At 37.2% G+C, this 72,089-nt stretch overlaps 2 protein-coding genes, 2 long non-coding RNA genes and 2 other non-coding genes across 9 annotated transcripts in view; 4 read left to right on the forward strand and 2 right to left on the reverse strand.

The window, feature by feature from the left end:
• Positions 1-3,738, forward strand: part of LOC131256169 (uncharacterized) — an 11,449-nt gene extending 7,711 nt beyond the window's left edge. The window contains exons 2-4 of the long non-coding RNA XR_009176618.1: positions 2,792-2,925; positions 3,157-3,321; positions 3,438-3,738. This is a non-coding gene — a long non-coding RNA (uncharacterized LOC131256169). The remainder of the gene's footprint in view (positions 1-2,791; positions 2,926-3,156; positions 3,322-3,437) is intronic.
• Positions 3,739-7,737: 3,999 nt separating this feature from the next.
• Positions 7,738-7,844, forward strand: LOC131257162 (small nucleolar RNA R71). Its single transcript, XR_009177177.1, has one exon. It is a non-coding gene; the product is annotated as a small nucleolar RNA R71 (small nucleolar RNA).
• A 7,963-nt stretch (positions 7,845-15,807) lies between these two features.
• LOC131254724 (transcriptional corepressor LEUNIG_HOMOLOG-like) lies at positions 15,808-19,187 on the forward strand. The gene is made up of 3 exons (XM_058255434.1): positions 15,808-16,610; positions 16,714-16,852; positions 17,415-19,187. Exons 1-3 carry the CDS (start codon positions 16,542-16,544, stop codon positions 17,738-17,740), a joined length of 534 nt encoding a protein of 177 aa, XP_058111417.1. The 5' UTR covers positions 15,808-16,541; the 3' UTR covers positions 17,741-19,187.
• A 72-nt stretch (positions 19,188-19,259) lies between these two features.
• On the forward strand, positions 19,260-22,632 carry LOC131254725 (uncharacterized). 4 transcript variants are annotated; one of them, XR_009175830.1, is made up of 5 exons: positions 19,260-19,456; positions 19,765-19,894; positions 20,036-20,233; positions 22,287-22,349; positions 22,555-22,632. It is a non-coding gene; the product is annotated as an uncharacterized LOC131254725 (long non-coding RNA). The 4 variants fall into 4 exon arrangements; XR_009175832.1 differs by lacking the exon at positions 19,260-19,456 and adding an exon at positions 19,572-19,678; XR_009175833.1 differs by lacking the exon at positions 19,765-19,894 and having other exon boundaries at positions 19,264-19,456.
• An 8,045-nt stretch (positions 22,633-30,677) lies between these two features.
• On the reverse strand, positions 30,678-32,348 carry LOC131254907 (putative UPF0481 protein At3g02645). Its single transcript, XM_058255610.1, has one exon. It carries the CDS (start codon positions 32,346-32,348, stop codon positions 30,678-30,680), a length of 1,671 nt encoding a protein of 556 aa, XP_058111593.1.
• Positions 32,349-39,204: 6,856 nt separating this feature from the next.
• LOC131257203 (small nucleolar RNA R71) lies at positions 39,205-39,310 on the reverse strand. The gene has a single exon (XR_009177216.1). It is a non-coding gene; the product is annotated as a small nucleolar RNA R71 (small nucleolar RNA).
• Between the last annotated feature and the right edge of the window lie 32,779 nt (positions 39,311-72,089).

Genomic DNA, 72,089 nt, shown 5'->3' on the forward strand with positions numbered 1-72,089 from the left:
TTTAGAATTGAACCGTTCAGGAAGTGAGCGTAATATTTTTGCACATACTTTACTTTCTGGGATTTTATCGCCAAGACCCCACATTGAGTTTACAATGTCATTCAATCTAGTGTAAAAGTCCATAAACATCTCATTTTCCTCCATATGAATTTCTTCAAATCTGGTTGTGAGGAGTTGGACTTTAGATTTTTTGACAATTGTAGTACCCTCGTGTGTCATTTCTAATATATCCCAAGCTTGCTTTGCAGTATCACAAGAGATGATTCTTTTGAACTCATCCGGTGATAGTGCGCAAGTAATTGCATTTAGTGCTTTAGCATTTGCACTACTCTCACTTTTCTGAAGGGTGGTCCATTGGTAATATGGTGTGGTTTTCATAGACTTTGAACCATCAACCCCAGTAACTTCCATGATAGGAGGATTCCATTCAGTCACTGTGGCTTGCCACACATTTTCATCCATTGATTTGAGGAAGATCCTCATTCTGGCTTTCCAATAAGCATAGTTGGAGCCATCAAAGGGTGGAGGCCTAGTGACTGAAAGGCTATCAAAATTTGACATCTGAATAGCTTAAATCGTTAGCTCAGGAATTAAATCCAAGAATTAAAAGGAGCTATTAGGCTCTGATACCACTTGAAAAGGCCAAGCTATATGTCCTAGAGGGGGGGTGAATAGGACAATGCCAAATAAAAACTTATAACAGCGGAATTTAAAAGTAAATGATAGCCAAAGTAAATTACAATGCAGTAAATTAAAACAACCTCAAAATTTAGATCTTGAGAGGTTGATACAAACGTTATTCTAAGGACAACCTTACACCAAAAACAGAGTTTATGGTAGGACAACCTTATTTCTAGAAAGGTCTTTGTATCAAGTCTCAAATTGAAGAGGAATACAAAAACAAATATGAACTGAATTGAAATAACTTGTAATTAAAGATGTATTGTTCTAGGGACAGCCATACACCATAAAAATGGCAGGGCAACCTTGCTGGAACAACTTTCAAAATGAAATTGAAAAACAAGCTTATAAAGGAATAGCAGAAAGTAAATTCTAAGCTATTACAACATTCTCACAAAGCTTGAAATAATTACAACATTCACCACCATACATACATCCCACAAAAAGAATAAAAACAATTAAAAGAATAAATCAATCAACCACAACTCAAAGGATTTATAGTGGTTCGCCTGTGTGTTCACCAACTGTTATCCAACAGCCACACAAAAAGCTACTCCACTCCTAATATCCTCACACAGGGGATATTAGCGTTCACTAAAGATAGGTTTTCCCAGGTTCACCCAAAACCCTTACAATTGTGTCTTTGTATGTGGGCTTACACAATTAAAAAACCCCACTTCTGAGTTTTCCTGGCTTTCCTCAGATAACCAAAATAACAAGATTTTTTCGGCAAATCTTGAAAGAAACCAAAATAATAGAAAGGAATTTACAATATGTAAAATACCGAATATCTTCTTCGTTGTAGACCGGTAGAACCAAATCAAAGTAGATGATTGAATGTCCAAGTTCAATGTCCAGTACTCGATTACAATGGTTCTAGATCTAATTGATTTTAAATTAAACCAAACAGGGCTTGCCTTAATTGATTTTGATTCCAAAGAAAGGGAATAACAATTCCTCTTTTCAAATCAGATTGGAATAGCAGAAACAAAATCAATTAAAATAAAGCTAAGGAAAGAAGATATTAAATAAGCACACTTAGCTTAAATGGAGCACAAAATTATCTCTCAGAAGTTCGACGAAGATTGGCTTGAATACTATAATTAAATCGATGATTTCTTCTGAGATTCGTGCTCTATTTATAAGTGAGAAGATCAGGTCTTCGACTGGTCTAGAGTGCTCTACGACTAGTCGAAGCTCTAACAGATATTTGAAAAATTAGGCGGGATAAGCGCAGACCGTTCTACGACTGGTCGTAGGTCACCTACGACTGGTCGTAGGTTTCCTTCGACTGGTCGTAGGACCTGAAAACCTTCGCTGGACTTCGAGTCGTAGATTCTACGACTGGTCGAAGAGTCGACACTGTTCCTACGATCGGTCGAGCAGTCTCCGGCTAGTCGAAGGCTAACACATTTTATCCGGAATTTGTAACAAACTTACGATCGATCCAGGAAATTTCTTAGACTGGTCGAAGCAAGTCTAGGACTAGTCGAAGCAGACCTAAGACTGGTCGAAGAACAGACCAATCACATGTAAAATAACATTCGGCTTATGTATCTGAAATGAGCTACTTCTAAGGTCATCCTATGGTCAAACAAACCTCAATCATGAAGTATGGACATTGAAACAAGAGACCATGAAGAATGAGCCTTGAAGTCTTGATGTAGACTAAACCTTGAAGTAGCTCAATCATGAAAGTGGCTTGAGTTTCAGCTTGAGTCTTGAGTTCAGCTTGAGTCTTGCCTTGTACTTTCTTTTTCTTTTCAGCTTGAGTCTTGTGAGCAGTTCTTGCATTCAAGAGTCTTGTCTTGTGATCAGTTCTTTCATTCAAGATCCTGAGTCTTGTACTTGAGAGCTTTGCTTAGCTTGTTCATGTATGTTGATCCTTGAGAGAGCTTCACTCAAGCAGGTTATATATAACATAATAGTGATTTTGGCACCACAAATTTGACAACAAACAGGGATATAAACTATAGCACTTACAGTATTTTCATTATTCTTCTCATTAAATACTTTTTGGCATTTCTAATCATTTATTACATACTGCATTTAAAAGCACCATGAGAAATATCAATATTCACATATTGTAATTCTCCTTTAAACAATACAGAAGCAAGTAATGGGCACATGTCAGTTACGAATACTTCACAAAATGAGACATTGGAGGTTGGACCTTGGAATTTGAAGATGTCCTTTTCATCAACATCTGGACAATTGAAACGTATGACGAATTATAGAACAGGGGTGAGTTGCATTTTCTTACGTGATTACAAGCTCCTGGGTTAATTAGCTTCAAAGTTTCTTGTAAATCGGGCTTCTTTGACATATATAACTCCAGAATCTAGGCCTTGTAATTAATTAAACTTTACATATGATATCCTTTGGATTTCAGGACTCCTTTCCATGTCATTCAAACCCTTTTACATGGTTATTGCTGTGTTGATAACTCTTATAAATGGTAACATGCCTACCAAGGTGAAAGATTTGGATGTGGAACTTGAAAGTACTAAGCAGAAAAGTAAATAAAACTTGCAACAAGTCATCTTAATTGAAAGGGAAAGAGTTACTCAAATGCAGTGGGATATGGAAGAACTTCGTAGGAAGCATTTGGAGATGGAGTCGAAGCTCAAGTTCGAACACGTTCCTTTTTTGTAATTCTTATGACAGGTTCCTTTTTACCTTCTATTCCTTTATGAAATGATCTCTTAAATCCTTTTTATTCGTTATGATCCCATGAATATGATGATATATTTTAGGATGAAAAGATTCATTTGGAGTTGGCAAAAGTGTCTGCCATTCATGAGGAGTTATTGCTGCAAGAATTGGATGTTGCAAAAGAACAACTTAAGAACCTGCAAAAACATCAAGAAGAGCTGGAAATGAAATCAAAAGTGGATATTAAACTTCTTATCAAAGAAGTTAAACATGCTAGATTGGAAAGTTTTAGGAGAGGCTTGAGCAAAGTGAAGTATTGTTTATTTAGAAATGTGAATGTAGGATGCATTGTATGATTTGATTGCTATTTGTAATAAATGCATCATTTTTTTCCTGATTGCATTTTATGTACCATTCCTCAGTATTAATTGTATTAGCTTAGATGAGTTGATCAATCACAGCAGGTTCTTGTAATGGTAACAAGCACCATTGTAATAATTTTATTTTTAAAAAAATAGCTACGGATTTTAGCCGTAGCTCTTGTTTAGAAAATCGTAGCTATTGCTAACTTTAGCATATTGCTACGAATTTCATTCCACTTTTAGCTACAGATATTATTCATAGCTGTAAGTACATTTCGCTACAAAAAGTATAGCTACGGCTTCTATCTATAGCTATTGATATCTATTGCTACGGATTTAATCCGTAGCCATAAGTTTTTTACCTTTACCTACCCCACCAATTGCTACAGACGTGCTATGAACTATAAGTGTAGCAATAGGCCTTTAGCTATGGTTTTTATCCATAGCCTTTGCCCCTTTTTCTGGTAGTGGTTGAAAAGGCCAAGCTATATGTCCTAGAGGGGGGGTGAATAGGACAATGCCAAATAAAACTTATAACAGCGGAAATAAAAAGAAAATGATAGCCAAAGTAAATCACAAAGCAGTAAATTAAAATAACCTCAAAATTCAGATCTTGAGAGGTTGATACAAACGTTGTTCTAAGGACAACCTTACACCAAAAACCAGAGTTTATGGTAGGACAACCTTATTTCTAGAAAGATCTTTGTATCAAATCTCAAATCGAAGAGGAATACAGAATTAAATACAAACTGAATAAATTGTAATTAAAAATGTATTGTTCTAGGGACAGCCATACACCATAAAAATGGCAGGGCAACCTTGCTGGAACAACTTTCAAAAGAAATTGAAAATCAAGCTGATAAAGGAATAGCAGAAAATAAATTCTAAGCTATTACAACATTCTCACAAAGCTTGAATTAAATAATTACAACATTCACCACCATACATACATCTCACAAAAATTAATTAAAGATTAGAAGAATAAATCAATCAACCACAACACAAGGGTTTATAGTGGTTCGCCTGTGTGTTCACCAACTGTTATACAACAGCCACACAAAATGCTACTCCACTCCTAATATCCTCACACAGGGGATATTAGCGTTCACTAAAAATAGGTTTTCCCAGGTTCACCCAAAACCTTTACAATTGTGTCTTTGTGTGTGTGATTACACAATTAAAAACCCCACTCCGAGTTTTCCTGGCTCTCCTCAGAAAACCAATACAACAAGATTTTTCTGGCAAATCTTGAAAGAAACCAAAATAGAAAGGGATTTACAATTAAATGTAAAATACCTGATTATCTCCTTCGTTATAGCAGCCCGGTAGAACCAAATCAAAGTAGATGATTGAATGTCCAAGTTCAATGTCCAGTACTCGATTACAAGGGTTCTAATTCTAATAGATTTTAAATTAAACCAAATAGGGCTTGCCTTAATTGATTTTGATTCCAAAGAAAGGGAATAATAATTCCTCTTATCAAATCAGATTGGAATAGCAGAAACAAAATCAATTAAATAAAGCTAAGGAAAGAGAATATTAAATAAGCACACTTAGCTTAGATAGAGCACAGAATTATCTCTCAGAAGTTTGACGAAGATTGGCTTGAATGAATTAATTAAATTGATGATTTCTTCTGAGATTCGTGCACTATTTATAGGTGAGAAGATCGGGTCTTCGACTGGTCTAGAGTGCTCTTCGACTAGTCGAAGCAATAACAGATATTTGAAAAATCCGGCGGGATATGCTCTGACAGTTCTACGACTGGTCGAAGCTCTCCTACGACTGGTCGTAGGTCACCTACGACTGGTCGTAGGTCTCCTTCAACTGGTCGTAGGTCCTGTAAAACTTCGCTGGAATTCGAGTCGAAGATTTTTGACTGGTCGTAGATGCAGTCGACACTGTTCCTACGACTGGTCGAATAGATTCCTGGACTAGTCGAAGCCTAACAGATTTCATCCGAAATTTGTAACAAACTCACGACTGATCGAGGAATTTCTTAAACTGGTCGAAGCAAGTCTAGGACTAGTCGAAGAAGGCCTAGGATTAGTCGAAGAACAGACCAATCACATGAAAAATAAACATTCGGTTTATGTATCCGAAATGACCTACTTCTAAGGTCAACCTATGGTCAATCAAACCTCAATCATGAAGTAAAGGACATTGAAACATTTGGAACAAGTGACCTTAAAGAATGAGTCTTGAAGTCTTGATGTATATCAATCTTGAAATCTTCATGTAGCTCAATCTTGAAAGGGTCTTGAGTTCTTTACCAACTGCCTTGTACTCTTCAGCTTGAGTCTTGTCTTGTGAGCTTTACTTGTTATGAGCTTATCTTGTTCATGAATGTTGATCCTTGAGAGAGCTTCACTTATGCAAGTTATATATAACATAACAGTGATTTTGGTACCACAAATTTGACAACAGACAGGGATATAAACTATAGCACTTATAGTGGTTGAAAAAGATATTCAACTCCAATGTCATATTCTCAAAAGTCATACTCATGACTACATTCCTGCAGTTAATGATTGCATTTGATGTGGCAAGGAATGGGTGACCAAGAATGACGGGAATTTGAGTGCTCATGTCCACGATGGGTTGAGTATCCAAGATAATAAAATCTACTCGGTAGTAAAATTTGTCAACCTGGACTAACACATCCTCAATTATCTCTCTCGGTACACGAACTGTGCAATCAGCAAGTTGTAATGTGGTACGGGTGGGTTTTAATTCACCTAGACCCAGTTGCTCGTAAACTGAGTACGGGATCGGATTTACACTTGCTCTGAAGTCAAGAAGTGCATGCTCAATCCGGTAGTTCCCAATTACAGAAGGGATGGTTGGGCTATTTGGGATCTTTGTATTTCTGTGGCACATCTTACTTTAGGATAACACTTACTTTTGCAGTTAAGAACTTCTTTTAAATATTTTGTTGTCTTTTGGTCATGGCTAAGTCTTTCAGAAATTTGGCATATGAAAGAATTTGTTTTACCGCATCTAGTAAAGGAATATTGACCTTTACTTGTTTCAACACTTATAGAATATCCTGAGAGTTAGAGAGAGGTTTTGGTGCAATCAAGCGTTGGGAAAATGGGACAATCTGCTTCCTTGAGGTTCTGGTTCTAATTCATGTGGGGCATGGATAGATCTATCATTGTTGTTCTCTTCCGGGTCCTTAAGCTTTTCAGCCCTAACCGGAATAGTTTTGTTAATGGACTTCCCACTCCTAAGAGTGGTGATAGATTTAGCTTGCTCCATTTGATTTGAAGAGCTTGGATCACTTATCTCATATTGCAGTTTAGGATTGGGGAGAGGTTGAGTAAGAAGCATCCCCTTTCTCTCAATTGTTAAGTGCGACTCTATCCTTTGAATAGATGATGCAAGTGTTCCCAATGCTGATCTAATATCCTAGAATGCTTGTGCCGATTTCTGATTTATTAGCTCTTGATCTTGAATATGTTTTAGAATCGGAGCCTCTTGAGGTTTCCCTTGATTTGAAATTTGATTAAAGAAACCTTGAGGGGTAGCAGTTTGTCCATTCCTCTAACTGAAGTTTGGATGATTTCTCCATTTAGGATTGTACTTGTTGGAGGTATGTCCATTGAAAAGTCTTTGGTAATTATTCACGGTATTGGATTGCTCATTCAATACCTCTTGAAAGACAGGTATTGTTGGACAATTTTCAGTTGTGTGAATATTGCAAGCACAAATATCGCAAACAGTTTTCTTAGCCTTATCCTTCTTTAGTTCCATGACCTCGAATTTCCTTATGAGATTAGACACTTTAGCATTCATATCATCATCCTCTATCAGAAGATATAATCTACCCCTTTCCTTTAATCGAGTGGGCCTAGAAGTAGTGCTTGATTTTGGGGAGGTGTCCCATAATTGTGTGTTGTCAGCAAGTCTATCCAAGTAGTCCCACATACCATTGACATTTTTATTCATGAATTCCCCATTGCATATTGTCTCAACCAAATAGCATATGGAAGATGTCAGTCCATCATAAAAAAAGTGTGTAATGCGCCACGTCTCAAAACTGTGTTGTAGGCATGAACTGACAATATCTTTGAACCTCTCCCAACATTGGAAGAATGTTTCATCCTCTTTTTGAGCGAAGTTTATGATTGAATTTCTAAGGGTGTTCATTTTATGATGTGGAAAAAATCTCTTTATGAACTCCCTTATCATATCATTCCATGTGCCAATAGATCTAGGACGTAGTGAATGCAACCACGTCTTAGCTTTCTCTTTTAAAGAAAAGGAAAAGAGTTTCAGTTTGACCGTGTCCTCAAACATGTTAGGAAAATATAAAGTGGCTATAATCTTGTCAAACTCTTGCAAGTGCAGATATGGATTTTCAGATTCAAGTCCATGGAACTTTGGAAGGAGTTGGATAACCCTTGACTTAATATCCATATGTCCTATATTTTCTGAAAAAACCATGCATGAGGGGATGCTCACCCACGCCGGTTGTAAATAGTCTCGCAAAGTACGAGGCAGGGGTGCTTGATGCACCTCATTCTCATCTTGGACTTCCTCAACTCGAGGTTAAGATTGTCTTCCCAGTTGATTGACCGGTTGATTGGCAACCATGACCTCAATTAACTCTAAGGATCTCAAGTGGTGGCTAATCTTATGATGGATAGATAACCCCTCAGCCAATCCTGATTCACTCAAAAGACGTTGAGTGTTGTCATAGACCCACTTGGGCATGAAACACTCTCAGCTCTCAATTTTAGATTCTAACCTAGACCTAAAAGAAAAAAAAAGAAATAGAAATCTAAAAATAGAGAGAGAGAGAGAGAGAGAGAGAGAATTAGAAAGAAGTTACTAAATTAGAAGTTCTTAAATTAAGATCCTATAAAACAAAACAAAATAAGTTAGTTTCTAAAAACAGAAGTTCTAAAATTAGAATGTTTCTAAAAACAAATTAGGAAAGTAAACTAATTTCTAAAAAGGAAAGTTTTTAAAAATAAAAAAAAATAGAAAGTTTCTAACCTAAAATTAGAAAGTAGATCTAAGAAAAAACAGAAAAGGAAAGTTTCTAAAACAAATTAGGAAAGTTTCTAATCCTAAAAATAGAAAGCTAAGTTAGTTTCTAAAATAATTCAGAAAACCCAAATCCTAAAAATAGAAAATAGAAAAACCCTAATAATAAACTAATTTCAAAATTAGTTAATCTCAGAAAAAAACAACCGTTAATCCCCGGCAACGGTGCCAAAAACTTGTTCATAACCCCAAGTATAGGGTCGCAATGTAACAATAATCTCGGTGAGACCGAGGTCGAATCCACATGGACTAATCTCGTGTGTATTCTAAAAGTGACTAGAACTAGAACTAGAAGAAGATGAAAACCTAAATATGGAAGTATAGAGAGTAATTGTGAGAGATTTAATGAAAAACTTAATAAATTCAAAAGTGGGAAACTAGGGTTTCCAAGGATCCACTTGTATAGATTAGGGAGATCTATGCTTGATTCAAAGACACAACTGGAATCAGAGTCCCATCTTATCCAATTGGAAGATATCTCAGTAAAATCAAATCTGAACTTCCTCTAACCTAATTCTCAATGGATGAGAGGTGTGAGAACTGGAAGTGATTTCATCACAAAACCATGCCTAGGAGACAAGGCAAACAACAGGATTTACCAATACCGCAACCAATCTGAGAGAATTGTGAAAATTAAGGAGGATTCAATCATCCAACCATGCCCAAGGGATGATGGTGAACAATAGGATTTCTTAATTTCACAATCTCTATACATGAAAAGAACATACTCAAAACTATCGCAAATCTATTGTAATTTGAGTCACAACAAACCATTAAAAACTAAAAGTATTCCTTATAATCAAACTAGAATCAAAGAGAGTTTAACATAAACATGAATCAAAGCATTAGAAACATCACATCATGCTACAAGCTTTACCACTTAGCCCCAGCTAAGAGGTTTAGCTAACCATAAATGTGATTGAACTAAAATCTCCTAAGAAAAGCATAAAAACAACTAAGGAAAAGGAAGAAAAACTGTTGGTGACGGCTTCTCCATGCTTTTGCTTCACTCTCCAAACCCTGAAAGATGCCTAAGAACATCCTAGGGACCCCCCATTTATAGTTTTTCAACTTAAACTTTCATATGAAGTTTGAAAAATCTATAAACTACCTCAAATTTACGTAGTCCGCGCAACATCTATGTAACCCTCGACTGGTTAAGGACAATCTTCGACTAGTTGACAGTTACCTTCGACTGGTCAAGGATGACAGGATTTTTGAGGATTTTGTTACTAGAGTTCGAGTCAAGTAACCTTCGACTGGTCGAGCAGGGGCTTAGACTAGTCGAAGAATGCAGATTTTTAAGGTTATTTTTCTTCACTTCAAGTCTTCAATGTTATTCATTCCTCACTTGATTTTCTTGTATCTTTGGTCTGTGCATTCTTCATTCTTGGTCTCATAAGATCCATTCTTGGCTTTGGTGATTCTTGAGCGTTAAATCCATGCTTTTATCATTCTTTTCAATCCAAGCCCTTAAATTCACCTTGCAACACAAACATGATTAAAATAGATCATTAAGAATTATCATGTTCATAAAACTAAGTAATAAATGGGGTCCAATATGCAATATTTAACCCTCAACATTAGATACTCTCTTTGTGGTCATCTTTTCTATGTAGCATCTGATTTGCCTGCTTATGATGATATATTTCTTTGCCTAGATGATAATCCTTATGCTTATATTATTATATGATGTATCCGTTTTTATTCTCTTACCCTCTGAATTATTATCTTTATGTTATTGAAATATCTCTTTGTAAACTTTTTGCCAATAACTGACAAAAAGGGGAAGAAAAAACCTACCCTCCAAAACAATGTTTGTTTTTTGCAGAAATTGTTTGTTTCTCATGTTATAAGTTATTCTTAACAAACGCTGAGGGAGAGCAACATGATTTTGTATTACATGTCAAGTCTTGAGTTATAAATCTATATGTTCATATGTAATTCTTATTGTTTTAGTATGTCATTGATACGGACTATGACGCGTTCATAGGTTAGGTTGTTTTTGTCACGTGATTGATAAAGAGGGAGACTGTTAGTGCACTTATTTGCACTCATGTTTGTCAATTACGTGACTAGTTGTGTCTTGTAGTCGGATGAGTTTTTGACAAGTGAAGATCGGCGACGCAACTGGATCAGGAGCATCAAAGCCACGTTGAAGACAAAGAACTGCTTATGGGATCTTCACCTTGCAAAATAGATAATCCCAACCCAAATAGGAATACTTACGTAGGTCATCTATTCTAAGCCAATCACAAGTCCATATTTTATATCCTACAGTCTTGGCTTTTGTATATCCTAAGTTGTTGAATGATTAAAAGGACAAAAAGAAAAATCTGTCCACTTTCGGTAGAAAGAAGGTGTCACAGAATAGCACATTTGGTATCATCAAAGATACCTTCGGTGTTACTGAAGGGGCTTAAAATAGTTCAATAAGCTTACAACATTAATTCGGTGTCACCGACTAGATATTTCAGTGACACCGACTGCTACCAACGAACAAAGTTCAGTACCACTGAAATTGACTTATTTTGATCAACAACTTGAGGAATTTTATTCGGTATTGTTAATAAACAATTTAGTACCACCAAAGCAAGTTCAGTGATACTGAAGATCACTTCGGTAGCACCATAAACTAGCCATTTTATAGTCATTTTCTATTAGCTGGAAGCTTTTATCTATAAAAGCGGCTTGTGGAAACCTGTAAAATTAGTGGAAATAGGCATTATAAAGTCTCTAGTGTATCACAAGCTTATCCTAGCTCATTTAGACTCTATCCATATGAGTTTTATATTCTCTTCATTGTGATCTTTTACTCCTATGAGCATTCAAAGCTCTAATTAATGAAGAACATGAACTCGTGCCTTCTTTAGAGTACAAAGACCAAACTAATAGAATATCCTTGGTTCTTTGATACTCTAGATCGGCCATAGGTTGAATCCCTTAAGAAATTCACTCATTATCGTAGATAAGAGATTCAACCAACTCTCATAACCTTGGTCACCTTTATAGGTACATCTTATGTAAGGTTATTGATCATGAAGCCGAGCAACAAGTAAATCCAAGCGACGCGATCGAGGGAGCACCGATGAGTTGATTCAAGCTCGAGAGCGTGAAGATTTAGCAACCCGAGACAAGCTACAAGAGAGAACTCTATCCAACAAGTGTCATTTTAAGAGTTCAAAAGTTTAGTCTCTTTCCTTGTATAGGATTAAGGTTAAAAGTTTACTATCAACAAACTCGATTAGGTTCCTAATGTAGGACCTTGGTGTTCACAACCCCAAGTGTAAGGTCACGATGTAGTAATAATCTCAGTGAGACCGAGGTCGATTCCACGGGGACTAATCTCGTGAGTATTCTAAAAGCAACTAGAAGTAGAATTAGAAAAAAATGAAAACTTAAATCTGGAAGCAGAGTGAGTAATTAAGAGATTCAATGGTGGGAAACAAGTATTTTCAAGGATCCACTTGTAGAGATCAGGGAGCCCTCTTACTTGATTCAAGTCATATGATTGGAATTGGAGTCATATCCTATCCAATTGGAAGATATACAAATAAGATCAATCTGAACTTTCCTTGACCTAATTCTTAACGGAGGAGAATTATGATAATTGGAAGAGATTCCATCACCAAACCATGCCCATGAGACGATGGCTAACAATAGGATTTACCAATCCCACAATCTCAAAATTAGGAAAAGAAGATACTTAAAGCTGTTGTAGATCTATTGTAATTTGAGTCACAATAAACTATTAAGAACTGAAAGTATTCTTTTTAAAATCAAACTAGAATCAAAGAAGGTTCAACATAAACATAAATTAAAGTAAAAGAAATATCTCATCATGCTACAAGCTTCACCTCTTAACCCTAGATAAGAGGTTTAGCTAACCATAAACATGATTGAACTAAAATCTCTTAAGAAAAGCATGAAAATAACTAAGAAAAAGGAAGAAAAACTCTTAACGACGGCTTCTTTATGCTTTTTCTCCACTCCCCAAACCCTAGATGATGCTCAGGGATGCCCTAGGGACCCCTATTTATAGTTTTGCAACTTAAACTTTTGCACCAAGTTGGAAATTTCCGGAAACCGCTTCAAATTTCCGAAATCCATGTGTTGTCTACATAACCTTAGACTAGTCAAGGAATCCTTGGATTGGTCGAGGTTGGACGGGTCGAGGGATTCCTTCAATGGGTTGAGGACACCTGAAATTTAAAGGATTTTATCGCTGGAGTTTGAGTCGAGGAACTAGTCAAGGAAAGCAGATTTTTAACGCTCCGTTTCTTCTTTTCAAGTCTTCAATGCTCTTCATTCCTCACTTAGTCTTCTTGGATCTTTTACATATGAATTCTTCATTCTTTGTCGTATAAGATCCATCTTTGGCTTTGGTGATTCTTGAGAGTTAAATCCATGCTTTTAGTATCCTTTTCAATCCAAGCTCTTAAATTCACCTTGCAACACAAACATGATTAAACTAGAACATTAATCATTATCATGTTCATAAAACCAAGTAATATTCGAGTCTCAATACTTGGCCAGTGGACCTAAAAGTAGGTGCCTTATGTGGGACCTTGGCCGGTGGGCCTAACGTAAGTGCCTTATATGGGACCTTGGCTAGTGGGCCTAAATGGTAGGTGTCTAGTATGAGACCTTGGCCGGTGGGCTTAAACGTGAGTTTTATGTGCAGGACATTTGCTCTTGCGGATAACATAAATTGTGTCCTTAGTATCGGACTATAAAAGTTATTGGTGAACCTGTTTAAAAATATTAATAGTGAAATCCGGTGCACTCTGTGATTAAGTGTGAGTGTCGAGAGTGGAATAGGCACGTAGCTGAATCACTATAAATGCTTGTATTTGGAATTGTTATTTGTGCATTTAGTTGATCATTCTTATATATGTTTGAATGTTTAATTTATTATACATGATTAAATGAATGTGATTCATTGATAGGAAGAACATTCCACACATAAGCACATAATACTAGGTTAATCGTTATATTCTAGATATCCTTTATAGCCTTTGTGATTAGAACATCTAACTGGCTTGGAAGCCATTAAATTTATTTTTTCTAACTTGTTTAAAATTGAATGATTATTTAAGTTAGGTAATTAGAATTTTACACTACCCAAAATACGAATAAAAGCTATCGACTATGAGGGTATTTTACTACGGATATAAATAGTAGCTAAAAGCTGCCTCAATCTGTAACTAAAAGCTACAATCTCACCAGCGTGAGGGGACTTGTGGGGCCCATCACAATGCACGTGTTTTATCTAAGCCATCTATCCATTCTGAAAGCTCATTTTAGGGCACGAGCACAAAAAGTTAGGCGATAGAAGTCTTAAGTGGACCACGTGGTAGGAAACAGTGGAGATTAAGTTCCCACCGTTATATATGGTGTGGTCAACTTGGGCGTTCGAGTTGAATTATTTTCTGGATCATTCCCTAAAAGTATATTTTAAAATGAATGGATGGTGTGGATAAACCACGTACATCACGGTAGGCTCCACGGAGCTTCCAACAGGACCGTTCGTCTCTAGCCAACTCCTTGGTTGTTACGAATTCGGCACCCAAAAAAATAGATCCCGCGCCCGAAAAAGAGCTCCCGCGCCAAGTAAGAAAACCCTTGCTCTTCTTTTCTTTCCTGCACAAGGAAGCAAGAACGGAAGCCCTAGCCCACCTGCCTCGTGAGATCATCGACCTCACAAACCAGCACCTCAAGCGTGCAATGGATCTCTCCATAAAGCACAAATTTCTCCCTGAAGATCCACAGGTCCTCTGTCTCTATACATATTTTTCGTTCATCAATTTAATCGATTTTTTTTCTTCAGATGTTGTGTATTACTATAGGTTATAAAACGAGTTGCAAATGATTAAATATGTATAGTTTACATCAGTCATTTAAAAAAATAATAATAATAATTTGGTTATGTTATTCTTTGGCACCTTTCATGCTTGATAAAATGCCAAACGGCCCAAACATGCTGTATTGTGGAGAACCCTGCTGTATTCCCCTGAGCTGGGTTTTTTATAGTACATGGCGTAAAAGAAAAGCTCTATTGCTATAACTTTTCTAATAGAAAGTTCACAATGTGCTATATATGTATATCAGATTTCATGTGTACATCTTTATTTATGTATAAATTGGGATCTTAGCCATTTCGCAGTCTTTAGATCTAATTGCTTTTCTTTGATTTTCTTCACTCGATATCGCATTTGTGTAGAGACGTTCTCATTTCCGGCCATGATTTCCTTCAAGATTCTTTTCCATATCATCTCTTTAGTTACTCAGTATCAGTGCCATTTGAAATTGGATCAGTCCTACTACAATGCTGATGATTGTATATTTGATGTTTCGTATCTTTCATGCTTGATACATACATTCTCATTTATAGCCATGATTTCTTCAAGATTCTTTTCTTTCTCATCTCTTTAGTTACTCAGCATCAGATGCATTTGAAATCAGATAAGTCCTGAATTTTCTTTGAGTTCATTTGTTACTACAATGCTGATGATGGTATATTTAATGTTTCATATCTTTCATGCGTGATCCGTTGATTCAGTCTGCATTTTTCTTGATCCTGTTTTCATTAGTAGCTTTGGCTGAGATGAAGTTTTTGGATATTGGTCCTCCCTAATAAATGACAGATTCGGTTCTCGGAGTGCAAGCATAACTGCTGAAAAAACAAAGGCAACAGAAGCTTTTTTTATGCATTCCTTTTACTCCGGGGATGCTGAACAGAGAAAGTTAAGGACTGAACCGATACTTTTGAAGGGTGATTCACTCCTCCATGGTAAATCTGAAATCTAAGAAAATTGCTGGCTATAAAACTTGAAGAGTCTTCATGAAAAGCTTAAATTTCTCTCATAAGTTAAATCAAAATATTGAACATAAAGAGGGTACTTTCCGGAGATTCCGTAAATAGATTATGGCATTATCAACAGAACATGAAAGCACCCTTTGTCTTTCTGCCTGTACATCTGTATCCTCATCAACTTCAAGAGCAACATTTTTGGAGAATGAATTAAGAAGTGGTTCCAAGTAACTCTCAGAAGTTCCATGATGAACTGTTCTAAACCTCCTCCACCATCCCTTAATTGTGATTAAGTTTAATTTTTGAGGAGGTAAGAGTTCAAGAACGATTGTAAGAACAAAGTAAATGATGCTCTGTTGCACATAAACAACAAATCAAATGAACACAATGAGCACATTACTTACATGACATCACATACTCTCTTTCTCTCTCATCTATATATATATATATATATATATATAAGCTGATACAATAGACAAGACAGATTGTTATATGGGTGTCCTTTAACATATGGTGGAAGTGTCTTCGTGCAGAGAAATTAGTGTTGAGGACCACCATCTATGTGATCTAAGATTCCCAACCAAAGGGAATTACATGGACATCTCTCTGATTGATTGTTGGAGGCACAACATGACAACCTCTCATGCATTTGGAGGCAAGATCATGTCCATAACATCTGGCTTTGATTTCAGCTGTGGCCTATTTGCTGAGAACAGGAATGCTTTTTGTTGGGGGTGATGAAACTATGAGTGGGTTTTTGAGCTTAATTCCTAGACATGCAAGGTTTCAGATGATTTCAGCTAGTGGGTTTTTGTTCCTGGCCCTTATTGTTTTTAATTTACAGGATGTTTCATCATTTCTTGAATTGCATTTTTTTTTTCTTGGAATGTTTTGAATTTCTTGAAATTTGAAAATATTTGTTTCATCATTTCTTGTTTTTATTGTCTAAAACTAGGAGTGTCTTCCATAACAGCATGTCTAAAAGTTCAATGATGTATATTCCAGATGGAACCGCCAGACTTGCTCCATCTTCGAATAAGCTAGTATCCAGTTTCAAATTTTCTCTTATTTACATAACTTGGAAACATGCCACACGCATTAATTTCTATCTGATCATCTCTTACCTCTTGTCATTTCTCATGGCAGGACATGGAACATTTTGGAGATGTTGGTTCCTTGGATGATAATGTGGAATCGTTCCTGTCACATGATGATGGAGATGCAAGGGACATATTTGGTACATTAAAAAGAAGTCCAACAGAGCACAATACAGAGTCTTCAAAGGGTAATTGATTTTCTTTTATGTCATTTTTGGACAGACACTACAATTATCTGAAGCCATTGTAAATTGGGGTGCAGCTTGGCCAGGTGGGGTCGTGTTTAGGGTCAATCTGAGCGAACCTGACCTCAAGAGGACCCAACCTGCAACCTGACCCAGCCCTAATTCCAACCCTATGTGCCCAACCCAAACCGAATCCGACCCAACCCAATGTTAAGCCTACCAAATACATGTGATAATTCCCAACCCGATCTAACCCCATCTGAATTTGCTTGACTTGAACCCAACCTGAATTTAGATCGTGTTGGTGTTTTCCAACCTGAATCCAATCTACCTTTGACAACCCAACCCAAGTCGACCAGAACTCGGGTTGGGTCAGTTTGGTTCGGTTGACCCGAACCCAAGTTGCAGACCTAACTGTAACATGGATTCATACAATGTTTCTTAGGGTTTCAATTCTCCCCATTTTGTTGTGGGATGACCCCTCATCATCGCTGCCTTTTTGGCTTTAATAAATAAATTTTTGCCAAAAGGAAAACTAAATCCATGTTCTTATTCTTTATTTCAGGTTTTTCCTTCAGCGAACTTGGATGTATTCGTACAAGCAATAACAAAGTTGTCTGCTTCCATTTCTCTTCAGATGGAAAATTGCTGGCTAGTGCTGGGCATGAGAAGAAGGTAATGCAGGGTAGCTATTTAATATCAACATTCTGTTGTTGGAATTGTGGACAAGAAAAACTCCATTGTTTGACTTACTGGCTTGTTAGAGATGCACTTGGAGCACTCAGGCGCACCGTGATATGGCTACTAGGAAAAACCTTATCATTTTTCCTGTTATCTTGTGTCACTATTATGCTCTTTATATCTTTAAAAAAAAAAAAAAAAGCTCTTTAACTGATTTAATGCATGCCTTTATTTTAGTACATTTTCCCAATTTATGCTACTATGAACTGATACAATTTACAGGTTTATGAGGATCACCATTTGATACTACTTGTACACCTTTTCTGCATGTATGATGCTGATATATGTATCCACGTCTGATCTATGAACATGTTATAAGGTCTTCTAAATGGTCTACCTTTCCAGGACCATTGATCTGGTGAGCTGCTGTGTGGATGGGCTATAAGTGGTCTACTCCACTCCAAAAACCATGCTTTCCATCAGAAGCAAGGGGTCCAGCTGCCTTGTTGGGCCTTAGTTAATGCTATAACCCATTTAGTATCTAGGCTAGCAATCAGTGTTGTGGAAGTGTTCTTTCATTGTAAATATGATTAAGGTTAAGTTACTAGTCTTTTGGGTTCATTTCAGCTTAGCCTGACATAGGCCAACTCCATAGCAGATACTTTTAGGAAGGCCTCTCTAAACCAGCCATTTGCATTGGAAATCCAAAACCTCTTAAGACGTTGTCTTAATGTAACCTTATAGCCTATTTTGGAATGGAAATGCCAGGAGGAAGTTCTAACCATAGTGACTTTTTGTTTAGGATCCAATGTCTGTCCAAGACCATTTAGCAAGTGGGTTTCTTGAAATATAAATTGATGAAATGTCATACCCATGAAAATGACATTTTTTTTTTTTTTTTGGTTTTTTTTTGTAAATTTCTTGAAAATGTCATTTCCATTTCTCTCATTTCCTGAAAAATGCCCCCTTTTAGTTTCCTTGGCTAGACTGGCAACAAATTTTCCATGAATATAGATTTGTAAATGAAGAAATTTTTTTCAAGAAAATCTTGCTGAAAGACAATCATGGGAAACAGATTTTCATTTCTTACTGTTTTCTAGATATGGAGTTTCCCAAAAAACTCCATTTTCTTCAAAAAATAAAAAATAAAAAATAAAAAAATTCCACAAATCCAAACAGTCCTTAAAGTAGGCTTGAAGAGATTGCTTTATTCATTGATAGCCAGTCAAATCAGATTAAAGAGTTTGAAGCAGAGAGAGAGAGAAGCTGATATGATTGCAAGAAGATAAGAAGACTGAGCTGAAGTGGAGGTATTTGGAAGAAGAAGTGGAACTAGAGAAGGAATTTGATGCTAAGCTGACCCAACTGATGGACAAGTGACTATTGTAAATAGGTGCAATCTTTGTCTTTTTTCTATCAAAATTTGATTGTTGTTTCAGCTTTTTCTTAACCGTCTGTTTGCAAACCATCAGTTAAGAAAACAGTTGGTTAGGAAAAAGATGCAAGAACAGTCCATGGTTTGGTGAGTAAGGCTTTTGATCTAAGCCAGCTACAGATGTGGTAGCTGCAAACAGATCGTTAAGAAAATGCTGCAACAATATTAAATCTCCCATTTATTAAAGAAAGATCGAGTAATCTTTCTTTCTTTTTTTTTTTTTTTTTTTTTTTAATGTAAGTTTTGTCTAGAAATTGATCGATTTCACTTTCAGCACAATATTGAACTTGATGTGTAATTATGAATCCTGATGTATGTCAAAGCAACATGACTTGTGGGCCTTGGTTCTTGGATGCTCTCTAGGTTAAATGAGTTCAAGTCATGAGACAAATTCATTCATGTGCAATGCTTGTTTTCTTTGTTCCAGCTAGTATATATTGGGAGGAGAAGAATCTCATAGACTTGTATATCATCCTTCTCAGATTTTCAAGGTAAAGAAAGTATCATTATAGGAGTTCTGCTTGCCTTTCCCTTGTTTTTAATGTCACTTTCTCATTGTTATGGAGTATTGCTTTTTGAATATTCTTCTTTTTGTAAATTTCGTAAGAATCATATATTTTACAGCTCAAATGAATGGAGCCTTGCTGCTACCTCGAGGTTGTGGGTTCAATTTGAGACTATTATCACATGTTTCATTTGTGATTTTAAAGATTGTGAGAGAGTTTGAATTTCCTTAAAAATTCAGTTCTTTACTATCTGTTTAGCTGGGTTTAATAGTTCCATATTTGCATTTGGACAGGTATTCAATCTTCCCAATTTACTATCCGCAATCCCATTCATTCAATTGCTCTCTAAATGTCAGCGATTTCCTTTCATCTAATTGCTGACCAATCAGTGATTACGCTGTCCGGAACAGATTGCTGAGCTTCGTAATATATTCATTCCTCTACAGTTCATCTGTAACTTATTATTTCACTGAAATCATTGTTCTTCAGAGGACATCAATTCTGTGATTCCGTCCTTTAAAATCGCTGCCTACAGCTGTTCATGTTTTTTTGCTCATGCTTCAGGATCATTGCTACCAGATCAAACATAAGACCCGCATCTTTCCAAGAATGTGACATGCAACAGATGGTGTCGTAGCCAAGAGAGTGGATTTGTCCTTATTCCAGATGCAGAAGTCCCCTTATTCCTTGAGCTAGCAGCTGCTCTGTCTGGAAGTCACTTGGAATTGCCATGCTATGAATTTAAAGGAATGGTTCTCTAATGTAAACTTTCCAACCCACAAATAGTTTGAATAGAAGGAACATGCAGAAAATGTCTTAAAGCTAAGGCACCAGTTGTCACTGGGTGAGTAGCATCACAAACATTGGTAATCAAAGGCCAAGTGCAATTAACAGCCATGGTACAATTAAATCCATGTTAGGGAATGGGGTGAGACAAAATACCTACATCTCCAGTCAATGCGATGTGTGGCTTGTGTTTGGCTACCAATTTGGATCTGCCAGGGGATCAAGTGTCATGGTCTTGTGGAAGGCACTCAACCAGAGAATTTAAGGGTCATGGTTGTAATGCTTTCCATTTTTAAGCACAAACCTGAGGTACGAAACCATATGCTTTTTTCCCTTTTTATGTTACACAAATGAGCAATTATACAAATTCTAATAAGTTAAAACATGAATAGTGTCCCAATGAGTAATTGAATTCCTGAGTAGTACTCTTGATATGAATACTAAGATAATTGCAATTGGGTCATGTAAACTAATTGTTTCAGTTCAATGTAATAGGCATTGAATCACAACCTTTGATGGGTTTCTAGAGCACACAACTAACCACAAAGTATTTTTCACAGGAGGAGAATAAAGAAACCATCGAATCACAAGATCAGGTTTTCATAAGAGACCTTATTACACTTCACGACAGGTACATGGGCTACATAAAAAACAATTTTATGAACCATGCTCTCTTCCACAAAGTCAAATTTTGGGCTTTCAGAGTTCTCTCTCTCTCTCTCTCTCTCTATACTTTTTCTTTTTCTGTTTACTTACATATTATGGGTCATTTTGAAGGCACTCAAAGAATCTTTTGAAGTCTTCTACAATGAGGATGATGCAGGCAACCCAGCTCCGAAGGCAATTTGGTGGCTAAACTCTAGTTTTGAGTGGATTGGGGCTCATTCCACTAGTTCATTTCATTGAAAATGATTTGAGATATTGCAATTCATTTTATTTAAGCATCCAAACAAACCATAACGATGGGATTATAAGTTGTCAAATTTGCTTGTCTATAAATAATTCCTATCAAACTAGATAATCATGATGGTTTCATTGCAGGAAAAAGCTTGCTTGTAGGCTGTTGTTTGACAGGAGCACGAATGTTGACCATGAACGAAGCCTTTTAACTAAGCTGAAGCAACAATGGGGTGGCCAACTTAATTTGTAGATGGAAGGAATGGTCTGTCATATACTAACTACTTGCCCAAGCTAGTTGCATGCGTGCGGGTGTTTTCTTCTTCTTTCTCAAAGGGATTTCTTGGTGTTGTTCTTTCATGTTTTTCTCGCAATGCAGGTTACTAATTTTCCATTAGCAAGGGAGAATCAACAGAATGTTTTGAAGCTCCATGCCCATTTCCATCTTTATATTGCTAACAGAATTTTATTCAAGATGATGGTTTTCACATCTTCCTTCTCTTTTTCAGACTATTCAACATCTATGTTCGTAGCTTGCTTAGCTCCAAGATACATATATGTTGCAAGGTACCCATATGGTAACCATTCCTTTTTGTTGCGTCGAAGAAATGAAAAGTTAATCTTGGAATTGTTTCAAAATACTTGATCCTTTGATGTTGTAGGTGATTATGGCTGTTCATTCCAGTTTCACATCAATAAAATTCAGGTCGAATTATCCACCTTTCCTAGAAAAAAAAAAAGAAAAAAGAAGACCATCAGCCATCTATTTATTTCCAAAAAAAAAAGGTGATTATGGTTTGAAGGTTGTGTCAGGAATATTATATTGGATTGATGCTGAGGGTCTTATAAGAATTTTTCTGTTCTTAATATTGTTGTGCAGATCTTGAACCAGCAGAAATATTATATATGGAAAACAGTGAGAGAGGATATGATGTTTCTTCTGTGGCATAACTTCAAGGTTTGATCGGTTTGTTGGACCACTATCTCTGAAATATTAACCCAATGTTCACTTTCCATTGCAGCTGACATGAACGAAGTTATTAGGTTAAAAGTTGTTTTATGTGGTGGGAGATAGATAAAGCTATTGTGGGCCCTTAAATTAATACTTTTGTGATGCCGCTGTCATTGCCAGGATTCTAGGCGCTGCCCTTGTTGTTCCGATCTTGCAAGTGAATGTGATTTGGGGAGATGAAAGGTAAGACACGAACAACAGTGGAATTTCTTTTCGAGTTTTCAACTCTTATGTTTTTTCCTTTCTTGGGAAATTTCTGCATTTGAATTGATATATTGAATTGGATTGAAAAAGTAAATAATATTGGAGTGATAATAGGTTTCAAAATTTTCAAAAGGAAGGAATTTCCCTGCAATTTACAAATTTTCTGCATTTCAATTCTTCAAAGGAGAAGTTATCGGTATAGTTGTCAGATGTGCAGGTGGACTACTGATACTCGCATCCATTTTCTATCCATGGATAATGATGCTCACCATTGAAACCTTCCTAGGGCCACCATGATGTTTATTTACCATCCAACCTGTTCATAATGTCAAAAAGACATGGATGAATGGACAAAACAATTATCAGCTTGATTTAAAACTTTTGTGACCCCTAAGAAGTCCTTAATGGTAGACATTCAATCCCCATTGCTTTGTGTTGTGGTTTACTTGAGCTTTGGATTTGCCTTATGTTTGGGCTAATGCCCTAAAACGATCTTCCCAAATGGATGGATGGTGTGGATATAACACATAAATCATGGTGGGCCCCAGAGAACTGTGACAGCAACACAACATTGCGGTTGGTGGCGTGTGGCACACAGACGTGAATTTTCTAGAAAGCCTTTAATAGGAATTTCATGTGTTCGAAAGTTAGGTGGGGCCTACCATGATGTTTGTATTAAATCCATCGTATCCATCCAGTTTGCGAGCTCATTTTAGAACATACGATAAAAAATGATCTAGATCCAAGATTTAAGTGGGTCACTTGAGGGGAAACAGTGGGGATTGAACAACCACATTGAAACATTCTCATGACCACAAAAATTTTGTATTGGGCCAAGTACTTTGTGCTTTCAGTTCATCCCAGTGGGAATGACCTTATAAACGGTTTGTATGTCACATAAACACCAAGGCGGAGCTTAGGAAGGTTTTAATTGTAGGCATTTCTTTCCCTAGTTTCCCTCTCATGTGGCTCTCTTGAGTCTTGGATCTGGCTAATTTTTGTTCTCATGTCCTAAAATGAGCTCACAAAATAGTTGACCGGGTGAATTTCTTGTGAGACCTGTACCCTAATTAAGGCCCTGTTTTAGTGCCATAATGACCCGAGATCTATACCTTGGTGACCATGCGAACGTGGTGATTCGAATGCTACATAGCATGCTCTATTTCGACGACTAAATCGAAAGATGTGTGCCTCATTAGAATCAACGCATGACATGCATCGTACATGTGCAATGTAGGATTCACTTAGTATAAAATATCTAGAATAGTAAAATGCCATTTTCAAACCTAAAATTCAATGCAATTACGCCTTATCCCATACCTAGCCATTTCTCTCCCATGTCTTCTTGCCCCTCTTTCAATGATGGTCATACCGTCCTTGCCCATATAACCCACTCTCATCCATCTCACCATCACTCTTGCATTAAAGAATATAGAGAAAGAAAAGATAAAGTTGAAGAATATAGAGAAAGAAAAGATAAAGTTGAACGAGAGATCAGAGGAGGTTAGGGAGAAGGAGTGGTTATCTTAATCGTTCGTATATACCCCATCTCCAAATCAACCGTTGAGGTGAGTGGACGGGTCATTTACCCATTACCTTGATGTCGGGCCCATCAAATGGACTCCATCTTGACGTATATGTTGATATCCGTGTCATCTTTCCTTTTTAATAAAAGATGAGACCCACCTGTCCACTCAATCCAGCGTGGCCAACATATGGTCCACCTTGATGTGCATATGATTCATGTATATGGGTCCCATAGTTGCATAAGCTCATTCGATGGCTGTAATTCTATATTTGTTTTGCCCTCTCCAATTCTCGTTTCTTAGGTTTTGATGGATATGCAAAGCTCAATAGGCCGACCATGAGTTGGCCAACTTCGTGGACGGAGTAGATCACTTACGTGAATCCCACTTATGTATTTACAAAAATAACAATAAAATAGGTAGTTAGTGTAAAAAACATTGCATGCAAAGGTGTCTACTTCCACGGGGTGAGGTTTTCACTCGTAGATCCACCTTAAAGCTTGTGATGAATCCATGTTGTTGATCCTTTTTGTCACATTATTTTATAAGGTATGTGTTATCCAAACCGTCCATCCATTTGGCGATCTCTTCGTAAGGCTTGAGATGAAAAATAAGACAGATCTATCTATCAACTGGACCACACTACAAAAAGCAATGGGGGATTGAATGTCTACCATTGAAACCCTTTTGGGAGCCACAGAAGTTTTAGAGTAATATGAAATTTGTTTTTCCTCTTCACCCATGTATTTTTAACCTTATTAACAGATTGGATGGAAAATAAACATTATAGTGGGACTTACAAATTTTTTAACGGTGAAAATCATTATCTTCAATGCTATTTCTCACAAACATCACGATAAACCCCACATGGTTCCTAACACAAAACTTCTCACAAAAGGCTTTGGTAGTAAATCCATGTCCCTGGTGCACCAGGCATTCTACTTCTAAAGCGGTGGGAGTAGATTAAGTGTGGCCCTGGCCTCACCAATGACAGTGAAGCCCTTACCATGGGGTCCAGCTTGATCCATATATTTTATATCCACATTGTTCATTCATTTTTCAACATCATTTTAGGGCTTAGGCTTCCCTGAGATTGAAGCTCGACCATAGCACTTCGCAATGACCACTTAGTGATAAAGGAGGCAGGGTATATGGATCTTTTGCAATGGTATCTGAAGCCATTATTTATTAAGCTCTTTGAGTACTTTTTGTATTTTTGGAGGACGAAAATGTCCCTTTAGCAGCCGTCCCTCGTATGATAATAGCTTTTCATGGAAGTCAAGAGGACCTTTTGAGAATAGCGATGTAGGCTCCACTAAGTCAATGATTGAGGCTACCCCTCGGTCGATCTGATCGGTTCAGTTTAATCAGACAACCATGAACCTACAATAGGGTCAATTTTTTTAAAATAATAGAGTTATCTGTGGCTCAAAGTACATTAATGTTGTGTGTTAATTCGCAAATGTTTCATCCAGTGCAATCCATCTATGATGAGTTCTACCCTCAAACTTGGGCAGATGACGTGAAATTAAAATCCCTTTTATGTTGACAACTTGAATCTCCTACAAGATGATCAAGTGGGCCCCACACAAGATATATGATAAGTTCAATAGGTGGGTCCCTTGCACGGGAAAACTATTTAGCATTTCTTTCTCTTTCTTCTTCAAATATATATATATATATATATATATATTTCACTGGAGCATACCAATGGTCGTTAGGACCATCGTCACCTCTATGAGACCCACTTCGGCAAGCTTTCGATGTTATTCCCTCCATTATGGTGATCCTTTGAGTATTTTCTTTTTAATGATTTTGAGACGCTCTTTGACGTATAGGCCATGATAACTAAAGGTAGGTTTAGGTTAGGATAATAGTGCCTTTTTTGTATTGTTTTTTTTTACCAGTGGATATCAATTATGAGAATTTATGAAAGGGAGGAGGGTGTGATGGTTATCTTTATAATTATTTTTTATTTTTTTATGGATACGAATGGTGGGAGTTTATGAAAGTGATGAATTTTATAATGGAAGAATGTTGTAAAAACTTATGAATGGCGTGGATATACAATGTATACATGAAGGTAGGCCCCACGGTCAGGGAAGCACCCAACTTCTTGTCATTCGGGTAACAATGATCCACTCCCACTTTCTCTGACGTCTTGCATTTTTAGAAACGAATGTATAGGGCCCACTGTGATGTGTACCATGAAATCCACTCAGATCATTGGATGTGTACTTCTATGGAGGCTAGAGCCAAAAAAAAAAAAAAAAATCAGGCTGATATGCGATTCAAGTGGGCCGTACCAATGGGAACAGTTGGGGAGAGACGTCCTCCCTTCAATGTTACCATGCCCAACATAAGGAGCACGTGAAATCCATTCCAACCATTGGATGCCACACCAAATGTTAGGCCTAATGCCTAAAAATGCAAGCCCATACATAATTCAAGTGGGCCATACTAAGGGAAACAGTTTGGAGGGTTAATTATACCTGCACACTATTTTAGATCGTGTGGTCTACCTGAACTCATCTACTGGTTGGGGTGGATTTTACATAAACAGTACTGTGATTGGGCTATGGAAAGAAGCAACTCATTTTCCTCTTTAATTAACTTTTCGGTAGGCATGATTTATTAGAAATAGGAATGCATGCTCTTATCGTGCTGAGTAAACTCAGTTGGGCCTACTATGAATGTATGTTGGTTACCTACACCGTCCATCGGTTTTAGTGGAGTCCAAAATATAAGTATGCCTAAAGCTCAAGTGGACCACACCAAAGGAAACAGTGGGAATAATGACTTCCACAGTTGAAACCTTGCTAGGGCATACACTGATGTTTATTTTTTTATTTTATTTTATTTTATTTTTTCTTTTTAAAAAAAAAAAAAACCCAAACCTCTGTTCATTTAAAAAAATTCACCACCTTTACATCTGACATACCCTTTTAGATAAAACAGGGGTCCATCCATGACAAGCACGTGTTAATTACAAAAAAAAAAAAACAGTAGGTGGATCAGAACATCTTAACAGAGCCTAATCCAACCTTATCCGGAAAGATAGAACCTCTAGCCTACTTAGGAAGAGCCGCCTGACGATCGAAGCAAATATAAGACTGGGAAGCACTCACTAGCTGGGCCATACTATCCGCTGGCGAGTTCCCTTCCCGCACAACATGCACAAATCTGATGCGGCCCCTTCACTGCAACTGATGAATTCTATATAACCACATCTTCCATTTCCAACCCGGCTCCGCATCTCCTTTGAGCAAATCAACCACCAGCCTAGAATCCGATTTTAAAATAATCTAGCTATAACCCCTTTGAATCCCGATAGTTAGGCCGTCATACACAGCACGCAACTCTGCAACCGTGTTTGTGCCGACCCCATAACCTGTCGAAAATGTGAAAAGGAAATTGCCCACCTCCCTTCTGCAAACACCCCCACCTCCTGCATTACCCGGATTGCCTTTGGACGAGCCATCTACATTAATTCTAACCCAACCTGGCGATGGCCGCTCCCATCTAATCATAACAACATGACTGATAGACACAGTGATGTTTATTTATCATCCAATCTGTTCATAAGATCACATAGACATGGAAGAAGGGAAAAAACAAATATAATCTTAATCCAAAAATTCTATGGGCCCCATGAAAATTTCAACGGTAGAATTTCAATTCACACTATTTACCATGGTGAGGTCCACTTGAGATTTGGATATATTTCATTTTTGGGATCAAGCCGTCAAATTATCTTTTAAAATAGATGGACGGAGTAGATAAAATATTTAATCACGGTAGACCCATGGAGTTTACTCAGTATGCTTACTGTATTGAGTTACTCAATAGGCAATTTGCTACCCATTTATTAGGAATCGGATTGCATACTGAGTTACTCAGTAGGCTCTTATGGTACTAAGTAAACTCAGTTGGGCCCACTATGAAAATAAGTGGTTTATTTGCACCGTCCATGTGTTTTTTCAGCTCATTTAAGGGGTTGAGCCCAAAGTTGAAGCATATCCAAATCTCAAGTGGATCATACTGCAGGAAACAGTGGAATAATGATTTCCATCGTTGAAACCTTTCTAGGCCCCATAGTGATGTCTATTTGTCATCCAACCTGTTAATAAGATCACAAAGACATGGATGAAGGGGAAAAATAAATATAAGCTTAATCCAAAAACTCTGTGACACCCAAGAATTTTTCAACAATATACATTCAATTCATATTGTTTCATGTGGTGTGGTGCATTTGAGCTTTGGATATTCTTCATTTTTGGTCCCATGCTATAAAATTATCTGATAAAATGGATGGATGGAGTGGATAAAATACATAGATCATAGTGAACCCCACAGAGTTTACTCAGTACGCTATGAGTTACTTAGTACGCAATCCGCTTGCCATTTATTAACGTTAAATAGCATTTAATTCGGACCTCTAATTGGACGAACAGCTATGCACCTAGAGTTGTACACGAGCCAAGCTAGCTCGAAAAGCTCGCTCGGCTTAGCTGGATCTAGCTCGACTCGACTCGACTCAAACAATGACTCAAGACGAGCCAAGCTTTATATGACCTCGCTCGTTTTGAAAACAAGCCAAGTTCAAACATAGGGAAGTTTGACTCGACTTGACTCAAACCCGGCTTGGCTCGAAGCTCAAGTTCGACTCGACTCAAATATATATATACATATATATATATATATATATATAATATTTTAAAATTAAAAAAAATTAAAACATAAACCCCACCGTACCCGTCCTTCCCTCTCTTATCCTTTCCCTTCCTTACCTTACTCGTTGCGCTCGAGCTCCTCTCTCTCTCTCTCTCTCTCTCTCTCTCCACTCAACCACTCGCTCGAGCTTGACTCAGTATCTACCCGACTTGTCTCAGCTGTATGGCCTACACTCACCCGAGCTTTCCTCTCTCTCTCTCTCTCTCTCTCTCTCTCTCTCTCTCTCTCTCTCTCTCCACTCAACCACTCGCTCGAGCTTGACTCAGTATCTACCCGACTTGTCTCAGCTGTATGGCCTACACTCACCCGAGCTTTCCTCTCTCTCTCTCTCTTAGCACCAACAACAAGGTACCCTTTATGGCTATATCTAATATTATATATTTGTGTATATTATTAATTAAATATTTGATTTGGGGGTTGGGTCAGTTGGGTCGAGTTGCTAGGTTAAGTTAGGTGCGGGTTGCAGTTTGGGTTAGGTTGGGAGCAAGCTCGACTCGACTCGAGGTAAGCTCGACTCGACTCGATCCACTAGCTCACCTTGAACTCGACTCGAAAGTTTTGGCAAACAAGCCAAGCTTCAATAGTAAGATCGGGCTCGAACTTGAGAAGAGCATGGACAAGCCAATCTAAGCTTAGCCCACCTTGACTTGACTTGGCTCGATGTACAGCCCTATGCGCAGCTGAGGAACTTCCCCTGAGGTCAGGCACAGATTTCCAGTGACAGCCTTTCGCGGGAAGTTCCCACATAAGGATTCTGGGTGGGGTTTACTGCGAAGTTTGTGAGAAATCCAATACATTCAACAATTTTTAAAGCTAATTTTAGGACATGTGGCCAAAAATGAGAATGATCCAAAACTCAAGTGGGCCATACGTGATGAAACAATGGGAAAAGAAATGCCTACCATTGAAACCTTCTTAACTCCAACCTGATGTTTATATGCCATCTAAATCGTTTATAAGGTCATTTTCATTGAGATGAAATGAAAACACCAAAAACTTAGACTGATATAAAACTTTGTGGCCATATAAATGTTTTAATGGTGGCCACTAAATATCCATTGTTTCCTCTCACGTGGCCTAGTTGAAATTTTGATACACCTTGTATTTGGACGAATATTTTAAAATTAGCTCGAAAAATTGATGGATCGGTTAGATTTCTCATGAACATCGTAGTAGGCCCCACCCATAATCCTTGTACAATAACTTCTTGCGAAAGCTTTTGCAGGAAATCTGCATTCGGTGAGGTCGAGCTGTGTGGGCCCACTGTGAGATGTGTCGAACATCTACCTCATTAGCCAGATGCACCATTCCCATTCCATGGTTTGAATTATATATATATATATATATATATATATATATATATATAGTCATGTAAGCCGTAAGATGAGGAGAACGGCTGGCATTCAACTATACTGAGAGAGGGAGGGTGTTATAAAAAAAAAAAAAAAAATACTCTCCCACACTCATGGAGACACTCTTGGAATTGCAGTTGCGTGGTGGAAGCCTTTCTTTTAATATCCTGTGAAAGGATTCCATGTAGGGCCCACTATAATGTTTGTGATAAATTCAACCCATCTATCCATTTTTCGAAATCATTTTAGGACATGCAACTAAAAATGAGGAGGATCCAAATATTAAATGAGCCCCGTGGGAGGAAACAGTAGGGATTTGGCGATCACCATTAAAACATTTATATATGCGCCCAAAAGTATGGAAATACCACACAATCTCTTTACGTTCACATGTCCACACAAAAGGGAAAAAATAGAATAAAAATTGAAGCTCCGAAAGTTCACGCATGTACAAGCATACCATCTACACACCACACATTTGCCAGCTTGGCGAATACACGCAGCATCCTTTAATCCGTCCAGCAGGTGGGTCTGACTTATAGATGTTCTGACCCAAAAAATCAGGCAGGTCCACTCATCAGGTGGCCCGTTATTCTACCAACAGGTGGACGGCTTAGAAAGACACCGGCCAAGTTTTACACCACTGTTCAAAAACTGTGGTCCACGCGATTCGTTTGTCGGATTTAAATTTCCAATCACTCTAAGGTTTTAAGATTGAACCAACGAGCACATGTATAGACCGAGCAGAATGACTGCATAGCCGTCATCAGCAGCAGCAAAATAGCAGCCAGAAATGTTAGAAGCTGCCACGACCCAAACACGTACTTCTTCATGAACTTTCCAACTTTGACCTTCCATCTACTGCTATAATACTTGTTCACATCTTCAATCACCTTGTCTAGAGATGGCACTTTGGTCAATTTCATTGATTTGTTCATCCCATTCCACAGACTCGCTACTTCTCCATCGCTCTTCAGACAATTCACGATAATCCCCAAATTTCTCAGCATTTTCACGTCCTCTTCCGTGTCTATAATCCCATTCATCAGTTCTGTGTACCGTGTAAAAATCAACGGCCCAATTGCAATCGATGACTCGTATGCGACTAAATTCCGTAGTATGACCTCCGTGTGGACGTCCAGCGTAACGGTTGGGAGATAGAAAGTAGCTGTCTTGGGATCGAAGCTGATGGTTGATAAATCTCCATTGGTGGCTGAGAATCTTACGCCGTTGTCGATAAGCTCGGTCACTGAAGGAATGGTGATTTCTTCGACAGAAGGGGGTCGGTTGCTGTTGTCGGTTGGATTTTCATCTTCAGGTTTGGCATCTTCCTTATCCTGGGATGATGAGAACAAATGCTCGATGGGTTGTTTTAACATCGACAATCCAGGGACTTTTGTGATAATCTTCCATGGGAGTTTCAATACTAACTTGACAGGTCTGGACACGAGAGCTTGCTTAACGTAACGGACGGGTCCACGCTTGAGAGACGACATGAAACCCCATATCATGTTGAGGAGCTGCCGGACATGGCCTGCGTTGCCATATGATTCTTTAATGGTGACTTCGATTGTTACTTCTTCGGATTCGTTGATGTCGTTCGTTAGTTCGAGTTTTGGGATGAGCACGTAGAAAAGGATCTCGAGCAAGTGCGCGCGCTCCTTGACATGGATGTGTGGTAGGTTCTGCATCATCTTAAACGGGGAGAGCTCCTTGCAGAGCCCCATCAAGATCGATGATAGTTCTTCGTCAGCTTCTTGGGTCGAAGGGCGCTGAGAATCTAACATCTTTCTTAAGAGGAAGAGAGGGATTTGGTTTTCAAGCATCATTATATCTCGGAGGATTGCGTTATGGGCGGATCTCCTTCCCTCGTAATCGACCAAATGCGACATTCTCGATGATACTCTTTCTAAGACCTTACCATCTTTGGCAGTGAAGATCTGTAAGAATTCGAGTAAGAAAGACGCATCGATGGCCATCATCCATGCTAGGGTTTCTCCACTGAAGTCGAGGTAGCGATGGTAACACGACCTGATCCGAGGCTCGAGCTTCACGAACCGATCGACGAGGTTTTGGAATTGGAGGGTTTTGAGCTGTTTCTGGATTCTTTTAGCAGCGCAGACCTTGTACCGCTCCATTTCATAGAGCTCTGACCGCCAGTGGTGGTACGGGCCCAGTGCGATTTGTTGGGGTATGTAGGCGTCGGGTTTGTTGGCGATTATGATTTTTGGGACGTTGAAGATGCAGACAGGGCGGCCTGTTTCCTCATCCTCTTCTTCATCGAGGTGTCGGCGGATTTGTATGACCCAACGGATCTCGTCTATGACTGGATTCCATGCCGAGGCTGGAACTTGTTCGGAAGACATGCCTTCTTTGTAAGGGGAATGTGTTGTTTTTTCTCTTTGTGATGCGGGTTATATTAGCGAGGTGGTGCACGGTATTTAAGAACGATGGATACCTTATTTGAAAAGGACCAAAAAAAAAAAAATAAAAAAAATAGGGCTGTTAGACATGTTTTCAATGAGCGGTCAAGTTATTCGTTTATGTAGCTTTTTATTATTATACGCACATGGCTCAAAATTTCAAACTTTTTTAGTGACCATGAGGTACCATCCATGGTTGAACTAATCATGTTGTGTCCAGTGTTAGTTTTGAATAACTTAAGGGGCTGTTTGTGGGATAAGCCTAATGTACAACTGGATTTCTGGGGTCCACCATAACGTTTTACTGACATTTAATTAGCCTGTTTTTCTTTGATAAGTTTAATGAACGGCTGGATTTGTGGGGGCCATGGTAATGTTTTAATGACATTTAATTAGCCCATCAGGTGACCCACACACGGATTTGGCTTTCCTAGGAACTTAGGTGGGGCCACCGTGATGTTTGTGAGAAATCCACAACGTCCATCCGATGTGAGAGCTCATTTTAGGACATATGACGAAAATGAGCCTGATCTAGGACTCAACTGGGCCATATGAGTGGGAAAAATCTTACCGTTAAAACCTTCCTGGCTCTGCCTTGATGTTATATGCTATCCAAACTGTTTATAAGGTAATTCTCATTGGGATGAACTGAAAACACAAAAATCTTAACCTAATACTAAATGTTTATGGCCATATGAATGTTTCAATGGTGGTCATTCAATCACATTGTTTCCTCTCGTGTGGTCTACATGAGTCTTGGATGGGGCTCATTTTGGGTTAAACATCTCAAAATGAGCTTGCAAAACGGATTGATATATAGGATGTATTTCACACAAACATCATGGTGGGCCACACCTAGCTTCCCAGCGCAGATGTTCCTGTGAAAGCCTTTGGCAGGAAATCCTCGTCCATCATGTGCCCCTCCTAACGTTCCTCGTCGTGGCTAAAAATCCGGTCGATTCAAAACTCAGGTGGGCCACACCATAGGGAAGGGTTAGAACGGGGACAGTCATCACTATAAACCTTCAGATTGTACGTAAGGCCCTCAGTGTTTTACATATGCCATCTAATCCATCGAGAAGATGCATCCAAGTAAGAATATGAACGGGCACACAAAAATCATTGTGTGTGGGGGTGTGTGTGCGTGTGTAAAAAAATAATAATTAATAAATAAATAAAAAGTAAGAATATGAACGGGCACAAAAAAAATCAGGCCATTCAAAAACCCATATGGGCACCAACACATGATTTTATAGTTTTAATACACGATTTTGCATCGTGTGGCCCACATGAAATTTTCAGTAATCTCAGTTTTTGTTGACCCTCCGAAAAAGTCAGGTCGTAAAAGGGCTCATAGATGGTGAACGGTCCGCAATGGTTTAATCTTGCGGTTGGTACCCTCCTTCCTTAGGCAACTTTAACCACACTCATATCCCTCCTTTCACTTATGATCAGTTCATGTTGGTCGTGCATCCAAGATGAATATGAAGGGATTCACATTATGGACGAATTGGATGTCAATAAAACGTCAAGGTGGGCCCCAAACATCGATTTGTACGTTAAGCGTATCTTGGAAAAGTTTGAATTGGATCGGCCTCCTTAAAAAGTGGTGGCCGCCACTCTCAAACCATACACACATGCAAGGTTTTAGGAAAATATAGAGTACCAAATTACTGATTCCGAACTGTGGATTGAGCCTGTTCTAAAAATTATAATAAGAAAATGACATTAACAATTTGATTTTGTTCCCATCGAATTTGGACTGGTCAACATTTTTACTGTAAACCATCTATTTGATATCCATTAATTGTATGGTTCGGATTACTTCATAAGAGTGATTTTAGAGATAAGATCCATACATAATGTAAACCATAGTTTTATATGATTTGTACAGCTCCACATGTAGGGAGGATGATTTGCTGCCATCTTTTAAGCTGTGTAAAACTGACTCATGAGTTTACCCACAGCATAATTATGGCAGTATATTATCTGGCAAAAGAAGAGGGCAGCGATTCCATGCCAGTGCACGGAGAGTCAGTGCATATACATCTCTCACCAAAGGAGAATTGTGGATAGGAATCCCAACGCACGTTTCAAAATGGGCTTTGGAAAATTCAAATTTTGAAATGTTATAGATTCAATCTTTATGTGATGGAGATATGCTTGCACCCATTCCCGCCATGCAGGCCAGGCGTGTTAATCCTGACAAAAATAATAATAATAATAAAGAGAGAAAAAAAAAAAGATAAAAACAAGATAAAAGAAATAAAAAAAAATAAAAAAATAAAAAAAGAAATAAAAGAGAAAGAAAAAAAGAAGGATCCCTGCGTTAGGTACGCCGCACTAAAGAAATGGTTCATATGTGACCCGCATGTGAAGGTATCCAGACTATTTAAATTGTGTGTCCTGTTGTGGATAGGGGATATATCCAGAGACTAGAATTCACACTGATCATGGAATCCTAACCATCCTAGCTATTAATGCATATCAACTGGATGGTTAAAAGTAAAACAATGAATGGATGAAAGTCGAAGGAAAAATCATATGGTTCACGTTGTATTCCCGGTGCACTTTTCCGTTATGTTCCATCTACAGTCATGCATTTTGGTTTCCTTTGAATACGGATTGATGTACAACTAGAACTGGAAACGAACTGAGTTAGCTTGTCCAGCTTGCTCGACAATACTCAAAAAAGCTAAACTCGACTTAGCTCCAAATTGGATTCTGCCGAGTCAAGCTGGTTTTTGAAGCTCAGGAAAAATTTCAAGCCGAGTCTTACCCGAGCTCGACTCGACTCGGCTTGAACCCCACTCGAACTCGACTCAGTTTCACTTGGATTTTTTGAGCTCAAGCTCAAAATGTGGCTGATTGGAGATCAACGGTTGAGGTTGTTTAATGAGGAAGAAGATGGCTACTTTGAGCTATCAAATGGTGTATAAATGAGATGATTCCAAATTCATTTCAAAATTTCTTCGAACTAGCTTTCCAACGAGTATAAGATCACCTGAATAAAAAAATATAATGAGGGAGTTATGGTCATTTTCATGTGAACGATGGCCCATAGTGAATATCGGTGATCCACACTGAATATCAGTAATCCACCATACAAAATTCATCCGTTGCAACATTATTTCATCTTAACATTCTTCCATTATAAAATTTCATTCACTACAACAATCATCCATTATAATAGTCATTCATTCTAAAATTCATCACATTTATCTATTACGATATTCATTCATTAACACATTCTTCTATTATAAAAAATCATCCATTATAATATTCTTCCACCTACCCTTCCCTTTCATAAACTCTCACCATTCATAGCCAATGTGTGTGTGTGTGTGTGTGTGTACGTGTGTGTCTGTGTGTGTATAAAGGGACTACCACACCCTCCTCCATTTCACAAACTCCTATAATTTACTCTCACCATAAAAAATAAACACAAAATACAAAAGAACCTACCTTTGGTTGCTATAACTTTTATGTCAGAGAGTGTGGCCAGAGAACTTAAAAAATCCTCATTTTCAACCCAAAGAGTATATTGAGCTTCACTAGACCTTCGTTAAACCTTATCCATAGCTCTGTACAATTACCAAATGTTATGGAGGTTCGTATTTTGTGTGGTTCCTTTTCGTAAATATAAATAAAGAAGAAAAGAAGGAAAACGTCAAATGGCTTTCCTATGGTAATGACTCCACATAAGGACCCATCTCTTATATGGAGCCCACTGGCTTATCGTGAAGCAAATCTAACATGTCCACATTAAAGGAGTTTTAATTCCATGTCATCGGCCCAAATTTAAGGGTAAAACTCATCTCCGAAAGACCACATAGGAAGAAATAATTCATAATTAATGAACAATATTAATGCCATTGTTGCGATAGAGAGCTTTTCTTTGAAAACTAAAAAATGCCCCTCTATGGTTCACAATTGTCTGATTAAAATGAACAGCTCAGATCAGCTAAGAGGTGGCTCCATTCATAGTTTATTGGGACCTATAATCCCTTCTTTCTAAAAGCCCTTTCATCTTTCGAGACAATAGCCTGTCGTACAAGGAGTAGCTGGCAGAGGGGCATTATTGTCCTACAAAAAATCAAAAAGTGCCCTAAGGGCTAGAAAAATTAAGGGTATGAGAGGAGAGGTTAAAGCCTTGGCTACGTCATACCTCCAGGTATTTTGGATAAAAACCAAACATATTAGTCTATCCCTTTGCACAATACTTGAAAGTAAACTAATCATGCCTAAGGCATCTCATGGTTGGAGTAAAGGCCGATTGCGTGGGACAACACACTAGGTCAGTGGTGTTAGGAGGTCGAAAGATTTGATTGGGCCATGTGCTATTGACACATCGAAGATGCTATTGTTGAGGGTGAAATATTGCATCATTCCCCCGCCCCCTGTTATTCTTTAGTTTTATGAACATGATGCTACTTAATTGATCTACTTCTACATGCTTTTTCTTACAATGTGATTTCAAGAGCTTAAGGTGAAACGGATGCTAAAAGTATGGATTTGATGCTTAAGAATTACCAAAGCAAGGAATGGATCTTTAGTGGTCAAGATTGAAGATTTCAAGAGTCCAAGATCCAAGAAAATAAAGTGAAGAAGGAAAAAAAATCAAGATTGCAAAGTGTAGAAATCAGGAACTGCTGAACTTGACACTTCGATGACATCGAACACAACTTCGATGCAATCGAAGTAAGTGTTCAATTTCATTAAAATTTTGAAGAAAATTAAGTTTGGTTATTGGACGAAAAGATTCAATTCTCGATTCTATCGAAGAATCCTTTGATCCCATCGAGGCTTAGTTTAATGCCATCAAAGCCAGTTTGATGACATTGAAATTATCGTGAATTTTGAGAAAAACTCGCCAGACTATATTGGACGATTCTCGATCTCATCAAGCACATATTGGATGATATTGAAGCCAGTTCGATGCCATCAAAGGTCGGGTGATCTCATCGAAGGACTTACATAGACGATTACTGTCTGTTTTCAAATTAAAATCGAATTCGAAGATAGGACTTCAATGTCATCGAAGTCCCATTGAAGGTGCCATCAAACCTGTGTAAAGCTGCATAAATTGAAGTCGATTCTAAAGTCAGATGGAACAAAGCTTATAAATAGTGGTTTTCTAGGTTTTCCTAAGCATGAATTAGGATAGGAAGAGGAGAGCAAGGAGTGGTGGTGCATCAAAGAGTTCTTCCTCTTCTCCAATCTTTCTTTTCTAGTTAGTTTTTATATTTTTCTTTAAGAATTTTAGTTTAACCATGTCTTTAGTTGGCTAATCTCTTAGCTAAGGTTAATGGATGAAGCTTGTAGTTAATTTCAATATTTAGTTTATTAAACAATGATACTAATTTGAATGATGATAGTATATTGATTTGGATTGGATTTGCTTTAAGTCTTTGAGTTGTTTATTTCTGAATTTATTATGCACTCCGGGTATTGTGAATACTTTGATTTAACAATTGTTCAGCCTAAGTTAGAAAGGAATCAATCTATACAATTGATTGATCCAATGATGCCTAAGGGTGTTTTGGATGTTTTAAATTCCCTATGATTGATGTCCAAGAGGTTCATGAGAGAACCTATCAATTGTAATCGTATCGCTTTTAATGTTATGAATGGTTTAACTGAATTATCTTCCGATTAAATAAATTAAGACTTCGATTTCAATTGTGATATATATTAAATCAATAATTTGATATTAAAATTGCTATGAGCGGATTCCTAGATCCTTAGTCTTTTAATTAATTATTTCAAATTTTTTTTTATCTCATTGGATTAAAAACTCAGACAAAATAGTTAGACTTATATTAGTTCCAGGACGTGTTCCTCATTCCCTGTGGATTCGACCTTTGTCTTATCAAATTATTACTACATTGTAAACTTGAACTTGGGGTTGTGAACAAGTTTTCAGCACCGTTGTCAGGGAGTGGCGTTGAACACAATTAGGTTTAGGCTTTCTAGGTTTGATTCCTATTTTATGTTAGATTTTTTAGTTTTTTTGAATTTTTCTAACCTAGGGTTGTAGGATTCATCTTATTTTTCCAATTTTCTTTCTAACATTATTAACATTGTTTTTGTTTACATTTTATGGGATATTCACTCTAGTTCATCTCTTCTGGTAGTATCATTCCTTACCCCCTCTACTTACTTTCATAATTGCTATAGGATTTAGATTTAGAATTTAGATTTTGCGTGGTTCATGCCCATGTGGATAAGAGACCATACATTGAGACTTTTGAGTGAAGAAGATTTAGTTGACAGGCTTAAAATCCATCGACGAGTTAGAAAACACCTAAGCACTCTTGAAACACCATCTACAATTATGGCAAAAAACAAACAATATTTTGATGAGACTCTTGTGCATCATACACCACCAGTCAAGATGGTGCGTGATGAGAATGAGGTACATCGAATTCCACTAGTTTGAACCTTACGTGGTTATCTACAGCCGGTGGGAACAAGTACACTTTCCTGCATGATTTTTCTAATCAATATAGGAAGCGTGGGCTTCAAACCTGGGATGATCCAATTACTTCCAAAATTCCAAGAGCTTGATTAAGAAATTTCATGCTTACACTTAAAAGAATTTGAAGAGATAGTCGCAACCATACACTTTCACAATGTTACTGCTGACACTATTCTACTAAAATTATTCCCATTCCCATTCACATTAAATGAGAAGGCTAAATCATGGCTTCACTCCTTAAGCCCGAGATCCATTGACACTTGGGCTGATATGAACCGTGAGTTCTTTAAAAAGTTCTTCCTAGCTCATAAAACCAACACTTTCAGACGAGACATAATGAATTTCTCTCAAAAAAAGGATGAATTTTTTTTGAGTGGTGGGAACGGTTCAAGGAGTTACTTCTTGCTTGCCCACACCATGGCTACGAAATTTGGCGAAGAATTAACTTCTTCTATGAAGGATTGAATCCAAATATGCGTCAATTTGTAAAAATGATGTTCAATGGCAAATTTATGAGTAAGGAACCGAAAGATGCATGGGATTACTTCGACATGCTAGCCGAAAATGCCCAATCATAAGATACACTTAACCAAAAGTTAGTAATCTCAAGGTAGTGCTAAGAGAGAAGGGAGTAATGTATTCAAAGATGATAATGATATTAGTGTATGGTTGACGAACCTCACATGAAAAATTGAGGCCTTAGAATATAGGAAGGAAATGATCCAACCGAAAATAGTTGTTGAAGTCATTTGTGGTATTTGTGAATTCGATGTACACCTAACCCAAGATTGTCCTACAATCCTCGCAATTCAATAGCTATTGCACAATCAAGAAAAATCTACAAACGCTTATCAATGACCCTTCAGTGCACCAAATTCCACACTTGCACTCCTAATTGACAGAACTTTAATTGGAGGAATGGATCAACTGCAAATATGACCAATTATCTCCAAGGGCCATCTACTGGACCCCCATTAAGGAGAACCCATGAGGATAATTAGATGCATTCATGTAGAGGCAACAAAAGGCTATAAATGAACTTAGAAATTTGATTGCGAGACTTAAGACACGACTAAATGTTAGGGAGACAGGGAATATTTCAGCCCAACCTCAACGTAACCCTACGAGACAATTTGAAATAAGTGATCCCATAACTCTTCAACTCTACATGTGGAACATGTTAAATCCATCACCACCTTGAAAAGTAGAAAATAGATCAACAAGGAGATTCCTAAGAAGGTTGAGAAACCTAAGGAATCCAAAGACTCAAAGGTTAGTGGTGAATCTAGCATTTCTTCACATGAAATAGAGTCAGTAAAATAATACAAGCTTGTGGCACCATTTTCCCAACGTCTCAATAAATCGAAAGGATTAAGTGAAAATTAGGATATCTTAGAGGTTTTCCAACAAGTCAAGATCAACATCCCTTTGTTGGATGTAATTAAATAGTTCTCATCTTATGCAAAATTCTTAAAGGATCGTTGTACGGTAAAGAACAAGCTACATGTACATAAAAAAAGTCTTTTTGACTGAATAGGTGTGTGCCATCATAAATCAAAATACTCCCCTAAAATATAAAGATCATGGAAGTCCTACGATCTCATATGTAATATGAAACTTCCAGGTTAATAAAGTACTTTTAGACTTTGGGGCAAGTGTCAATCTAATACCATACTCGGTATACTAGCAATTGAGCCTTGGTGAATTGAAACCCACCAAAGCAACGTTACAATTGGCCAACCGCTCAACTAGGATACCAAGAGGTGTGATAGAAGATGTTTTGGTCTAAGTAGATAGATTCTACTACACACTAGACTTCATTGTCTTGGATACATCACCGGTTATGAATGTGAGTACTCAAATTCCTATCATCTGCTAATGCCACAATCAATTCCCGGAATGAGATTATGAATAATTCTTTTAGGAAGACGACTATAAAATTGAATGTGTTTAATTTGCATAAACCACAAGAGGATGAGGACATAATTCATGAGGTAAAGTGATTGGAACATTTAAAGATGATGAAACTCCAGAACCTCTAGAAGTATGCTTGACACACTTTGCGGATTCAAACGATCCTATGATACCAAACATAGTGAATGCCTTACGGGATTGTGTCCCGATGCCTAACATTTGCCCAGAAGAAATTTTTTTGATGACACTCTTTCCACCAATACTAAATTCTTGCCATTACAGGTGGAGGAGCATTGTCACGCCTCAAATCTGAAAATCAGGCTCACAAAATTTTCGATCACCAAATCCGGTGCCAACAGCCTTTGTAGTACCCCATTCTCAGCTCCCAGCATCCATATGCCAGATTTCGATCTTGGGATCCTACAAGGTGGATTTTTCAATGTACATTTAACTCGTAATAAGTATAACCACAAGCTTACCCAAATCACAAAGGCAACATCATCATCACATATCCACTAATATAAACAGTTGAATACAGTGCTGAAAGGGAAATACAAATGTCAAAATTAAAGCTCCAGAAGTCAGCTGCACGTTCCAAGCTCGACGCTGCTACAACCTAATGCCACCTGCATGCATCTATCGTGCATAAGCTTATAAAAAGTTTAGAGGGTGGTGTAAGTATGTGCACAAGATAAGTGCCAAGTATTCAATACAATGCCTTAATCATACAATATCGGAAATTACTAACAAGATCATGAATCATATGATATCAGAGTAAGCAGAAATACTGCAAGTCTATAAATCATATAATATTGAATATACAATACAGATCAGATATATAAATGAGGAGTCATAGAGAGTCAAATATTAGATGTTGAGGATACAATGCAATATGCAAATCCTGACGAGTCTAAGAATACCGCCAGCTGTATCTAGGCCATATAAATGCATAAGCATGACAACCCAAAATGTTAAATGCCACAGATGCAATGCTATATGTGGTGCGAATGAAATGACTAAGCTGGAGTGAAGTCGGGATGATAATACGTAGTATCATAGGTTATGAGGTCCATCACAAGAGACTTCTTTCTAACTAGTCTCATACCTAAATTTGGATAGCCAGACTCAATGTGGTAGACTCTTGATCTCAGGTTAGTCGCGAGCCCAACCAAAATTCTGGTCATACGAAGGTACACAATAATTAGTTACGCACCACCAGCCTAAGTGAATAGTGAATGAATGAATATGCAACTCCTACTCGATAAGTCCATGTATCAATACTGTACATCTCTGGGATCATCACCGAGGTCTAATACACTCCAAGCTGGCTACCGCCCCGGCCGACCGCGCAGCCTAGTGAGTAAAAAAGACCTCACTACCTGCCTGCTAGTAGTTTACCAATGCCTACTCGACTCGTTGATAGTGGGCCCATTTGGGAGCTAGTCTAACTCAGCCTAGCTTACATCAGCCTCACTCGGGCGGATAAGGTCACACCCCCTCCCAATCGACCATGACACAGTGAGAGACGCGGCTTACTGGTACTCGACACTTAGGCGCTTATGTATCCACTCGGTCTAGACATTGGGGCATCTCCTGGCCACGAAGGTTTATGGACTTTCACCCATGGACATCCAAAGTGCCCAAATGATTAGAACCAAACATTTCCCGTGTCTTATCTGGCCATCAACGATATGCTTGTGGAGGCTACGACCCTGATGTCGCTAGGGTGTACAGTAGTCACCATCATATAATGCGAGATGTATGAGTCACACAGTCTAATCATACATCAATCCTACGCATACTGTGCACTCATGTGGGATAACTCCGCCTATCAAGGAGTCCCATAAACCACCTGCACTATGGCATATGCGGTGGTCAATCATATCTCAAAATAAATATGCAGATGATGCGTATAGGCATGTATCATAATGCTATGTTGTCACATACTCATAATCGGCATCAATAACCGGGATCGATAATCAACATCGATAATCGGCGTCAATAATGTGGACATTTAACCAACATTGTCACCAAGGAGTGACCCACATAGAGCCTAACATATAGTGGACTCATAACCTCACAAAGGGCCTAATATATAACACCATGGGCTCCACTTAAGGGCTAAATATACATCATGATGGGCCATCCTCATGGGCCCAATATACATCACAATGGACTCCATCACCTGACCCTCATATGCATTACAATGTGCCTCATCACATAGGCCTAATATACATCACAATGGGCCTTCAACACGGGCTGAATACACATCATAATGGGCCTCAAATACGGGTCGCATATATATCATATTAGGTCTCGTTAATCAGTCTCGGCCTCGGTGGTTAGCCTCAACAGTTAGAATCGGCCTCGACAATTAAAATCGGTCATGACAATCAGAATCGGCCTCAACAATCGGAATCGACTTCAACAATTGGAATCGGCCTCAATAATCGGCCTCGACAATCAGAATCAGCCTTGAAAAATGGAATCGGCCTCAACAATCGGCCTCGATAGTTAGAATCGACCTCGATAATCAGAATCGGAATTAGCCTCAACAATCCTAATCAGCCTCGATAATCAGAATTGGCCTCAATAATTGACCTCGACAATCGAAATTGGAATCGACCTCGATAATCGGCCGCCTCGACAATCAGAATCGGCCTCGATAATTGGATTTGACCTCAACAATTAGCCTTGACAAATGGAATCGGCCTTGATAATCAAAATTGGATTCGGCCTCAATAATCGGCCTCGACAAATGGAATCGGCCTCGATAATCGAAATCAAAATCAGCCTCAAAATTGGAATCGACCTCGATAATCGGCCGCCTCGATAATCAGAATCGGCCTCAACAATCGGCCTCGATAATCGGAATGAGCCTTGATAAACGGAATCGGCCTCGACAATCGGAATTGTCCTCGATAAACAGAATCGACCTCGACAGTCAGAATCAGCCTCTATAATCGGCCTAGACAATCGGAATCAGCCTCAACAATTGGCCTCGATAATCGAAATCGACCTCGATAATCGAAATCGAAATCGGCCTCGACAATCGGAATCAGCCTCGATAATCAGCCACCTCGACAATCAGAATCACCTTCGACAATCAAAATCGATAATTGGCCTAACAAAGGGCCTAAGGGAGGGTCACAATGTGGATATTTAACCATCATTGCCCATTAATGTGGACATTCAACCAACATTGCTCCTAAGGAGTGGCCCTCATAGGGCCAAACGTACAGTGGGCCCACAGCCACACACAAGGGCCTAGCATACATCATCATGGGCCTCGCTTATGGGGCATATATGCATCACATTGGGCTTCACTCATGGGCCAATATATATATCACATCGGGCCATATCAAATAGGCCGAATCAAATGGACCGAATCAAATGGGCCGAATCAATGGGCCGAATCAAATGGGCTAAGTCGAATGGGCTGAAAATACTTCTCAATGGGCCTTATCATATGGGCCATAAACACATCACATCAGGCCTTTCCCCTGGGCCTCGAATACATCACAACGGGCCACAACCCATGGGCTTCAAATACACAATACGTGGGCCCTATACATGGGCCAAATATACATCACAGGTGGGCCCTACACATGGGCCTCATACACATCAAGTGGGCTGCATCAATGGGCCGCACTAATGGGCCTCATACACATCAAATGGGCTGCATCAATGGGCCGCACTAATGGGCCTCATAGATGGGTTACAAATATATCAAGGTGAACCTCACAGATGGGCCAGAAGTATATCAAAGTGGGCCTCTCGACTGGGCCACAAAAACTCATCAAAGTGGGCCTCAAGTGGGAGCTTGGATTATATCTAAAATCATTTCAATAGTTGCAGGTGCAACATGTGTATCATTATACATTATCATTCCATGGGGCACATGGCCCACTAATGATGATTAGCACTGTCCAAACATTATCCAGGTAAATCAACACCATACAAACATTTCCCATGTAAATCAGCACTATCCAAACATTCTCCTCGTAAATCAGCACCATCCAAACATTGTCTAGGTAAATCAGCACCATCCAAACATCGTCCAGCTAAATTAGCACCATCCAACCATTACCAGCACTGTCCAAACATTGCCAACACTATCTAAACACTGCCAGCACTGTCCAAACACTCTGGACGGTGTGGATATAAACATACATCGAGGTGGGGTCCACAACACCGTCCAAAACATGGTCCAGCTCTGTCCAAATATTTTGGACGGTATGGATATAATGTAAACATTAAGGTCGGTCTCACACATGTGGCCCACCAAAGATTTGGATTTGCCTCACATCCAAATGGACGGTGAGGAGAATACATACATCAAGGTGGCTGCCATACACGTGGCCCACCAGAGATTTGAATATGCTTCATTATTTATTTATTTTATATCTCAAGCCTTAGGATGATCTCACCAGATGGATGGACGGTATAGATGAAATCCATACATCAGCTGGGTCCCACCGTCCAACCATATGAACGGTGTACTAACACCAACCAATCCCCTCCAATTAGGTGGGTTCCCACGTGGGGCCCACCAAATCATTATATGTAATATATACATCTATGTATTATATATTATTATTATTATTATTATTATTAAAAATCTTCCAACGTCCAGGCCCTGGACGGACGGCCTGGACGTGGTAAACGTATAACGTGGTGGTCCCCACCACTGTAGGTGGATCCCACATGCTAAATGGATGAACGGTGTGGAGATAACACATACCACGTGGGCTTCACATGCTGGACAGCATGTACGTACAACACATACATCAAAGGAGGGCCCCATCTAGCAAAACGTCCAGATGGATGGCTGGATGGAACAGATACATCATGGTGGTGCACAGAACTTGCTAACGTCAATACTACAGTAGTTATATGCTGCTGTGTAGCTGTGGGACCCACAAAACTTGCTGATCATCAGCACAACAGCTACTGCTACATGGTGTGGCCTGCTGGCCCATCGTCTAAATGGATGGCTAGGATATAATACATAAATCAAGGTGGCCCACGGTTGGACAACACCTATTTTATGTGGGTACCACCGTCCAGGGCATCTGGATGGTGTGGAATAACATATACATCACGACAATCCACACAGGTGGACGGTGTGGATCAACATCAAGGTGGGCCACAAAATGGAAAGAGAGAGAGAGAGAGAGAGAGAGAGAGAGAGAGAGAGAGAGAGAAATGTGAGGGGAGGGACCCCGCCACTATGGGCCCTCCCTATACATTGCATACATCAAGATGGGTCCCACTAAATGTGGGCCCTTAAATCATAAAAAATAAAATAAAGATCACCCACCTTTGATCTTCTTGGACTCCTTCCACCGATGTGATCAAGAGCTCCAAGGGGTGGATTTTAACGGTTAAGATCGGCTTTGAAGGGTTGGATTGAGTGGTAGGGAGTGGGCCACGTAAAGCTCCCTCATGGAGCTTACTTGGACGTGGGTTACTCTCATGGAGCTTGGGAGAAAAATGAGGGAGAGATGAGAGAGAGAGAGAGAGGTGATGTGGTGATGGAGTGATGGGGAGAGGGATGGCTGAAGTGATGGAAAGTTGGCTTTTAGGGATGGGTGGTTGTACTTGGGGATGGGTGTGAGTGATGAGAGTCATGTGTACTTGATTGATATGATTGATGGAATTCTCTAGGGATTAGCGATGCACGACATTTTTCTTGAACTAAACATGGTCCACATCTCCTGGCCCGAGTATCACCTCAGCGTGTGAGACGTGACATCGGAACTGCGACGACGGTACGATCGCAAGGATACAAGTCTCGGGTCGAGCTGACTCTGATATACGGGACATGACTCAAGATCGCGTGTAAACACCGATAACAGATTGCGGGTCACCGGAATTCAACTACGAGGACCGCGGAAGCCTACAGATTGGTACGGGCTAGGATACGGGTCTCACAAGCATTCTGAACTGAAGTTTGATACTTCAGATTCAATGGTGACTATGTTGGTTAAAAACTTGTATGCTATTCAACTATTTATAATCTCTTATTCACCTTGGTATACTAATATTGAAAATTTTTCTGCTGTAGACGAATCATACATTCTTTGGACACCTCATTAAACTAAGATGAACATCTTTGATGAGGTGCATATTTTTCTCTGGACGATGACAGTTTAAGACATCCAAACTTTCTCTAAAGTAGGTTTGTGGAAGATCTTGTTGAAAATTTCACTGAGAAATCTGTTAAGATACTTGCTAGAGGAAGAACCGATGCATTGGCATAAACGATAGTTTAGTATTAGGATTAGATTTATTGCTTTCTTAGGACTTAGGACTAGGATAGTTTCTTTTTGTTAAGTTTCATGCTAACCACTTTATCTTTTAAAAGACTTTAGATCAATTCAATTTCCTTCTTCAAGTAATATCCTTCTTACTCACTTCTCTTTATTCTTCGTTGTCTCATGTTGAGTTGCTTGCTTACACTTTATACATTGAGGGCAATATAAATTTCAGGTTAGGGGTGAGATTAGATAGATTTACTCGACATTTTTCTAGTTTTAGAGCAATTTTTTTTTCAAAAATTTTCAAATTTCTATTTCAACACTTCTTAAGAAAGTGAATTTTCGGTATAATTAAGACACATGCTGAGTTTTATGAAGATATGAAATAAAACATTAGAAATCCAGAATCTAGTGAATTTGTAGACTTGTGTCTAAGTTCTCCTAATTAGTTAGTTAATAGAAAATATTAAACCATGAATTTATTCTAGCACACAATCCACATCTAACTTATAATCAGTGAAGTTGTTTACTTTATAGTGATAGTATGTTAATTACTTAAAGTGACTAAGAATCGGGGTTGGAGATCATTATCAACCTAAAAGAGTTAAAGGAAGAAACCAAACCAACTAGAAAATAATGAGATGTTGTGACACTAGAACTACATGTAGTTGATGAAATTGCGTTGAATAGTTTACCACAGTACGTGCGGAAGCTTGGCTGAGCTATAGAATTATGGTTGAGTCCTAGAGGGGGTGATTAGGAGCACTTTAAAATTTTTTTGCCTAATTAATATAATTTACCAATTAAAACTAATAAGAAAAATTAACATTGAGGCTTCAACACTAAAGTGGGTCCAATCACATAGACTATAAGAGATGAAACAATTATGCAGTTAGTCTAAAAGAGATAATGAGCTTGTGTGTTCTTTCAAGTTAAGTTCCTAGCATGTTACTCAATTCAAGCATTCACATGATTTAACTAATCAAACGCAAAAGCATGAATAGAATTGTGCTTAAATGACAATTACAAGCACAAGCATGTGTATACTACGCTAAAACTATGAAAAAAGGACGGTCCAAAATCGTCTCAAATGACCAAAAAGGGCGGTCATGAACCGTCGCAAGGGCCGTTAAATTTTGACGTGTCGTATTACTTAAAGGACGGTCGAAAACCGTCATTTTTATTGACGAAAAAAAGACGATCATGAACTATTCTAAAAAAGGACGGTTGTGAACCGTCCTTAAAAAGGACGATCTCTTATAAGCCTTTAAAGGACGGCCATCGACCGTCCTTTAAAATGACGGTCATGGACTGTCCTTAAAAAAGACTGTCATAGACCATCTCTGATAAGCCTTCAAAGGACGACCATAGACCGTCCTTTAAAAGGACAGTCATGGGCCATCCTTAAAAAGGACTGTCATGGACCGTCTCTTATAGGCCTTCAAAGGATGGCCATAGAGCATCCTTTAAAAGGATGGTCATGGACCGTCCTTAAAAAGGACTGTCATGGACCGTCCTTTATAAGAATGTGAATATACACCTGTTACAATATATTTCATTATATTCTTCCTGATATACACCTGTTATATAATATATTTTATCATATTCACATTCACATCCATCTAAACAACCCAAACTACATAAATCCAACATAAACTACATTCATCCAAACATAAACTACATCCATCCAAACACAAGCAATCTTATCCACATTACATTCATCCACACATAAATACGTATAGGTTTAACATCATAAATAAAAAAAGAAAAAAAATCAGCAACAATTTTCTTTTTGTGTCTTTCACCTGAAAAAAAATATTAAACCAACAAAACATTATAATTCAGAATCATGAAGAATTGCATAAACTTCTTCCAAAAAAGTGGGCACTTTTTAAAATAAATCTGATTATTAAAATAGGTTTAGGTTTAGGTTTTAGGTTTTAGGTTTAGGATTAGGTTCTAGGTTATAGGTTACAAGTTTAGGTTATAGGTTATAGGTTAAGGTTTAGGTTATAGGTTCTGGTCTAGGTTTACGTTAAGGTTTAGGCTTAGGTTATAGGTTTAAGTTAAGGTTTAGCTTTTAGTTATAGGTTATAGTATATATGTTATAGCTTTAGAGAATTGAGAATAGGTTAAGGCTAAGGTTTAGGTTTAGGAAATCGGGTCCAAGTTCAGGATCAGGTTTAGGTTTGGGTTATCAAGTTTAGGTTAGGGAGTTGAGATTAGGATTGAGTGTAGGTTTAGGTTCAAGGATTTAAGAATACATTTCGATTTTAGGTTTAGGTTTAGGTTTTAGGCTTATGTTTAGGTTATAGGTTTAGGTTATAATTGCAGGTAATAGGTTTAGGTTTATGTTAGGTTATAGGTTAAGGTTTAGGTTTAGGAAATCGGGTTCGGGTTCGGGATCGAGTTTAGGTTTTCAAGTTTAGGTTTAGGTTTAGGTTAGGGAGTTGAGATTAGGATTAGGTGTAGGCTTAGGTTTAGGGATTTGAAAATATATTTCGATTTTAGGTTTAGGTTTAGGTTTTAGGCTTATGTTTAGGTTATAGGTTTAGGTTTAGGTTAGGTTATAGGTTAAGGTTTAGGTTTAGGAAATCGGGTTCGGGTTCGGAATTGGGTTTAGGTTTGGGTTTTCAAGTTTAGGTTTAGGTTTAGGTTAGGGAGTTAAGATTAGGATTAGGTGTAGGTTTAGGTTTAGGGATTTGAGAATACATTTAGGTTTTAGGTTTAGGTTTAGGTTATAGGCTATAGGTTTAGGTTTAGGTTTAGGTTAAGCTTTAGGTTTAGGTCATCAGCTATAGGTTTAGGGAATTGAGAATATGTTAATGTTTAGGTTTAGGAAATTGGGTACGGGTTCGGGATCGGGTTTAGGTTTGGGTTTTCAAGTTTAGGTTTAGGTTTAGGTTAAGGAGTTGAGATTAGGATTAGGTGTAGGTTTAGGTTTAGGCATTTGAGAATACATTTAGGTTTTAGGTTTAGGTTTAGGTTTAGGTTATAGGTTATTGGTTTAGGTTAAATTTTTAAGTTTAGGTTTAGGTTTAGGTTTAGGTTATAAGCTATAGGTTTAGAGAATTGAGAATAGGTTAAGGTTTAGGTTTAGGAAATCGGGTTCGGGTTTAGGTTTGGATTTTCAAGTTTAGGTTTAGGTTTAGGTTATGGAGTTGAGATTAGGATTAGGTGTAGGTTTAGGTTTAGGGATTTGAGAATATATTAGGTTTTAGGTTTATGTTTAGGTTATATGTTATAGGTTTAGGCTTAGGTTTAGGTATATGTTATATGCTATAGGTTTAGGGAATTGAGAATAGGTGAAGGTTTAGGTTTAGGAAATCGGGTTCGGGTTCGAGATCGGGTTTAGGTTTGGGTTTTCAAGTTTAGGTTTAGGTTAGGGAGTTGAGATTAGGATTAGGTGTAGGTTTAGGTTTAGGGATTTGAGAATACATTTAGGTTTTAGGTTTAGGTTTAGGTTGTAGGTTATAGGTTTAGGTTTAGGTTTAGGTTAAGGTTATAGGTTATAGGTTTAGGTTTAGTTTTAGGGAATTGAGAATAGGTTAAGGTTTAGGATTAGGAAATCGGGTTCGGGTTCGGGATCAGATTTTGGTTTGGGTTTTCAAGTTTAAGTTTAGGTTTAGGTTAGAGAGTTGAGATTAGGATTAGGTGTTGGCTTAGGTTTAGGGATTTGAGAATACATTTAGGTTTACGTTTAAGAAATCGGGTTCGGGTTCGGGATCGGGTTTAGGTTTGAATTTTCAAGTTTAGGTGTAGGTTTAGGTTAAGGAGTTGAGATTAGGATTATGTGTAGGTTTAGTTTTAGGGATTTGAGAATACATTTAAGTTTTAGGTTTATTTTTAAGTTATATGTTATAGGTTTAGGTTTAGGTTTAGGTTAAGGTTTCGACTTAGGTTATAAGCAATAGGTTTAAGGAATTGAGAATAGGTTAAGGTTTAGGTTTAGAAAATCGTGTTCGGGTTCGGGATCGTGTTTAGGTTTAGGTTAGGGAGTTGAGAATAGGATTATGTGTAGGTTTAGGTTTAGGGATTTGAGTATACATTTAGGTTTTAGGTTTAGGTTACAGGTTTAGGTTTAGGTTTAGGTTTAGGTTTAGGTTATAAGCTATAGGTTTAGGGAATTGAGAATAGGTTAAGGTTTAGGTTTAGGAAATCGGGTTGGGGTTCGAGATCGGGTTTAGGTTTTGGTTTTCAAGTTTAGGTTTAGGTTTAGGTTAGGGAGTTAAGATTAGGATCAGGTGTAGGTTTAGGTTTAGGGATTTCAGAATACATTTAGGTTTTAGGTTTAGGTTTAGGTTTAGGTTATAGGTTACATGTTTAGGTTTAGGTTAAGGTTTAGGTTTAGGCTTAGGTCTAGGTTATAAGATATAGGTTAGGGAATTGGGAAAAGGTTAAGGTTTAAGTTTAGGAAATCAGGTTCGGGTTCGGGATCGGGTTTAGGTTTGGGTTTTTAAGTTTAACTTTAGGTTTAGGTTAGGGAGTTGAGATTAGGATTAGGTGTAGGTTTATGTTTAAATATTTGAGAATACATTTAGGTTTTAGGTTTAGGTTCAGGTTATAAGTTACAGGTCTAGGTTTAGGTTTAGGTTAAAGTTATAGGTTATAGGTTTAGGTTTAGGTTAAGGTTTAGGTTATAAGATATAGGTTTAGGGAATTGGGAATAGGTTAATGTTTAGGTTTAGAAAATCGGGTTCGGGTTTAGGTTTGGGTTTTCAAGTTTAGGTTTAGGTTTATATTAGGGAGTTGAGATTAGGATTAGGTGTAGGTTTAGGTTTAGGGATTTGAGAATACATTTAGGTTTTAGGTTTAGGTTTAGGTTATAGGTTACAGGTTTAGGTTTGGGTTTAGGTCAAGGTTATAGGTTATAGGTTTAGGTTTAGGTGATGGTTTAGGTGTAGGTTTAGGTTATAAGATATAGGGTTAGGGAATTGAGAATATGTTAATGTTTAGGTTTAGGAAATCGGGTTCGGGTTTAGGTTTTGGTTTTCAAGTTTAGGTTTAGGTTTAGGTTAAGAAGTTGAGATTAGGATTAGGTGTAGGTTTAGGTTTAGGGATTTGAGAATACATTTAGGTTTTAGGTTTAGATTTAGGTCAAGGTTATAGGTTATAGGTTTAGGTTAAGATTTAGGTTTAGGTATAGGTTATAAGATATAGGTTTAGGGAATTGCGAATAGGTTCATGTTTAGGTTTAGGAAAATGGGTTCGGGTTTGGGATCGAGTTTAGGTTTGGGTTTTCAAATTTAGGTTTAAGTTTAGGTTAAAGAGTTGCGATTAGGATTAGGTGTAGGTTTAGGTTTAAGGATTTGAGAATACACTTAGGTTTTAGGTTTAGGTTTAGGTTATAAATTTAGGTTTAGGTTAGGTTATAGGTTAAGGTTTAGAGAATTGAGAATAGGTTAAGGTTTAGGTTTAGGAAATCGGGTTCGGGTTCAGGATCGGGTTTAGGTATGGGTTATCAAGTTTAGGTTTAGGTTTAGGTTAGGCAGTTGAGATTAGGATTAGGTGTAGGCTTAGGTTTAGGGATTTGAGAATACATTTAGGTTTTAGGTTTATGTTTAGGTTATAGGTTATAGGTTTAGGTTTAGGTTTAGGTTTACGTATAGGTTTAGGTTTCAGTTTAGGTTATAAGATATAGGTTTAGGGAATTGAGAATAGGTTAAGGATTAGGTTTAGAAAATCGGGTTCGGGTTGGGGATTGGGTTTAGGTTTGGGTTTTCAAGTTTAGGTTTAGGTTTAGGTTAGGGAGTTGAGATTAGGATTAGGTGTAAGTTTAGGTTTAGGGATTTGAGAATACATTTAGGTTTTAGGTTTAGGTTTAGGTTATAGGTTACAGGTTTAGGTTTAGGTTTAGGTCAAGGTTATAAGTTATAGGTTTAGGTGATGGTTTACATTTAGGTTTAGGTTATAAGATATAGGTTTAGGGAATTGAGAATAGGTTATTGTTTAGGTTTAGAAAATCGGGTTCGGGTTGGGGATCGGGTTTAGGTTTGGGTTTACAAATTTAGGTTTAAGTTTAGGTTAAGGAGTTGAGATTAGGATTAGGTGTAGGTTTAGGTTTAAGGATTTGAGAATACACTTAGGTTTTAGGTTTAGGTTTAGGTTATAGATTTAGGTTTAAGTTAGGTTATAGGTTAAGGTTTAGGGAATTGAGAATATGTTAAGGTTTAGGTTTAGGAAATCGAGTTCGGGTTCAGGATCGGGTTTAGGTTTGGGTTATCAAGTTTACGTTTAGGTTTAGGTTAGGGAGTTGAGATTAGGATTAGGTGTAGGTTTAAGTTTAGGGATTTGAGAATACATTTAGGTTTTAGGTTTATGTTTAGGATATAGGTTATAGGTTTAGGTATAGGTTTAGGTTTCAGTTTGGGTTATAAGCTATAGGTTTAGGGAATTGAGAATAGGTTAAGGTTTAGGTTTAAGAAATCGGGTTCGGGCTCGGGATCAGGTTTAGGTTTGGGTTTTAAAGTTCATGTTTAGGTTTAGGTTAGGGAGTTGAGATTAGGATTAGGTGTAGGTTTAGGTTTAGGGATTTGAGAATACATTTAGGTTATAGGTTTAGGTTTAGGTTATAGGTTACAGGTTTAAGTTTAGGTTTAGGTTAAGGTTATAGGTTATAGGTTTAGGTTTAGGTTTAGGTTTAGGTTTAGGTTATAAGATATAGGTTTAGGGAATTGAGAATAGGTTAATGTTTAGGTTTAGGAAATGGGGATCGGGTTCGGGATCGGGTTTAGGTTTAGGTTAAGGAGTTGAGATTAGGATTAGGTGTAGGTTTAGGTTTAAGGATTTGAGAATACACTTAGGTTATAGGTTTAGGTTTAGGTTATAGATTTAGGTTATAGGTTAAGGTTTAGGGAATTGAGAATAGGTTGAGGTTTAGGTTTAGGAAATCGGGTTCGGGTTCAGGATCAGGTTTAGGTTTGGGTTTTCAAGTTTAGGTTTAGGTTTAGGTTAGGGAGTTGAGATTAGGATTAGGTGTAGGTTTAGGTTTAGGGATTTGAGAATACATTTAGGTTTTAGGTTTAGGTTTAGGTTATAGGTTGTAGGTTTAAGTTTAGGTTTAGGTTAAGGTTATAGGTTATAGGTTTAGGTTTAGGTTTAGGTTTAGGTTATAAGATATAGGTTTAGGGAATTGAGAATAGGTTAATGTTTAGGTTTAGGAAATGGGGATCGGGTTCGGGATCGGGTTTAGGTTTAGGTTAAGGAGTTGAGATTAGGATTAGGTGTAGGTTTAGGTTTAAGGATTTGAGAATACACTTAGGTTATAGGTTTAGGTTTAGGTATAGATTTAGGTTTAGGTTAGGTTATAGGTTAAGGTTTAGGGAATTGAGAATAGGTTGAGGTTTAGGTTTAGGAAATCGGGTTCGGGTTCAGGATCAGGTTTAGGTTTGGGTTTTCAAGTTTAGGTTTAGGTTTGGGAGTTGAGATTAGGATTAGGTGTAAGTTTAGGTTTAGGGATTTGAGAATACTTTTAGGTTTTAGGTTTATGTTTAGGTTATAGGTTATAGGTTTAGGTTTAGGTATAGGTTTAGGTTATAAATATAAGTTTAGGGAATTGAGAATAGGTTAAGGTTTAGGTTTAGGAAATCGGGTTCGGGTTCGGGATCGGGTTTAGCTTTGGGTTTTCCAGTTTAGGTTTTGGTTCAGGTTAGGGAGTTGAGATTAGGATTAAGTGTAGGTTTAGGTTTAGGGATTTAAGATTACATTTAGGTTTTAGGTTTAGGTTTAGGTTATAGGTTACAGGTTTAAGTTTAGGTTTAGGTTAAGGTTATAGGTTATAGGTTTAGGTTTAGGTTATGGTTTCGGTTTAGGTTTACGTGATAAGATATAGGTTTAAGGAATTGAGAATAGGTTAATGTTTAGGTTTAGGAAATCGGGATCGGGTTCGGGATTGGGTTTAGGTTTAGGTTAAGGAGTTGAGATTAGGATTAGGTGTAGGTTTAGGTTTAAGGATTTGAGAATACACTTAGGTTATAGGTTTAGGTTTAGGTTATAGTTTTAGGTTTAGGTTAGGTTATAGGTTAAGGTTTAGGGAATTGAGAATAGGTTGAGGTTTAGGTTTAGAAAATCGGGTTCGGGTTCAGGATCAGGTTTAGGTTTGGGTTTTCAAGTTTAGGTTGAGGTTTAAGTTAGGGAGTTGAGATTAGGATTAGGCGTAGGTTTAGGTTTAGGGATTTGAGAATACATTTAGGTTTTAGATTTATGTTTAGGTTATAGGTTATAGGTTTAGGTTAAGGTATAGGATTATGTTTCGGTTTAGGTTTTAAGTTATAGGTTTAGTGAATTGAGAATAAGTTAAGGTTTAGTTTTAGGAAATTGGGTTCGGGATTTGAGAATAGGCTTAGGTTATAGGTTTAAGTTAAAGTTATATGTTAAGGTTAAGGTTATAGGTTTAGGTTTAGGTTAAGGTTATATGTTTCGGTTTAGGTTAGGTTATAGATTTTTGGTTAAGGTTTAGGTTATAGTTATAGGTTTTGGGTAGGTTTAGGTTATAAGCTATCGGTTTCAGGAATTGAGAATAGGTTATTGTTTAGGTTTAGGAAATCTGGTTCGGGTTCGGGATCGGGTTTAGGTTTGGGTTTTCAAGTTTAGGTTTAGGTTAGGGAGTTGAGATTAGGATTAGGTGTAGGTTTAGGTTTAGGGATTTGAGAATACATTTAGGTTTTAGGTTTAGGTTTAGGTTATAGGTTATAGGTTTAGGTTTAGGTTATAGGTTATAGCTTTAGGGAATTGAGAATAGGTTAAGGTTTAGGTTTAGGAAATCGGGTTCGGGTTCGGGATTGGGTTTAGGTTTGGGTTTTCAAGTTTAGGTTTAGGTTTAGGTTAGGGAGTTGAGATTAGGATTAGGTGTAGGTTTAGGTTTAGGGATTTAAGATTACATTTAGGTTTTAGGTTTAGGTTTAGGTTATAGGTTACAGGTTTAAGTTTAGGTTTAGGTTAAGGTTATAGGTTATAGGTTTAGGTTTAGGTTATGGTTTCGGTTTAGGTTTACGTGATAAGATATAGGTTTAAGGAATTGAGAATAGGTTAATGTTTAGGTTTAGGAAATCGGGATCGGGTTCGGGATTGGGTTTAGGTTTAGGTTAAGGAGTTGAGATTAGGATTAGGTGTAGGTTTAGGTTTAAGGATTTGAGAATACACTTAGGTTATAGGTTTAGGTTTAGGTTATAGTTTTAGGTTTAGGTTAGGTTATAGGTTAAGGTTTAGGGAATTGAGAATAGGTTGAGGTTTAGGTTTAGAAAATCGGGTTCGGGTTCAGGATCAGGTTTAGGTTTGGGTTTTCAAGTTTAGGTTGAGGTTTAAGTTAGGGAGTTGAGATTAGGATTAGGCGTAGGTTTAGGTTTAGGGATTTGAGAATACATTTAGGTTTTAGATTTATGTTTAGGTTATAGGTTATAGGTTTAGGTTAAGGTATAGGATTATGTTTCGGTTTAGGTTTTAAGTTATAGGTTTAGTGAATTGAGAATAAGTTAAGGTTTAGTTTTAGGAAATTGGGTTCGGGATTTGAGAATAGGCTTAGGTTATAGGTTTAAGTTAAAGTTATATGTTAAGGTTAAGGTTATAGGTTTAGGTTTAGGTTAAGGTTATATGTTTAGGTTTAGGTTAGGTTATAGATTTTTGGTTAAGGTTTAGGTTATAGTTATAGGTTTTGGGATTTGAGAATAGGTTTAGGTTAGAAGTATAGGTTTAGGCTAGGTTATAGGTTAAGGTTTAGCTTTAGGTTTAGGAAATCGGGTTCGGGTTCAGGATCGGGTTTAGGTTTGGGTTTTCAAGTTTAGGTTTAAGTTTAGGTTAGGGAGTTGAGATTAGGATTAGGTGTAGGTTTAGGTTTAGGGATTTGAGAATACATTAGGTTTTAGGTTTAGGTTTAGGTTATAGGTTATAGGTTTAGGTTTAGGTTTAGGTTTGGTTTTGGTTTTGATTTAGGTTAGAGGTTATAGGTTTAGGGAAAGGTAATAGGTTTTGATTTAGGTTATAGGTTATAGGTTTAGGTTTTAGGTTTAGGTTTAGGTTTTGATTATAGGTTACAGGTTATAGGTTTAGGTTATGGTTTAGGTTTAGGTTATAGGTTTTGGGATTTGAGAATGGGTTCGGGTTTAGATTAAAGGTTTTGGTTATAGGTTATAGGTTTAGGTTAAGGTTTATGTTTAGGTTATAGGTTTTTGGGATTTGAGAATGGGTTCGGGTTTAGGTTATAGGTTTTGGTTTTGGTTTAGGTTATAGGTTTTGGGATTTGAGAATGAGTTCAGGTTTAAGTTATAAGTTTTGGTTTTGGTTTAGGTTTAGGTTATAGGTTTTTGGATTTGAGAATGGGTTATGGTTTAGGTTTAGGAAATCGGGTTCTGGTTATAAGTTTAGGTTTAGGGAATTAAGTTTAGTTTATAGGTTTAGGGAAAGGTTAGGTTTAGGTTATAGGTTTTGGAATTTGAGAATAGTTTTAGGTTATAAGTATAGGTTTAGGTTAGGTTATAAGTTAAGGTTTAGGGATTTGAGTTTAGGTTATAGGATTTGGTTTAGGTTTAGGTTTAGGGATTTGAGTTTAGGTTATAAGTTTTGGTTTAGGTTTTAGGTTTAGGTTTAGGTTTAGGTTTGGGTTTTGGGATTTGGTTTTGATTATATGTGTTGATTTAGGATATAGATTATAGGTTTAGGTTTTAGGTTTTGGTTTTAGGTTTAGGTTTGGTTTAAGTTATATGTTTTGATTTAGGTTATAGGTTAACGGTTTAGGTTATAGGTTTTTGGATTTGAGAATGGGTTCGGGTTTAGGCTATAGGTTTTGGCTTTGGTTTAGGTTATAGGTTTTGGTTTTGGTTATAGGTTATAGGTTTAGGTTTAGGTTTAGGTTTAGATTATGGGTTATAGGATTTGAGAACGCGTTCAGGTTTAGGATATAGGTTTTGGTTTTGGTTTTGGTTTTGGTTATATGTTTTGATTTAGGTTTAAGTTATAGGTTTAGGTTTTAGCTTAAGGTTATAGGTTTAGGTTAAGGTTTAGGTTTATGTTTAGGTTAAGGTTATAGGTATAGGTTAAGGTTTAGGTTATAAGATATAGGTTTAGGGAATTGAGAATAGGTTAAGGTTAAGGTTTAGGTTCGGGTTCAGGATTCGGTTTATGTTTGGGTTTTCAAGTTTAGGTATAGGTTTAGGTTAGGGAGTTAAGATTAGGATTAAGTGTAGGTTTAGGTTTAGGGATTTGAGAATACATTTAGGTTTTAGGTTTAGGTTTAGGTTTAGGTTTTAGGTTAAGGTTTAGATATTGGTTATAGGTTAAGGTTTTAGGTCATAGGTTTTGGTTTAGGTTAAGGGTATGGTCCCTATAAATATAGATATAAACATGGCCTTCCAGCGCAAATGGCCAGGCCCTTTAAATGCTGTCCATAAAAAATGGACAGTTTCATCATGGTCATAATAGCGGTTCCCTCTTTCCAGGGAACTTCGCTCTTCCGAATAGCTCCGATGCACATCCGGGTCTGCTCCATTAATTTCGATCAAATACATAAATACGGCATGACCAAATGGCTAGGCCCCTCCAATGCTATCTATAGGAAATGGACAGCTTCATCATGGTCATAACAGTTGTTCCCACCTTCCAGGGACCCCCGCTCAACATCCGGATAGCTCCAACGCACATCCGGGTCTGCTCATTTAAATAAAATGGATTATCAAGATCATTTAAATAAAATTAGGTCCAATCAACAATCTGACCTGGAGGATTCTATTAGTATTGTTGATGGCACCTCGAACGTTGTTTAAATCCAAGTTGCAATCTGTGGCCACTGATGTTATTTGTCTTTTTGTGAAGTTGGCAACGATTTCTGCATCAAACCTGGTGAAAGCAGCCCTAATGATAAAGAACATTTCTTTCCAAGAATTCATTATCTCTCTCTCTCTCTCTTTTAATTTTTTAACTTTCCATTACAATAATAACTACCTGAAATCATGGCATTTTCTCAAGATAGAAGTCCAATCCATCCCAACTTGTGCACCCGTTAGGACAAGTAATTCAAACAATATCCTGCAACACATTTAAATGCCTAATTAGTCTCACTCCAGTCTTATATATTGAATGCTTAATGTACAGTCTCTTGAATTGGTGCAAAGCATACCTGAATTGTTGTACACATCATTTGATTTCCAACCTCCCTAGAGAGTAGATTGATCAGATTAAACGGCCTGCTTCATTGCTTACTTCTTTTTCATCAGCATCTGCACCTAGACATTCATTGCTTACTTCTTTTTCATTAGAAATGGTGCTTACCAAATGGAGGAAATCATACACATCTGTTACGACATCTAGATTTGATGCCAGCTAGAAAAAAGAAGAAAGAAGGTGATTCATATTTATGCTTATGAAACAAAGTCTAATAGTTTACATAGCTAGGTTATTAAACTAATAAATTCTAAGAAAAATAGCAAGTGCTAAGACCTATGGCATAAAAAAATAATCGTTGCATGGATTAACAATCAAACAATAATGGTAAAGGGAAGAAAACTAACTTCTTTCTTGCTCCACATAATCTAGTTGGGGCGTCGTATTAGTTCATGTAAGATCCGCGGACACCACATGCATATAAATTAGTTCATGTAAGACCTGAGGACACCACATGCATATAAATACAATCATTAAAATTTGAAAAACATTAAAATCAATCAATGTGCATCAGATAGCTAGAAAAAGCCCCTAATTACCTTAGTTCCAATCAAAACACCTGAAAACAAGTACCTGGCATCCTCAACTCCCATTAATTTTCATCAAATAAACACAAACTTCAAAAACTAATAAACAAAAAAATATCTACATGACCACTCCATTTTTCAGATAATCCAAGTATGAAGAACATCTGGGTCAATACATATGCATCAAATTGCTTGAGAACATCCCAAGTTCCCTTTATTTTGGTCCCTAAAAAAAAAAATCCCGAAAACAAATACCCATCATCCTAAATTCCCATCAATTAATATAACATGATCACATAAACTTCAAAAACTGCCAAATGCAAAAGTACCCACATGAGCTTCGCTTACATGTAACATAAATGATGTGTACAACACTCCATTAATTATGCCAAGTCCAAATAACTTGAAAGTGCCCCAAATTCCATTGGTTTCAGTCCAAGAACACCTAAAAGCAACTACTAATCATAAAAAACTCCCATTGATTCACATCAAGTAATCCCACAAATTTTAAGAATTGATAAATGCAAAAGCACCCACACAAGATTCCATCATCTAAACCACAAAAAATTATAATAAATCTGCATAACACTTCATTTTTCAACCAATATGCATCAAACTGCTTAAGAACATCCCAAATTTCATTGGTTTTTCATCCCAAAACAATTGAAAACAACCCACACATCATCCTAAAGTCACATTGATTTTCACCAAATCAACGAAAGTTTAAAAGGAGAGATACCCATATGAGATTTCCTTCTTGATAATAGAAAAATTATTACAGTAGAATCCAAATGAGATTTACATCAAATGATTACACAGACTTGAAGAACTGATAAATGCAAAAGCACTCAAATGAGATTCTGTTACATATAATAGAAAAAACCCACATAATACTCCTTTTTTAATCCAAATTTGATGAACATTGAAATAAAAAAATATGCATAAATTTGCTTCAAAAAATCCCAAATTTCACTGATTTTCCAAAAAGAAAAAAAAAAAAACAACTACACATCTACTAAAATCAAATTGATTTTCACCAAAAAAAAAAATGGGCATGTAGAATTTTGTCAATCTTATCTATACCCCTTGCAGGACCCTCAAAAGAGATAGAATATCAGTAGACAAGTTGCTGCTACTACCAAAAAAGAAAATTAAAAAGTGAAGCAAGGAAGCAGATGGAGAATGCCACAGTTGAAGGGCACGTTTGGATGAACCTCCAAATCGGTATTGGATCAGCATCATTAGTGAAACCCATCCACTTTATGCTTGAGGTGACACAGAAAATGGAAACTGCACTAAGCAGGTTATCATCTCCAACGACTCCTAAATTAGTCTTACAAAGAAATGATGAACTATTCAATCCAGCAAACTGAGATGTGTAGAATCAAGATTTAGAAATGCATATGTTTAGGACTAATATCAGGAAAAATAAACAAATAAATAAACAAAAGAAAGAAAAATATAGAACATCAAAAAAATCATGCTGGTCCACCCATATTTATTAGCATGATATCCCAGAAACCTTTTTAAAAAATACAAATCATTATAAAAACTATATAAAGAAGAAAGAAAAAGCTACATGGAATCACTAGTAAAGCAACATAGGAAGGGAAAAATTAGCTTTGTTTCATGCATAAAACCTTTGTGATTGTCCAATTTCAGGCTTGGATATCATCTCCTGTAGTCAAATAGAACAAATGAAAATAAGGTTAAATAGATGTATCTAAAGAATCTCTTAGTTCCAACACAATTCAAAGCAAATAGGAAAAGGAGTAGAAACTTTTGAGAGGTAGGATCTTTGGTAGGGCAAATTTTGGAAGCATGGTCCATCCATGATGAAAACCCATCTCAACAGTCTAGATCACCAAGCAATGGGCCTCTCTAACTCATCGGCTATTTGAAAATCAATGTGTAAATGTGTAGGAAATAGAAATGATCCTGTTCATCAGCAATATACTAAGATTTGGTATGAAGCCCCGTATACCATCCAATCAACATCCTCATTGACTCCAATTGTCCAATCAATGGGTTACCTCTATGATGGGTTAAAACACAAAAATCACGCACAAAGTTAATTGTGAAATTTCACTTTATTAATCTATAGGAATGGGCAAAAGTAATCGACATTTTCTAGAATTCATGATGAGGAAGAAACCTACAAAATTGGTAGTTATTTTTTATTCAAGTCCAACTTGGAAGCAACATAACCACAATTTGGAGCCCAAACAGTTGCTAAGGAAATCACAACTTGTCTAATTTCCACTCTATTAGACTAATAGCTGCAATTCAGTTCAATAATACATCTAAACACACCTCATATGTTCCTAACCACAATGAATTATTTTATTTTATTTTAAATAAAATACAACACTTTGGAATTCTTATGATGCAATCGCTTCATCATGTTTCATGAAATTTCATTTCCAATCAGCTAAAGTATCACAATCTCTCTAAAGGACGATAAATATTTTACCTAATCAATACATATCTGAAACTTTCTAGATGACATTTTCTTTTGGTTTTGCATAAGAACACATCACAAAACACATTAGATAAGTTTAAATATTTGCAGCTTTCAGTGTATAACAAGCTTTGCCTGTCTGACATCTATATTATGAACTAATACCAGAGAATCCACATGTCAATATTACATCAAAGATTACGACTAATTCAATGCATAAATACTGCTGATGTCTAAATCTCTGATCTTTACATTCCATCTTAAAGCTAGTGGCCACATCAACATAGTTCTAAGAATTTTTAATTTCAGAAAAAATCTGCTACTTAAAAGATGTTTGTGTACATGTGTATCATTCACTAAACTCTGCCAGAGTATCAAACCCCTTTCGTGGAACAGGCCTGCAAAAGAGAAACTTTAATGCTCTCATAAGCATGCATGGCCATCTCACACATGTCCTCCAAAAGGCTTTCCAAGTGAGATAAAGCCCTAAAATTATTTATAAAAATAGATGAATGGTATGGATAAAATATATACATCATGGTGTGGCCATAGATCATGGTGATGCTGCAGAGGAAATCGGATTGCATACTGAGTTACTCACTACGCTCTTATTGTACTGAGTAAACTCAGTAGGGCCCACCTTAATCCCTAAATCCCTAAATTCCCAAATCGTTTCAATCGGTATTGAGATTGAGAGAGATTGAGAGAGAGAGAGAGAGTGAGAGAGAGAGATACCTCGTGTGGATGCGTGAGAGAGAGAGAGAGCACCAAGAGAGACAGAGAAATAGAGAGAGGGCGCGGTGAAGAGAGGACCGAGAGAGAGAGAGAGAGAGAGAGAGAGAGAGAGAGAGAGGGCGGCGAGGGAGGGCAGGGGTGAGAGAGAGAGAGAGAGAGAGGGAAGGGAGTGTGCCGAGTGAGAGAAGGGCGCGCGTGACTCTATTTTGAGCGCGCGCCCAAATTTGGGCTGGCTGCTGGTCGGTGCTCTGTGGGCCCTACCATGATGTATGTGTTTCATCCATTCCATTCATCCATTTTTAAAGATCATTTTAAAGCTTTATGCCAAAAATTAGAGGAATATAAATCTCAGGTGGTCCACACCACATGAGAACAATAGTGATTGGATATCCACCATTAAAATTCTCCTAAGGCCCACTGTACTGTTTATTTGACATCCAATCTGTTGATTTGGTCATACAAGACCAGATGAAGGGAAAAAACAAAAATCAGCTTGATCCAAAACTTTTATCGCTGCGAAAATGTTTTTAATGGTCAACACTCATTCAACACTATTTCCTATAATGTGGTCCACTTGAGATTTGGATATATCTCATTTTTGGTCTCATATTGTAAAATTATCTATAAAAATATATGGATGGCATGGATGAAACACATACATCATGGTGGGGGCCACAAAGCACCCACCACCAGCCATTAGCCAGTGTCTGGGGAGTAGCCAATCTGTTCCCAAGCATACTAAGTAAATCCTTTGGGGCCCACCATGATTTTTTCATTTTATCCACTCCATCCATCCATTTTAACATATATTTTTATTACATAAGCTCAAAAATGAAGCCTATAAAAATCTGAAGTGGACCACATCATAGGAAATAATATAAACTAAACGTCTACCATTGAAAATTTTTGGGAGGCCACTGAAGTTTTGGATCAAGTTGATATTTTAGTTTTTCCCTTCATCCATGTATTTGTAAAAATACATCATGGTTGGGCCCACACAACACCAACCACAAGCCATTAGATGGTGTAGGGGAGGACCCAATTCGTTCCCCTTATTTGTGGTGTGGTCCATTTAATCTTTGGATATGATTCATTTTTTGGATAATTCTATAAAATGATCTCGAAAAATAGATGAACAGTGTGGGTTGATCCCAAATTTTCGGTAAATCCATAATTCAAGTGGACTATGCCACAAAACGGTGTGGAATAATGATTTCCACCGTTGATACCTTCCTTGGGCCCACAGTAATGTTTATTTGTCATCCAACATGTTCATAATATCAAAAAAAATATGAATGAAGGGAAAACACAAACATCAACCTAAATGTGGGCCACACCACATAATATAATGGAGGGGTTTCCTTAGAGCATTCATAATCATATATTGGACCTGCCTAAATGTGATTCACATATCCAACCCACTCATTATGTGTGTCCTACTTGGATGAGGGGTCAGACCAATTTTCAATTGCATCCATGTCTGTATTAACTTATAAATAGGTTGGATCTCAAATAAACATCACGGCGGGCCCTAAGAAGGTTTCAATAGTGGGTGTCACTATCCCACTCTTTTCTATGGTGGGTCCACTTGAACTTTGGATTTGTCCCGTCAGTCAGATGCACCATTCCATGGTGCCCATGACCTTAAAAATAAAGTCAATCCATGACTTGGGTGGGCGACACCACATACTATAGTTGAGAGGGTTACCCTCCCATTAAAACATTCATAATCATTTATTGGGCCCACCTAGATGTGGTTCATAGATCCAACCCATTCATTATATACGTGTGTCCCACTTGGATGAGGAGTCAGCCCAAGTTTCACACACATCCAAAACTCATGTGGGCCCCACCAATTGAGTGCTTTTATATGTTTTAGGGATGTCTTCACATAGTTTTAGATGCTATGGCTCACTTGAGTTTTGTATATGACTAATTTTTCGACTTAAATGGGACACATCAAATGCATGGTGTTGATGTTCTACATACATCATGGTGGGGCACACACAGATTAACCTCATGGGAAGTTCCCAAGAGGTGACCTTATAGTACCATTTCACTATTTAGATAACTCCTTCATGGGTGTTACTCTAACTGTGTATGGCCCACCTTGATATATTTCATGTATATCGACATCGTCCATATATTTTTCCATCATATATTTAGGATGTGATTTCGAATCATAAGAACTCAATAATCTCAGGTGGGTCATGAAATCGCTCTTATGATGATTTTTTTCACCTTTGGATTTTGCTGTTTTGATGAGGCTGTATGTTGAATTCTAGGGGTTGTAGGGTTTGATTTTGTTTTCTTGTTAAAGATTGTTCGATTCTACTAGTGGTGTTTGGAAACTGACCTCTGATATTAATTTGATTCCATTTGGAAAAAATTCTGTCTGTGTCAATGTCTTGTGTTTCTGCAAGTTCTAGGGTTTCTAGTGAGACTTATGTGTTGTGTTTTAGTGTTTTGGAGTCCTTGGAGCCAATATGTGGGGGCCGACTGTGGATGGGTGGAGAGCTGGGAATGCCTTTCATGGAACAATCTCTGCCACCTGATTGGTGGACTTGGTACGATTGGATGGATGTTGGTCGTCTTTTTTTTCTTTTTTTGAGATTCCATTTGGCTTAATTAACTATATTCCAGTGCCTTTTTAATTAACAAGCAGCTTAAACTATATCTAAGCTGTGCAAGTTTACATCTCATTGCTTTGGACACGAGTTAATAGTCGAAAAATGATAACATGAGAATGGCCTATACTAATGTATGCATTTGGTACCAATTCTTAATGTTGGCAACACCTGGCATACCTGTACCCTCTCCAAAGGTCACACTGATTGGATGATCTCAATTGTCTGAAATTGTCGTTGGATTAATTTGGACCATTTTCTTTTTGACTATCCTGAGGAACATTGACTTGTACTATTCTTTTTAAACATCTATATGCTTCAATCTTCTTTGGTCTGCACTTGGGTTGAAGGGCACATCTATTCTGTTGGGTAGAACACTTATTTTAATATCACAATGATTGGATAATCTCAACCATCTGATATTACCATTGAATTTAGACCATTTTCTTTTTTACCAAGGTATTGAGGAACTTTGATTTGCACTCCTCTTACTTAAACGTGTATATTTTTTTTAACCTCGAGTTAACACCCTTCTTCTTTTTCTTTTTCTTTTTTCTTTTCACGTTTACATGTTTTTAATCCCACCTTGTGTATTGTAGGCCACATCCATTCAATTTGGTATAGATCCCTTTTTTTTTTTCAAATTTTCTTGTCAAAATACAAAATCTAGTTTTCTTTTTTAAAAAATATATTTTTTTACATTTTTTCAATTTTTTCACAATTTTGTTTAATTTCTTATTTTTTTTTTCAAAATATCATTTTTCAATCTCACTTTTGTTATATAACTTTTTAATTTTTGTTGTCAAAATACAAAATCTAGTTTTCTTTAAAAAAAAATAAATATTTTTTTACAATTTGTCTATTTTTTCACAATTTCATTTAATTTTTTAAATTTTCTTTTTCAAAATATCATTTTCTTTTATCGAAATCTTGTTATATAACTTTTTAATTTTTATTTTTAAAAGACAAAATCTAGTTTTCTTTTTAATATATATATATATATATATATATATATATATATATATATATATATATATATATATATATATATATATATATAATTTACAATTTGTCAATTTTTTCACAATTTTGTTTAATTTTTTAAACTTTCTTTTTCAAAATATCATTTTTGTTATATAAATTTTTAATTTTTCTTTTCAAAATACAAAATCTAGTTTTCTTTTTTAAAATATATATTTTTTTACAATTTGTCAATTTTTTCACAATTTTGTTTAATTTTTTAAACTTTCTGTTTCAAAATATCATTTTTTAAATATCACTTTTGTTATACAACTTTTTAATTTTTCTTTTCAAAATACAAAATCTAGTTTTCTTTTTTAAAATATATATTTTTTTGCAATTTGACAATTTTTTTTACAATTTTGTTTAATTTTTAAAATTTTCTTTTTCAAAATATCATTTTTTAAATATCACTTTTGTTATACAACTTTTTAATTTTTCTTTTCAAAATACAAAATCCAGTTTTCTTTTTTAAAAAATATATATTTTTGCAATTTGACAATTTTTTACAATTTTGTTTAATTTTTAAAATTTTCTTTTTCAAAATATCATTTTCTTATCGATTTTTTTTTTTCAAAATTATCAACATTATTAAAAGTTCTTAATTTTTATTTCAAAATCTAGATTTTTATAAAATTACATTTTTTTTCAAAATCTAAATTTTTTTCTTAAACATTGTTAGTTATTTTTCTAAGTTTTTTAACCTTTTTTTTTTTTTTTTCGAAATTCATAATTTCTTTTATTCTTAATGTTTGACTTGAGCATTAGAGACGATTTAGGACCGTCTCTAATGCAGACAGTCCTTGACAGTCTCAAATAACCATAATAAGACGGCTAAGGACCGTCTCTAATAAAGACGGTCATTGACAGTCTCGAATAGAGACTACTAAGGACCGTCCCTAAGACAGGCTATTTTTGACTGCCTTCCATAAGTAGTAAAACACGGCCGATGATTGTCTATAATTGAGACGGTCAATGACAGTCTCAGATTACCAATACAAGACGATCAATGACCGTCTTTAATAGAGACGGTCTTTGACAGTCTCAAACAGAGACAGCTAAGAACCGTTCCTAATACAGACTCTCTTTGATAGTCCCAAATTACAGGAAAAGATGGCCAACGACCGTCTCTAATTGAGACGGTCCTTGACAGTCTCAAATTACTAGTAAGAGACGGTTAATGACCATCTCAAATTCCGCCATATAAGACGGTCAGGGACCGTCTCTTTTTCCCAACGGTCAATGGCTGTCTTTTATCTGCAATTAACGACGGTTTTTGACTGTCTTAAATGATTTGTCAACGTTGAAATTTTTAAGACAATAATAGAGACGGTCAAGGGCCGTCTAAAAATTTAGAGACGGTTTATGGCCGTCTCTAAAGTGTCTTTAAACTAAGCAATTTTAGAGACGGTCTAGAACCGTCTCTAAATCCGTCATTTTTTCCCATTTTTCACGTAGTGGTAGTGGTTCGATTTCCCTACTCTACTATCGGTAGATGCACTCTCCTCGAGTGTATCAATATTCACAATTGAAGGTTTTAAATCGGTTTCACCTGTTTCTCCTAAGCTAACAAAAAATCTACAGGTATACTCTCATGTAGGAGGAACACATTTCCACCCATGTCGGTGGCTCCAATAGAGACTAAGTTGGTTTTCTATTAACTAACCAACAACCACTAGAAACCTAATCTAAGGACCGACATTTTACTCCCATTGGATGCTCCCACAGAAAGTAAAAAGTACACACTCATGTTTAGTGATTGCGATCTTAATCTAAGGCCTTACGTACACTCCCATGGGAGGCTCCCCATGGAGACTAACATGTACACATCCGTGTTCGATGAATTTGGTCTTATATAATAACCTAAGTCCTATAAAAGAACTTATTCGAGTTTGGTTACAAAATCTACACTTAATATTACGCAAGGAAAGAGTATGGATGGACTATACAATTGACATTAACTTGTCGGATTGAACCCCTTTAATTTTTCTTGCTTGGGTTGCTTGATCGATGCTCTCCCATGCTTCAATCAACTTCATTTGTGCTTTTCCAATCATTAACACTAATGCTTCAACTCTTACGATCATTCCCCTACATGTGATGTGCCAATGAGGTGATCTAGACAAGGGAGGTGGTGAAATATCTTACAAATAATGGATAGTTGATTTCCTAGGGGATTCACTTAGATGAATGTTCTACATGGTTTAGACAAGGATTTGATTATAGGTTTCATGTCTAATCTCTAAAATATGGAGGATATTAAGTTCATTTTTAAACAAAGCTTAAAAAGCTTATTCAAGTGATAAATCCTAAGGAAGATGACTTAGATCTCTTTGGTTTAAAGGCTTAGGATAAGGGGTCTAAGTGGGGAATCACTTAGGCTTCTATTTCACCAAAAATCCATCCAAATACCCTATATAAAGGAATCGAGTTCCAATGGTCATAAAAAGGTTAGAAATGATATTATCGATCGATCGAAGATCAACTGAACTCCTCCCAGAGTTTGTTGTTTTGGACTGTTTGGTTTACAATAGCTCTTAACCTCTTTTAGCATATTTATCATATTTTCAATGAGCTCTTAAGGTATGAGTTGATCAAATAAAGGTCTACCTATTAAGGTTATGTTATTTTGGGTCTAAGGTTAATGTCATCAAGGCACTTCATTTACATGTTCTTCATTCCTTGATGCTCAATGTTGTCTTGTGTTGTAGATCTTCAACTTCTAAGGGTTCAATTGATTCCTTAACCTGTGGACTCATGTGATTGACAAATAATGTGCACCGATAACCGCACTAATAATCTCCCCCTTAGTCAATTACATAACAAAACCTAACCTAGATATTTTCTTAGTTCAAACCAATGACAAACCAAAATAACTAAAATTATTACATGTTATTTACAATTAATTTGCAACTAGAATATAAAAAGACATGTAACTAGCATTGCTCTCCTATAACTGCTCCCCATATCTTCATCAATTCCTTGCAACAACAAATAAATCTTATAAAACAAAATTTAACTTATTTTGATGAGAGTTGATCTTTCTCACCTTTTTTATAAGTATTTGACAAAGAGAATTCCTTAAATATATCAATTAAGCATTAAAAAAATGAAAAGCTCTATAAATTATAGATTTACCACTAAGCACATAATAACAATGGAATATGGTAAATATAACATTAAAACATGGAGCATACTTATTATGGTCATTTAAAGAGATATACCATTGAAAATATTAATGACCAATGATAGTTTAATAATAAAAATGTGATACTTAAAATTAAATAACTTTAAAACTAAACTATAAAAAAGAAATGGTGTTATAATCCTCGAAATGACCTATCAAACACAGGATGAGGCTCTAATCCTCATATTTTCTTATAAGGCTCATTTAATGAGGCTAAACTCCATAAATTTAATTAGTAAGCCCATAGGGACCTTCTAAGGTCACCTATTTAAGGTGTTATGGTCTCCCAAGTCGTGAGGGATGAAAGTTGTCGCGGAGGTCGTTAGAACATATAAGTGTCCAAGGTCTTCATTAATAGAGGAGTCTCCAAAATTGGATTTAGACTTCTCCGTATCATCCCATGTTGTTGTAACGCCCAGTGTTTTTAGGACCTGAGTACACGACTCGTTTCCCAAAAACCAGAGTGTTAACCTTAAGGATGGTCAAATTTACGTATTTTTTTCTCTTTATCAGAGTAAGTAGAAGAGTGTAGAATGGACAAGTAAGCTAAAAGGGAAGTTTCAATTTTCATTTAGAATATACAAGTGGTTGCCCATATTGACTTATACAAACCAATGTCCCCATTCTTACGAATACAAAATGACATAATATTACATGTGAAACAAGGTAAACTGCAACAATCTTGAATTGTGAAATCCTGTAGCAACCCTTAGCAAATAGAATCATGCATCCTTGTCAACCATAGCTTGCTCCTCACCAATATACGGGGCCACCTGCACTACCTGTACGGTTGTATATTTGATGGATGAGTGGCCAGCTCAGTATGAATTCCCCTCAAGATTACACACCGCCACATTAGGTAAGCATAGTTATAAAACAACAAGGCAATCAAAACAATACATGATGCATTCTTTTTAAATGCATGGATGCGTGAATGCACATCAACCTGGGGATGCACATCTAGTCAGACTTGGGCTCGTCACCCATGCAAATCATCGACCTGAAAAAATCATCCAGTCGAAACAGGGGTCAATAGTCGGTGGCCTGGGAGCTAGCGAAACAATACCCCAACAACTCTAGGGCACATGCTACAGCATCCAGAATAGCCACCCGTCATCGCCAATATGCTATGAATGCATGATTAGTCAAACCATTATTAGTCCAGTTACAATCTGCCAATTTAAGTAACTCAATGGTCACTACAAAGGGCTCGTCACCTAGCGTAGGCCAACAGCTCAAGCATAGTGTCCCATTACCACTATCCCCGGCTCATGAGGTCCTTGGGATGTTTTAATAGGATACCTTGATCAAAATGACACCAGTTCAAACTCCTTATTTCCCACACATTTTGGCTAATTACATCCTAAGTGTGGCTTGCATACAATCATGGAATCCTCCATGTGTAGCATCAAAAGGTTATGTATAGAGGCAAATCATGTTAACATGTGACAACATATGACTTCAAATAAGGTATGTAAGGAAGCATCATAAGTTAATAACTACTGATGATATACTACCAAACATGTGAATAGTGATCATTGTTTAAGGATTATCTAGCATGTGAGCCTATCATATAGTGAAAGCAAGTATCACAATACTGGTAACTTAGTGTAAACTAGGTTTAGCTAATTTAGAAATGGAAAGCCTAAGGGGAAGGTCATCACCTGTATGGTAGTGCTCTTGAACTTGGCCCAAGCCTTCTTGTGGTCCAAGGTTGCTTGAGGAATTTCCTAAAATTATGGTTCATATTTGTCAGGTATTTCCACCGATTGGATTAATAGATATATCACAATGAAATCCTATGGATGGTGCGGATATGCAACACATCATGAGGTGAAATTTACTGTACAGATGGACAGTTTGGATGAATCTCGTATATGGTGGAGTCCATATGTGACTAATGTGGGGGTGCATCTAACGGTTCAGATGACACTGACACCACCCATGTTGGTGCACACATGCCATGTTAGTCATCCTACTAGGGATTGACACCAAGACCTCTTATGCTTGGAATGAGGTATCTTCATCCTGTCTGTTAGTTGAGCCATAAATCTGAGTGATCACGGCCAGTGCTGGGCGTCCACAGGTGAATGATTTGGGGTTGTCCATTGATGGACGGCCAGGGATCCACGTCTTTTGAGGAGTGGATTTATGGTACATGTACTAGGGTGAGGGTTCCATCTTTAGGTAGACATATGAGTGGGGTGTTCAGTAAGGTGGGCCATGCTGACTTAGATGGTCCGGACTATAGGCAGATGGACGGCCTGGATTATCGTCTAAGGAAATGGTGTGGATGTAGTTACCTGTACGTGGGCTTTA

Source organism: Magnolia sinica, chromosome 9 (assembly GCF_029962835.1).
Source record: "Magnolia sinica isolate HGM2019 chromosome 9, MsV1, whole genome shotgun sequence".
NCBI lineage: Eukaryota > Viridiplantae > Streptophyta > Magnoliopsida > Magnoliales > Magnoliaceae > Magnolia > Magnolia sinica.

Coding starts and splice junctions, on each gene's coding strand:
- LOC131254724 (XM_058255434.1), top strand. CDS start 16,542: ATGTCTAAAAGTTCAATGATGTATATTCCAGATGGAACCGCCAGACTT. Junction 16,611..16,713: donor CTCCATCTTCGAATAAGCTA/GTATCCAGTTTC, acceptor TTCTCATGGCAG/GACATGGAACATTTTGGAGA. Junction 16,853..17,414: donor CAATACAGAGTCTTCAAAGG/GTAATTGATTTT, acceptor TCTTTATTTCAG/GTTTTTCCTTCAGCGAACTT.
- LOC131254907 (XM_058255610.1), bottom strand. CDS start 32,348: ATGTCTTCCGAACAAGTTCCAGCCTCGGCATGGAATCCAGTCATAGAC.